Source organism: Paroedura picta, chromosome 5 (genome assembly GCF_049243985.1).
Source record: "Paroedura picta isolate Pp20150507F chromosome 5, Ppicta_v3.0, whole genome shotgun sequence".
NCBI classification, from domain to species: domain Eukaryota; kingdom Metazoa; phylum Chordata; class Lepidosauria; order Squamata; family Gekkonidae; genus Paroedura; species Paroedura picta.
The window spans coordinates 9284920-9338427 of record NC_135373.1 but is presented as its reverse complement, the minus strand read 5'-3'; the positions used below and the strand labels follow the sequence as shown (position 1 = coordinate 9338427).

Genomic DNA, 53508 nt, shown 5'->3' with positions numbered 1-53508 from the left:
TGCTTAGCCCGGTTAAAATCTTCCCAAGTTCGAGGTGATTTGCCTGTGCCTTGCGTCCAGCTGCTCTGCTTTCCACATCCTCTGAACCACTTGCTGGAGGGTCAGAAAGAGGAATTTCAGTACAAAAAGAGAATAGCAGAAAATCCCCCTTCCAAGAGGACAACTTCCCCTAGGCTGGCTGAGGGCAACAAACTATATTAGATGATCTACAGTGTGCCCTTGATTGTCTGTTGTAGGCCCACTCAGTCATTTTCACATTACACCTACAGCTCATGGTGTGATACAAATTAACATTCCTCCGGGGATGGGCCCCTGATTACATTTAGGGCTGTTTTTTTTATTTTGTACCCCAGTTTTTACTATCTGAAGGAGTCTCAAAGAAGCCTATAATTGCCTACCCTTCCTCTCCCCACAAAAGACCACCTGTGAGGTAGGTGGGGCTGTGAGAGCTCTGAGAGAACTGAGACTGGCCCAAGGTCACCCAGCTGGCTGCATGTGGAGGAAGAGTGGGGAATTGAACCCATATCTCCAGAGGCTGCTGCTCTTAACTGTGATTCGAAGTGAACATGTGTTGGCCCTTTCTTACAAAGCAGTGTACCTGCCCCACTATGTTTCGGCTTGTCCTCTGTACTCCGAACCCAGGGGCAAATCCCTTGCCAAGTTATTACCAAACTCATACTGTATTTCTGATTTTGACAAAGTCACCTATCTGTTATCAGATGATGACCCCTACTCAGTGATCCCCAACTCCTGGTCCAGAGACTGGTATCGGTCCGTAGATCAGTCGCTACCGGGCCGCAGCTCTGTCTAAGAAGTTAGGTGCTTCAGCCCACTAACGTTGACCCAACTTTGCAGAAGTCCAGGTCACAAAGCCTCCCTTCTGCATTCCTCCTCTGACTAGAACTCCCTCATCTCACGTCCAGGAGTGCCTTATTCCCAGGGCAGCCCACACAACTCCATGGCAACGAGGTTCCTGCTTGCTGCCTTCAGCGACCACAGCGAAAAGAAACAGAGGCCAGCTTGCTCCCCCGTCCTTCTCATCCGTTTGCCCAATCAGAGGATCCGTAGGGGTTGCCAGTTAAGCCCGCCCCTCCGGTGCCATAATTATGGGTCCTCTAGTAGATTATTAGTAGACTCAGTAAAATTGTCAAGCGTTGACCGGTCCCGGGTGATAAAAAGGTTGGGGATTATTGTATATAGGGTGGCACTTTTCACTCTGGCTGCCAGGAAGATCTGAGCCAAAGCATTTTTACAGGAGCATCCACCTTGATACATCATTCCCCACCTCCTCTTATTGTAACTCAGTAGCCCATGTTTATGAGCCTCTTGTGGCGCAGAGTGGTAAGGCAGCCGTCTGAAAACTTTGCCCATGAGGCTGGGAGTTCAATCCCAGCAGCCGGCTCAAGGTTGACTCAGCCTTCCATCCTTCCGAGGTCGGTAAAATGAGTACCCAGCTTGCTGGGGGGTAAATGGTAATGACTGGGGAAGGCACTGGCAAACCACCCCGTATTGAGTCTGCCAAGAAAACGCTAGAGGGCGTCACCCCAAGGGTCAGATATGACTCGGTGCTTGCACAGGGGATACCTTTACCTTTACCTTAGCCCATGTTTACAATATTATGTACGCAATAATGGAGAAATATTGTTTTATTCGTATTTGTACCACATTGTTTTAATTGTGCTTTGTGATGGCCTTTGGCTATAGGTGATAAATGTTATCATATTGTATCGTACAAAGTGCTGTACTCCTAGGGTGGCCATCTCTGGACTGGGAAAAATCTAGAGATTTTGGGTGGGTGGGTAGAGCATGGGAAAGGCAGGGTTTCACGTAGGGAGGTACCGAAGCAGAGTACAATGTCACCACATCCATCCTCCACTTGCTGCAGGGTCACTGATGTCCATAACCTGCAGATCAGCCATTAATGGTGGGTGTACTCCAGGTGTTACCTGGAACTTGGCAACCCTATGTACTCCACACCCAGTGGGGATGTGTGTGCTTTCGTTGCGACATGTGAAAAGGGGAAAGACCTGTAGAGTGTGCAGTTACGTCATCCTTCCAAACTGGACTTGCAGACTTATTGAAACAGACTTACATCCCCCCCCTTCCCTTTTTTCTTCCCGCTTTCTGCTTCTTTTGTTGCTGGTGTGAGGCATGATTACTCCATCCAGTGCAAAACTGCTGACTGCTCATTCAAAAGATCATTCATGATTCCCGCATGTGGCCAGACTGGAACCTGTCCTTACACAATGCCCAGTTTCCCCAGCAACACCAAGTTTCAGGGACAACAATTCGTAGTTTCGTTGCCATCGGATAAGAGGATCCCCGGAGCTTTTTGGCATCGTTGTAACATTACGCTTTATGTTCCGGCCAAGAAACGGAGGAAATTCTCTCTTTGGAGCAAATTCCTAGCAGCCATTCGAGTTGCCAAATTCAAGGCAGGGCCCGGAGTTCTCAATAAGCTCTTGGACACTGATATTGCAATAGATTCGGATGATGAATCATTTTGAATACAGTTTATACGGGATGCTGTTTGGTTGTGAAAATATGACCCTTTTCCGCATGTGCAAAATATAGCTGGACAGCGTCTGCATGTTTGTGGCATATTCAGCCCCCTTCCAAACAACGTCGCCAACATCCCAAGGCAGTCCAGTAGGCGGCTCGCGATTTCACTATTTTTAAATTGCGATGCGGTAAATCGAGGAAAGTGGATTTACTACCCTAAAATGCATGAGCCACCAGTGAGCAACCAGGGAAAAGATTCCCACCTCTGCATTAATTCAACCTCCATTAAGATTCTCTCTAGTGGTTCGCCACCCAAGCTGCCACTGCCGTCATCTTGCTGCCCAAGTGCCTCCTTCCCTCCCTCCTCTCATGTGTCACATTCCAGCCCTTCTGCTCCTCTTCTCTCCCCCCACCCCCCTGGTCTGCCCACCTGCCACTCAGCCATTTCCTACCCCACTCGCCTTGGACTACCACCATCCCTCTACCTCCCTGAGCACTTCTTAAGTGGGGCTGACCTGCCATTGCACCACCCGAGCCACCTCCGTGCCACTGGTGCGACCCAAGGTGGCAGCTTGGGCAGTGGGGCAGTGCTGGCTTGAGCATTGTGGTGACTCGGGACAGTGCAATGGCTGTGCGCCTGCTTAAGTAGTGCTCGCAGAGGGAGAGGGAGGGCAGGAGTGAGTGTGGAAGGAAATGGCTGAGCAGCAGGTGGGTGGATCAGGCTAGTGGGGGGAGAGAAGAGGAGCAGAAGGGGTGGGGGTGTGACACATGAGAGGAGGAAGGGAAGGAGGCCTTTGGGCAGTGAGCCTGTGGTGGCTTGGAGGTTACTTAGTGACCACTAGAGAGAAATTTAATGTTGGTTGAACTACTGCAGGGGGTGGGTATCTGCCTCTCTTGCCTTGCCCTCCGCTGGCCGGCTGTGTTTAGATTTTCTTTCTTTCCTTTACCTTCTGTGGCAATGCGTACGCATACCAACGATTATGTATTGCCACACGTAGGTTTAAATTTTTTTAAAAAACTGCTAGACCCACAAACCTCTGATTGGTTGCCTCCACTGATTGAAAACGGACCATGTTTATACCGTTTTATTGTAAGCCGCTGTGAGTCTTGGAGAGCGGCAGTATATAAATCAAAGAATAAACAAACAAGCAAACAAACACCCCGATGCCATTTTGACAGAAGTCCCATAGAATAAAAAGAGAAGGAAAACTAGAAAAACAACACTGTTCTTCCTTTTTTGATAATTTGTTTTATTGCCTTTGGAAAGCTCTTTTTCTAGCTATTTTGCCTCCATTGATTCACAGGCCGAGGAACAGTGAGTGAACGAACGCATTGCTCTCTCTTGTGCTTCTTCTGCCACTAGTGAGGACGGGAAAAGGCGAGATGCGGTGGCAGAATGTGGAGGAGAGAACTAGCGCAAATGAATATCCCACAATTGCGGGTAGGAGACGTCACGTGATTTGGCCCTCTGTGTTCTTACTTTTGAGAAGGAATGCTTCAGTTGTCTAACTTATATCCTGGATGACACTCTGATTGACCCAGTGCTGGATCTATGTTTGAACATTATTTTTGACTCTGCTGTTCGCTCTTCTGGGAAGTAGAGCATTACATTTTCTACACCAGTGGTCCCCAAACTTTTTTTGGCTGGGGACCGACAGGGCAACTGCCCCACCCGCACAGAGCTTGCGGCCTGGGAAGTTTTTTACTGCTGGGGGAGCGGGGAGAGGGAATCGCGGCCCGGCACCCTGGCCTTCGCGGCCTGGCACCGGGCCGCAGACCGCAGGTTGGGGACCACTGCCTCCACTTTTTTTCATATTTTCCACCACATGTAGCCCAGCCTTTCTCAACTTTCTTTTACCATGGAGAACCCCCTGAAATGTTCTTCAGGCTTCAAGAAACCCCAAAAGTAGTGCAATCATGCAGAATAGGGTTGGGAAGCAGAGCTGTGGACATGCCCACCCAGGGCCCCTCCCTTTCCCACCCTCTCCAGTCCCATCCTTGGCCATTTGGGGAGGGGGACAGGCATGACCATATGTGGTCATATCACCTGATAAATGCTTAACAAATTTGAAAAATATATAAAGAATTAACTAACTCATACCCATTTAGGAAACCCTTCTATGATCACTCAAAGTGGTAGATGCAGCCATGAAATCAAACGGCGAATAACTCTGGGCCGGAACGCAATGTTAGGCATAAACCGAATATGGAAAAGCAAAGATATCAGCCTTAATACAAAGTGCTGGCTAGTCAACGCCATTGTCTTCCCCATAACAAACTATGGATGCGAAAGCTGGACCCTGAAGAAGGAGGAGGAGAATAGATGCTTTCAAATTATGGTGTTGGAGACGAATGCTGCGAATCCCATGGACAGCCAAAGTGACCAACAAGATAGTTTTAGAGAGGAGCAAACCAACCATGTCATTAGAAGGGAAGATATTACGGCTAAAGCTCACTTACTTTGGACACATCATGCGATCAAACTCGTTGGAGAAATCATTAATGCTCGGCATGGTCAGTGGCAAAAGGAAACGCGGTCGCCAAAGGATCCGCTGGCTCGACACGATCAAAGCCAACTCAGGGTTGACCATGAACCAATTGAAGGAGGCAGTCATTGACCTAAACATATGGTGAAAACTTTCCTATAGAGGGTCGGACACAACTGAACAGATAACATCATCATCATCATCATCATTGACAGTCAAGAAACCCTGGTTTCATGGAACCCTGGTTGAGAAAGCCTGCTGTAGACTTCTGGCATCTTATATACCATTGTCTGCAGACCTTATTAATTACTCTGTACTCTGATTGTACTCTGATGAATGTATCTCACAGGGAAATCCCTGGAGATTAGGGGGGGTGCCTGAGGAGGGAGGAGTTTTGAGAGGAGAGGGAGCTCATCTGGGATGCAGGACCACTCTAGGACTTTGGCTATCCTCGATGCTTTGGATTGTAGGACTATGACCGGGTTTCCCAACCATGGTTCCACGGTATTGTGTGTTACTGTGAAGGTCCCTCTACAGAACCGGGGTGTGGGGTTATTCAAAATGGTGCCTGGGGAGAACTCTTCGACCCTGTGCTTGCTGTTTCCAGCTCTGAGCAAAGAGGAAAGAATAATATTTTAATTTGAGCAGCTTGACCCACTCCCTTCCAGAGCGGCCAAAGACGGGCCTAGAGGGCTGAGGCTCCTCTTACTTCCAGGGGGCGTGGCAAGGAGGTTTGGCCTGATGACATCACTTCCTGGTACTTTCAAGCTTGAAACATATTTCAGCCAGAACTTCATGGTTAAAAGGTTAGAAAAGACAATTGAATACCAGATCAAGCTTAAAGTCCTGATAATCACATTTAAGGCCATATGTGGTTTGGGTCCAGCGTTCCCCCCAAAGAGCACAACACTAAGCTATCACCAACTGGCTAATGATCCCTGGCCCCAAAGAAGCATGCTTGGCCTCAACCAGGACCAGGTCGTTGTCTGTCCTGGCCCCCACAGAGGGAATGAAACCCCAGAAGAGTCCTGGGCCCTGTTGGAGCTATCACAGTTCCACAGGGCCCTGCAAAATGGAGGTCCTATGTCATGCATTTGGTTGAGACCAATAGCAACACCTATGGAGATCCCAAAACTCTCTCCTTTCCAGATATACTCACTTTACAGGGAGACGACCACAACGTTACTGTGATTAAATGTTCTGTGAATAATCATTGCCCATGTTACAGTATGACTGTTGATGATACCACATGAATGACATTGCTATTGTCCTATGTTGTATTGTATCACACAATTTATGTTCTTTGTAAACCGCCCTGACCCACAAGTGGAAGCAGTATACAAATCTAAATAAATAAATAAAACCAAAGGGCTGTATTATGGTATACTATACCTTCTAAAACTGCCATTTCTCTCTGGAAAACTGATCTCGGATCAGCTGCAATTCCTGAGAGCCAGTTTGGTGTAGTGGTTAGGAGTGTGGACTTCTAATCTGGCATGCCAGGTTCGATCCTGCGCTCCCCCACATGCAACCAGCTGGGTGACCTTGGGCTCGCCACGGTGCTGATAAAACTGTTCTGACCGAGCAGTGATATCAGCGCTTTCTCAGCCTCACCCACCCCACAGGGTGTCTGTTGTGGGGAGAGGAATGGGAAGGCGACTGTAAGCCGCTTTGAGCCTCCTTCGGGTAGGGAAAAGCGGCATATAAGAACCAACTCTTCTTCTTCTGGAGTACTCTGGGCCCTGCCTTGAAGTTGGCAACCCTGATGGTGGCTTGGATTCTCACCTGCTTTTTCCCATTAGTTCATCCTCTGTTATTGTTCCAGCTCTGGGTTCTGTGAAACCCGGAGATTTAAGGTTGGACAATTCAGAGCGAGGTGGGAGAATTCAGCTTTGCAGACTGTCCCTGTCTAAACTCGTATTTCAGCACCCTCTCCATGTCATAGGACCCCACGTGGCCACCGGGGTGGAGGGCCGGTCCTGCTGCCTGGGGCCTATTCTCCTTCTTCCAGTTCTTCCCCAACAGAAGGCTGTTCTTCCACGAACATTTATGAATCTACCTTCTACTGTGTTGATCAAATTCAGTTTTGTCTATTCTGAGGGGCTTTTCGCACGCCTCCAAAATCGCACAATGGTTGCCAATTGAAAACGCTATTGATTTGCCGTTATGCACAACGTCGTTGACAATCTGCCACACACCTGAAACCGATCCGCAAAAAGCGCTTCGTTGTAGCGCTTTCAGGGAAATCCCCAAAAGTGGATTCACCCTCCGGAAAGCGATACACTCCTGCAACCAATCTGCAACACTAGCGAAAAAGACCTGTGCGTTAACATTGTTGCGGTTTCTACAAAGTCCCTCCCCCTGGCTCTCTCCTCTGATCTTCCGGTGAAGCGATCGCCATTTTTTTTCTCCGAGCGAGCGGGGATAAACGCACCAGCGAGCCTCTTTCTGTTTAGAGGCTTCCCCGGCTTCAGTCCCTCCCCAGAGTCACTAAGCACAGAGAAGCCCGTTTGCTGATGTATTTTCCCTTTATTTTTTACACTTTTTTCGGCTGAAAATCGGGCCCGTGAGGGGGGGGGATTTTTTTTTTCACTCGGAGGGAGCGTGGCAACGATGAAACGACAGCTCAAACACACCAGGCAGCTGGATGGGTCTCTCCGTTGCAACGAATCAACACAGATTCGTTGCAATGGGTGTTTTTTTTTTTAAAAAACCTTTCTTAAAGGGAAAGGGGCTGTTTGGGAGCATGCTAACGGCTGCCCATTGGCTGCTTGACGGCCAGGGGCGGGACGAGCTTGGCAATAGCGCTTCCTGGCTAGCGATTTTTGCCGAGACCGGAAGCCTGTGGGAAACGCTACAAAACGCAACTGGATTCCACTACAAAGGCAGGTATGCATAATGACGAATTCCACTATTTTAAATGGCGATTTTTCATTCAGCAACCAATTTGCGCCCGGTGCGGAAAGCCCCTGAATATCAGCCACTCACTGAGGTCTTCCAAACCGGAGATGCCAGGGACTGAACTTCTGCACGTGAAGCCACTGGCCTCCTCTTGAGTCCCCTCTCCCATTCTCAGCTTCCTGCCTCCCAAATCAGCCTTTCCTGCACCACTTTTGGAAGGAAGAGAGAATCAGCTGGCAGTTTTCAGATAAAGTTGAAGAAAGGGGGATAAGAGGGGAAATCTCCCAGCTGTGACTCTATGCATGGTGACTCAAGAGGAAGAGTGAATCTTATTGCAACAGTTGTTAAAACAAGAAGTGGGTTTTCCTGTACTTTCAACCTCAAGTTCACTTATTGTGGATGCACACGTTGGCACATTTACTCTAAAGCAGTGGTCCCCAACCTTTTTTCGGCTGGGGACAGGCAGGGCAACTGCCTCGCCCGCGCATCGTGCATGCGTGGCCATGCCCACGCATCGCGCATGCATGGCCGGGCCGTGCATGTGCTCATGCACGCTGCACGGCCGAAATCGCACATGTGTGGCACTTTCGCGCATGCGCGCATGCGCGAAAGTGCCGTGCATGCGTGATTTCGGCTGCGCAGCGCACATTTGCGCATGTGCGCACTGGCCGCGCATGCACAATGCGCGCCCACGGCCCTAATTCCCTCTCCCCCCCTCCCACAGTAAGAAGCTTCCCAGGCCGCAAGCTTGCCGCCTGGGAAGTTTTTTACTGCGGGGGGGGGGGCAGGGAGAGGGAACCGCGGCCCGGCGCCCTGGCCTTCGCGGCCCGGCACCGGGCCGCAGACCGCATGTTGGGGACCACTGCCCTAAAGCAAGTCCACTGAACTGACTTCATGAAAGGTGCATATTAACAATGATGGGCATCAGACCACTGGCCTTCGTCCTTGACAAATACTGACAGCCTCAGCCTGTGCTGGGAAAGAAGTCCTCCAAGCATGCTTCATGCAAAGGCTAACTTAATGAGTTACAATTGTTTGTGAATCCAAAGTTCCCACCCACAGGGGAGGCTGCCTGTTGCATCTCTGATAGACTTACTGTTCTTTCTGGGAGTGTAATTCTGTTGTGCTTCTGGATCAGGTGTCGCAGGGACATCCAATCATTCCTTGGTGTAGAGGTGTAATGGTTAGGAGCGCGGACTTAAAATCTGGAGAGCTGGGGTTGATTCACCGCTCCTCTTCCACATGCAGCCAGCTGGGTGACCTTGGGCTCACCACGGCACTAATAGAGCTGTTCTGACCGAGAAGGAATATCAGGGCTCTCTCAGCCTCACCCACCTCACAGGGGGTCTGTTGTGGGGAGAGGAAAGGGAAGTTGACTGTAAGCCGCTTTGAGACTCCTTCAGATAGAGAAAAGTGGCATATAAGTACCAACTCTTCGGGCCATTCCGCACTCGTCTAAAATAGCACAATGGTTACAAATTGAAATCACTACTGTTTTGCTGTTGTTCATGTCGTCGACAATCTACAACACTCCTGAAACCGATCCGCAAAAAGCGCTTCGTTGTAGTGCTTTCAGGGAAATCCCAAAAAGTGGATTCACCCTCCGGAAAGTGCTACACTCCTGCAACCAATCAGCAACACTAGCGGGAAAGTTATGTGCGTTACCATTGTTGCGGTTTCTGCAAAGTCCCTCCCCCTGGCTCTCTCCTCTGATCTTCTGGCGAAGTGATCGCCATTTTTTTTTCTCCGAGCGAGCGGAGATCAGCGCACCAGTGAGCCTTCGTTTACCCAGCAAGGCTTCCCTGGCTGCAGAGCTGTTTTAAGTCACCAAGCACGAAACAACACACAGCCCTGTTTGCTGGGTTATTTTCCCTTTATTTTTCACTGTATTTTTGTCCGAAAATTGTGCCCGTGCCGGGGGGGGGGGGGGTGTTAATTTTTTTTTCCACTCGGGGGGAGCGTGGCAACGATGAAATGGCAGCTCAAACACCACCTGCTACCTAGATGGGTCTCTCAGTTGCAATGAATCAACACAGATTCATTGCAACGTGTTTGTTTTTTAATCTTCCTTAAAGGGAAAGGGGCTTTTTGGGATCATGATAACGGCCGCCCATTGATGGCCAGGGGCGGGACGAGCTTGGCACTATTGCTTCCTGGCTAGTGATTTTTGCTGAGAGCGGAAACCTGTGGGAAATGATAGAAACGCAACTGGATTCCACTACAAAGGCAGGTATGCATAACGACGAATTCCACTATTTAAAATGGCATTTTTTCGTCCCGCAACCAATTTGCCACATAGATCCTGGTGCGGAATGGCCCTTCTTCTTCTTCAGTAATATCAGGGCTCTCTCAGCCTGATCTCCCTCACAGGGTGTCTGTTGTGGGGAGAGGAAAGGGAAGGCAAATGGAAGCTGCCTTGAGGCTTCTTCTGGCAGAGTAAAGCGGTATATAAGAAACAACTCTTCAGGCAGCAATGCAACAGAATAATCTATGTACTGGGATAAGTGTTTATTACGTCTCTGCACAAGATTTTGTTCCATCCAGCAATGTTTTTTTTAAATTGGAAGGTGCACCCATTTCTTGATTTCGTTATTACTACCATGCTTCTTCTCCTGAATGGGGACTCTGAGTGACTTACCATGTAGGCAGGCAGGAAGAGAGGGAGAGAGGCAAAGAGAGGGAGGGAGAAAAAAGAAAGGAAGAAAACAAAAGAAAGATGAGGAAGGAAGGAAGGAAGGAAGGAAGGAAGGAAGGAAGGAAGGAAGGAAGGAAGGAAGGTAGGGGGAAATTGATGAAAATGGAAGAGAACAGTGGAAGGAGGGAAGGAAGGAAGGAAGGAAGGAAGGAAGGAAGGAAGGAAGGAAGGAAGGAAGGAAGGATGGACTGACGGACGGACAGACAAACGGACAAACGAACGAATGGACAAACGAATTAACTCTGGTTACAGAGCTGGCCAAGGATTGCCAGCTTCAGTCTGCTCAGTTTCTGGAGAATTAGGGAGGGTGAAAATTGCGCAACAGAAGAAGATCAGCAAGAATGTGATGCCAAACACTCCATCCTCAAAAGGGAACTGATATCTGGAGATCAGTTATCATTCTGGTCCACCTGGAAGTTCTGAACCCTACAGTAGCCACCGTCTCAAAAGAACCCCAGAGCAGGTCACTCAGATCAGACACACAGTCCATTTAGTCCAATATCAGGTTTGCCAGCTCTGAGTGGGGAAATACCTGGAGGGTTTATGGGGTAGAGCCTGGGGAGGGGAGGGGCTAGTGCCAGAGAGGCCACCCTCCAAAGCAGCTATTTCCTCCAGGGAAACTGCTGATCTCGGTTGTCCAGAGGTCAATTGTGCCGCCTCTCCAACATCCAGCCAGTTTGGTGTAGTGGTTAGGAGTGCAGACTTCTATTCTGGCGAGCCGGGTTCGATTCTTCACTCCTCCACATGCAGCCAGCTGGGTGACCTTGGGCTAGACACAGCACTGATAAAGCTGTTCTGAAAGAGCAGTAATATCAGGACTCTCTCAGCCTCACCTCCCTCACAGGGTGTCTGTTGTGGGGAGAGGAAAGGGAAGGTGAATGTAAACCGCTTGGAGACTCCCTTGGGTAGAGAAAAGTGGCATATAAGAACCAACTCTCCTTCTCCTTCTCCTTCTCCTTCTCCTTCTCCTTCTCCTTCTCCTTCTCCTTCTCCTTCTCCTTCTCCCTCTCCCTCTCCCTCTCCCTCTCCCTCTCCTTCTCCTTCTCCTTCTCCTTCTCCTTCTCCTTCTCCTTCTCCTTCTCCTTCTCCTTCTCCTTCTCCTTCTTCTTCTATTTCACGCAGCAGCCAACCAGTTGCCCTGGAGGGCCAAGCAAACAGGGCACAGAACCTGAGACTTCCCCAGACTCTGCGTCCCAGCTCAGGCATTCAGTCTACTTACATATATGGAGATACCTTTTCATTACCATGACTGGTAAACATCGATGGACCATTCCTCCGTGCATCTGTCTAAAATCCCTTCAAATGCCACCTCTGCCATGGACATCTCAACACCCACCAGAAGCGGAGTCCGCAGCTGGATCAAGTTTGAGTCCAGAGGCCCCTTTAAGATGAACATTGTGTTATGCAAGGTATATCTTCAGATATACAGAGGAATACGTGAAGAAGTGTGTTTGCCCGTGAAAACATGTATATCTAGAATAAAAAATGTTGTTAGTCCACATTTGTCCTCCTGCTTCAGACCAACTGGGCGATCCACCTGAATCTCTCTGTCTGCATTGAAAGCCCTTTAGCTGATGCAGCTGAATGCAGCAAGGGATTCCATGCCTTGTCAGCAGAAGAGAAATGATCTCAGCCAAATGATTACAACAGACATCCTGTGAGGTAGGCAAAGCTGAGAGACCCCTGATATTACTGAAGAAGAAAAAGAGTTGGTTCTTATATGCCGCTTTCTTTTCTCAAAGGAGTCTCAAAGCGGCTTATATTCACCTTCCCTTTCCTCTCCCCACAACAGTCACCCTGTTGGGTAGGTGAGGCTGAGAGAGCCCTGATATTAATGAAGAAGAGAATTGGTTCTTATATGCCACTTTTCTCTACCTGAAGGAGTGTCAAAGTGGCTTACAATCCCCTTCCCTTTCCTCTCCCCACAACAGACACCCTGTGAAGTGGTTGAGGCTGAGAATGCCCTGATATTACTGAAGAAGAATAAGAGTTGGTTCCTGTATACTGCTTTTCTCTACCAAAAGGAGTCTCAAAGCGGCTTCCGATCGCCTTCCCTTTCCTCTCCCCACAACAGACCCCCTGTGAGGGAGGTGAGGCTGAGACAGCCCTGATATTCCTGCTCGGTCAGAACAGCTTTCTCAATGCTGTGGTGAGTCCATGGTCATCCAGCTGGCTGCATGTGGAGGAAAAAAAGGGAATTGAACCTCGCTCGCCAGATTAGAAATCCACACTCGTAACCACTACACCAAGCTGGCTCTCTCTCAGAAGTCTGGTTGATGTCATGGCTGATGTCTGATGTACGTTGTGGTCTAGGTTCAACTCAGGATAAGCATTCTGTATTAATACAGCCAACTAGCAGTGGCCTGTATGGCATTTTCTCTCTGCTCTTGGTGGGGAGAAGAACCGTCCAGTAGAGCTTCTTGGACAAATAAACAATGCTGTATTTCTGAGACCTTGCCTCCTTCCTGATTGGGAAAGGGGAAGAGAATGGGGCACAACCCTAGGACAGGCCCTTCAGGCTGTAACATAACCACTTTCCACAAGGCCAAAGGTGGCATGCTGAACTGCCAAGGAGGCATCCCAGAAGGTGGATGAAGAGGCTTGAGAACCAGCATGGGGTAGTCGTTAGTGTGCTAGATCCAGGAGCTGGAGGCCCCAGTCTCCAAGTGGGTGCTGGCATTCTTCCAGAATCGCACCTGCCGAGATGACGGAGATCAGTTCCCTTAAAGAAAATGGCAGTTTTGGAATCTGTGACATCACATCCCTTGGAGGGCCCTACCTTCTTCCAATCCTGTCCTCCCCAGGCTTCACCTCCCTTTCTCCAAGAATTGCCATTCTGGAGCTGGCAGCCCTGTGTGGGAGCCCCAGCAGATGGCCTCTGTTAACTTTCAGATGAGACCTTTTCCATGCATGACTTAAACATGCTCTCTCTCCCCCCCCCCCTTTCCTTTTGCATCTTGGTCAGAGGCACTGTGCCCTTCTTTCTGGCCAGTGACAGGCATCAGAGGCTACAAGATGGAGCAGTTGAAGCCATTCCTGTTCTCTCGCAGATTATGCCAATAACTTCACTTCAAGTTTGTTAAACATAAACTTGGCTTAGGTTGTAGTGGTGAAGAGCGGCGGCCTCTAATCTGGAGAACTGGGTCAGATCCCGCACTTCTCTTACACATGCAGCCAACTGGGTGACCTTGGGCCAGTCCCAGTTCTCTCAGAGCTCTCTCAGCTTCAACAGGGTGTCTGTTGTGAGAAGAGGAAGGGAAGGCGATTTGTAAGCCTCTTTGAGACTCCTTCGGGTAGAGAAAAGTGGGGTATAAAACCCAACTCCTCCTCCTCCTCCTCCTCCTCCTCCTCCTTCTTGTCTTAGGAGTAGGGCCAACCACAATGTTCATGTGAGGAGGTCCTCTTCTACCTTATGTAAGACTCCTTAACGTTCTTTAAGAAATGCACTGCATTAGCAACAGGCGCCTCAGAGTGTCTAAGGACAGAATCCAGTTTCCCCATCTACCCACAAAGCCGGTGCTGTCCACACCCCCTTGAGAACTCAGCTATAAGAGGAAGGACAGCGAAGCTGCAAGAGGACTGGCAGATGGTCCGCTTCATCACTGAACAGCTTTAAGGGGGACAAAAGGACTTCTCTTCTCATTCACCTGGAGTCTTCAACTTGCTCTTCTGAAGGGAACTCCTTCACAGGAGTCAGTGATCTCCCGTCTTCAGCGCTGCTCGGCACCTGTCCAGGTTAGTGCAAGCAAATGAACCCTGCAGAGACTCTTCCAAGTTCATGGAAGTCCATGTGTTTAGGTGTGTAGCTCTGCTTATGAATGCAGGAGTTCCCGAGGAATCTGTGAGTTTGTAGCAGTAGGATCCAGTTGGAATCTGGTAGCCCCTTGAAGACTACTTATTGTAATTTAAATTTTTTTGTTATACCCTGACTTTCTCCTCAATAGGGACCTCAAAGTGGTTTATATCATTCTTCTCTCCTCTGACGTGTCTTCCCAACAACTCTACGAAGTAGGTTAGGTAGAAGGCGTGTGCCTAGCCTGAGGGAGCTTCCATAGCACAAGTGGGGATTCGAACCTGGGTCTCTCAGATGCCAATCCAACCCTCTTAACCATGACACCACGTTAACAGCATTCACCTTGGTTGAGGTTTTGGGATGGGAACTCTCCTCACCATATCCAGAGTGTTAGCCCATAATAATAAGAAGAGTTGGTTTTTATGTGCTGCTTTTCTCTACCCGAAGGAGTCTCAAAGCGGATTACATTTGCCTTCCCTTTCCTCTCCCCACAACAGACACCTTGTGAGGTGGGTGAGGCTGGGAGAGCCCTGATATTCCTGAAGAAGAGAATTGGTTCTTATGTGCCACTTCTCTCTACCCGAAGGAGTCTCAAAGCGGCTTCCGATCACCTTCCCTTTCCTCTCCCCACAACAGACACCCTGTGGGGTGGGTGAGGCAGAGAGAGCCCTGATGTTCCTGCTTGGTCAGAACAGCTTTATCAGTGCCGTGGCAAGCCCAAGGTCACCCAGCTGGTTCTATGTGGGGGAGCTTGGAATAAACTCGGCTCACCAGATTTTAAGTCCGCGCTCCTAACCATTACACCAAAGTCGACATGGATTTGCGTGTCGAGTTGCAAGCAACAGGCAGTTGGGAATGGGGAAGCATTACAAAACAGGGACCGGTTTGGATGGCAGCGTAATCTGCCTCCAGATAGGGATGCCAGCCTCCAGGTGGGACCAGGGGATCCCCTGGAATTACAGCTCCACTCCTGTCACAGACATCAGTGTCCCGGGAGTGCATGGCTGCTTTGGAGGTTAGATTCTGTGGCCGTGTGGCCCTGTACCCCACTGGGTCCCTGTCCTCCTCAGGCCCCACCCCCTAGCAACTCTGTTCCCAGTCACACACACCCTGTTGGAAGGGTTACCGCAGCCCCTATGACTACCGTGAGCGATGTGGGTGGGGTTGCCAGATCCAGGCTGGGGAAAACCCTGGAGATTTGGGGATGGCCTGAGGAGAGCAAGGAGCTCAGTGGGGTACAAGGCCACCCTCCAAAGTGGCAATCCCCCCCCCCCAAAATGGCTGTTGCTGCATAAGGGAATCCTGCTTCTTTCCTTGGCAAAGGAACGGTCTTAGGCTAGTGTAAGGTGACCAGATTTCAACATTGGTAAAGCGGGACACCATTGACCGGGGGGGGGGGGTCTGGATTAAAAATTTGGTCTATATGGAGCAACAAAAAGTTTCATAGAACACATAGAACGCAAAAATAGTATTGTAATATACATAAGTACAATTTGCCAGGTACCCCCAGATGTCCCTCCGAAAGTGGGACAATCTGGTCACCTTAGGCTAGTGGGGTGCCCGAGAGGAGAATGGTGGGGATGGCTTAGCAGCCAAATGCACAAGATGTGAAATAGGATCTGCGTTTCGGCTGACAAAAGAGGAAACTGCAATTGTGACAGGCTGAACCTTCCTTGTTCTTGGTGTGGGGGCCGCTGGGATGGTTAAGTAGGGTTCCTAACTCCAGGTCCTGAAATTTCTGGGGATTTGGAGGAGAGGTGGAGGAGACGAGGAAACCCAACAGGGACATGGTGTCACTAGGATTTCCTGGCCTGGGCAGGAGTCCCCTGTTTTACAGATGCACTGTACCCCTCCCCAACTCCCTCAAACCTGGAAAAACATTGCAGGATGTGCCAATGTTACTTCCAGGTGACATCCGTATATCTCAGGGCTCCTCCCCACTCCCCCATCCCCCCGCTGGGAGCATCAAAGGACCTGGCAACTCTAGGTAGCATAGATACCATATTGTTCTGAAATATTCTGAGCCTGCTGGTGGAGAGGGGAGGGGGTATAAAAACCAATCAATCAAACGAACAAATAGCTGTTCCTCCAGCTTGGTTTAGTGGTTAAGAGTGGCGGCCTTTGATCTAGAGATTCCCCGTTCCTCCACATGCAGCCCGCTGGATGACCTTGGGCCAGTCGCAGTCCTGTTAGAGCTGCTCTGACTGAGCAGTCCTGTCAGAAGGTCTTTCAGTCCCATCTACCTCACAGTGTGTCTCTTGCCAAGAGAGGAAAGGAAAGGTTTATTTGTAAGCTGCTTTGAGACTCCTTCTGGTAGGGAAAAGTGGGGTATAAAAGCCAACGCCTCCTCCTCTTTTGTCTACAATCTGGGAATCGGTAATAATTCTGTGAGAACTCGAGCCTCCACCTAGATCAGGCAGAGGTTCCTAGAGTGGCACCCATCAGGGTTTCTGACTTGCAGGGGGTTTCTGGAGTTCTCCTGGAATTGCAATGGATCTCCAGGGGACAGAGAGCCCCCCTGAAGTCCCTCCCCCCTCAGGATCCCCCCTCAAAATCTCCAGGTATTTTCCAGCTTGGAGCTGGCAGTTCTCATTAAGCAGACAGGAAAGTTTTTGCCCTCGTTAAGCAGACAGGAAAGTTCACTGTTGTCTGCCTACTCCTGCAGGCAAGGAATGTCCTGGACATCTGGGGAGGGTGCCGTTGGAGGGATTAGGAGGGATGTGATACCACAGTGCCCACCTCGTCTCAAAGCTGCCATTTCCCACAGGGCAATAGTTCCTAACCTCTGCAGTACAGTGGCCCGCAAATCCAAATTTCCTCCGTACAATAAGTTTAGCGGGACGCTTGCCCCAAGGTAGGTAAAAATTATGACAGAACTGTAAGAGGCAATAGAAAAATTCAAACGTTTAATACTCAGCTTTCAAAATGGGAAACAGCAGAGTCAAAGTCTGTTGCAGAAGGGAACTACGTAGTAGTGACTCACATAGGAGTATCTTATCTGTTCCCAAAAAGAACGACAGAACGACACAATGTTCAGAGATTGAGAAAACATTCTCAAAGTTCAAAAAAGTATATTATCATGAAATCTCGAACAGCACCGGGTACCAGCTGTTTTCAAAAAACGATTCCTCCTCAGAACCCAATGGCGAATCGACAAAGCAAACAAGTTACAAATAATGAAATGTCGGCTTAATTATAGTCTACAGAATCGTCAAGCATGCCAATGGATATTTATCAGTGTAACGAGAATCAAACTTCTTGTGCTCGGATCTTACTGACTTAAGTAGGGAAGAACTCTCTGAAATTGTCCCTCAAACGGGTGCACCGACATAGAAACAGCTCTGCTACTTTTTGTACTGTTAAAGAAAAAGAATGAAAAACGTACCTGGTGCTTGGTGGCTACTTTTTAAAAGAAAGAGTCATCAAAGGTAACAAACAGCAAGAATACCGTATGTACTTACATATAAGCCTATCCGCACATAAGCTGAGGGATCCAATTAGACCACAAAAGATCAGAGTCCCTCAGTCAAACTGTTGATGTCCTACAAGCTGTCAGAGCAATGATTGGCTGGCTGGAGCAGGCTTACCGTAAATACCTGTGTATAAGCCGAGGAGGGCTTTTTCAGCGTGGGAAAAGGTGCTGAAAAACTAGGCTTATACGTGAGTATATAGGGCAATCCATTGTTAAGTCCGTGTGGACTTAAGGTATTATGTCTGAAGAGGAAAGAAATTTATTTCTGAAAAAGAATCTTCTTTAAATGAGTCCTCTCATACTTCTTAGTGGCAAGGGTTTCAAGAACCATGAATTTAAAGTCATCTTGAGAATGGTTATTCCATAATAAATGTTCTACAAGGGGAGCTTCTCTCACAAGATTCCTTATATGGGACCCGTGATCCCCAATCCTGATTTTTGTTTTGTTTTTTAAATATAATTGTATTTATTTCATGGAAAGGATGGGGGTGAAGGGTTTGATGTACAGCAGGGGTAGTCAAACTGTGGCCCTCCAGATGTCTGTGGACTACAATTCCCATGAGCCCCTGCCAGCAAATGCTGGCAGGGGCTCTTGGGAATTGGAGTCCACGGACATCTGGAGGGCCGCCGTTTGACTACCCCTGATGTACAGTGTACAGTGCAGGAAAAGAGGGAGAGGGAAATAGGTCAGTTTTCATAGAATCATAGAATCATAGAATCATAGAGTTGGAAGGGGCCATACTGGCCATCTAGTCCAACCCCCTGCTCAACGCAGGATTAGCCCTAAGCATCCTAAAGCATCCAAGAAAAGTGTGTATCCAACCTTTGCTTGAAGACTTCCAGTGAGGGGGAGCTCACCACCTCCTTAGGCAGCCTATTCCACTGCTGAACTACTCTGACTGTGAAAAACTTTTTCCTGATATCTAGCCTATATCGTTGTACTTGAAGTTTAAACCCATTACTGCATGTCCTCTCCTCTGCAGCCAGCAGAAACAGCATCCTGCCCTCCTCCAAGTGACAACCTTTCAAATACTTAAAAAGGGCTATCATGTCCCCTCTCAACCTCCTTTTCTCCAGGCTGAACATTCCCAAGTCCCTCAACCTATCTTCATAGGGCTTGGTCCCTTGGCCCCAGATCATCTTCGTCGCTCTCCTCTGTACCCTTTCAATTTTATCTACGTCCTTCTTGAGGTGAGGCCTCCAGAACTGCACACAGTACTCCAGGTGTGGTCTGACCAGTGCTGTATACAATGGGACTATGACATCTTGTGATTTTGATGTGATGCCCCTGTTGATACAGCCCAAAATGGCATTTGCCTTTTTTACCGCTGCATCACACTGCCTGCTCATGTTTAGTTTACAATCCACAAGTACCCCAAGGTCTCGTTCACACACAGTGCTACCTAGAAGCGTATCCCCCATCCAGTAGGCATGCTTTTCATTTTCATTTTCAAACAGTCTCCTCTTAACATTATCTACTAGTTGGCGAATTACAATGATCCTGTGTTTTTATGGATAATGATGTCTCTTGATAATCCAGAAAGCATTTCCAATGGTTTTGAAATTTTTCTGGAGGTGCTTTGCGTATCATGTTGGTCAATCTTGCCATTGATACAATCCTGATTTTGATGGGATGTATGGATATTCCTACACAAAAATTCTGACGTGAACAAATCTGTAATTCTACACAAAATTTAGCATTGCAATGAGTAAAGTTTTGTAAATCAAGATGAAAATTCTGTCGCGGAAGATCTATAGGTCTGGTCTCCCAGAAACTTTACAACAGTTACAGCCAGAGCATTTAAAATGCCCAAAGAGCTCAGGCTGGCTAGTTCTAAGGGGCTTTTTGCACGCCTTCAAAATAGCACAATGGTTGCCAATTGAAAACGCTACTGATTTGCTGTTTTGCACAACGTCGTTGACAATCTGCCACACACCTGAAACCAATCTGCAAAAAGCGCTTCCTTGTAGCGCTTTCAGGGAAATCCCCAAAAGTGGATTCACCCTCCGGAAAGCGATACAGTCCTGCAACCAATCTGCAACACTAGCGAAAAAGACCTGTGCGTTAACATTGTTGCGGTTTCTACAAAGTCCCTTCCCCTGGCTCTCTTCTCTGATCTTCCGGCGAAGCGATCGCCATTTTTTTTTTCTCCGAGCGAGCGGGGATAAACGCACCAGCGAGCCTCTTTCAGTTTAGAGGCTTCCCCGGCTTCAGTCCCTCCCCTTCAGTCACTAAGCACACTTCAGTCACTAAGCACACTACTAAGCAGTCACTTTATTTTTTACACATTCATTCAGCCGAAAATCGGGCCCGTGAGAGGGGGGGGGGATTTTTTTTTTTCACTCGGAGGGAGCGTGGCAACGATCAAACGACAGCTCAAACACACCAGGCAGCTGGATGGGTCTCTCCGTTGCAACGAATTAACACAGATTCGTTGCAATGGGTATGTTTTTTTTTTAAAAAAAACCTTTCGTAAAGGGAAAGGGGCTGTTTGGGAGCATGCTAACGGCTGCCCATTGGCTGCTTGACGGCCAGGGGCGGGACGAGCTCGGCAATAGCGCTTCCTTTCTAGCGATTTCTGCCGAGACCGGAAGCCTGTGGGAAACGCTACAAAACGCAACTGGATTCCACTACAAAGGCAGGTATGCATAACGACGAATTCCACTATTTTGAATGGCGATTTTTCATTCAGTGACCAATTTGCTACAAAGATCCCGGTGCGTAAAGCCCCTAATAATTGAACAACCATTGCTACCTAGCTGATTGTCAATAGACCTGGTGAATCTTAGCCTGATCTTGGGCTTCTCACCACAACCTTTTGCAACACATCGATGTTTATAGGGCATCTTTTTTATTTCATTCGGCACAGGAGAAAATTCTAAGGACCAGCAAAGAGAGGATGCTTTAGGTTAAGTCCAGGTGGCCCATTCTGATTCCGAATTCCCCAGTTTTGCAGCTCATCTCCAGACTAAAGAGATCAGTCCCCCTGGAGAAAATGGCCGCTGTAGAGGGGGAACTCCGTGGCATTATACTCCATAGCATTGTACTCCACTGAGGTCCCTCCCTGCCCCCAAACCCCACCCACTCCTGGCTCCACCCCCAAATTCTCCAGGTATTTCTCAGCCCAGAGCTAGCAACCCTACTGAGCTCCCATCTAGCTGAGCCAGCGTGATATAGTGGTTAAGAGAGGTAGCCTTTAGGGTTTGAATCCCCACTCCTCCACCTGCAGCCATCTGGGTGACTTTGGGCTAGTCACAGTCGTGTTAGAGCTGTTTTCACAGAACAGTTCTCTCTGAGCTTTCTTCCCTAGCCCACATGGTGCTTGTTGTGGAGAAAGGAAGGGAAGGTGATTGTAAGGCACTTTGAGACTCCGAGTAGTGAAAAGTGGGGAACCAATTCCAAATCCTCTATGACTAACCATATGTTTTTGAATAATCAAAGTGCACAGCTGGCCCCAGTATGAGGAGCCCAAAGTGAGTGGAATTACAACATCCCCCCCTCTGCCTTGGCCTGAGGAGCTTTTATGGACCACCCTCTCCTTCGCCATGACTCCAATTCTCTCCCCACCCCTAAAATTATAAGCAACGCAATCTAGTACTCATCAGGATGCATTTGTCTTGCTCAGCATATATAAGCTGGAAAGAAATAAATTGTTGTTGTTAGGTGTGAAGTCGTGTCCGAACCATCGTGACCCCATGGACAATGATCCTCCAGGCCTTCATCCTCTACCATTCCTTGAAGTCCATTTAAGTTTGCACCGACTGCTTCAGTGGCTCCATCCAGCCACCTCATTCTCTGTTGTCCTCTTCTTCTTTTGCCCTCAGTCGCTCCCAGCATTAGGCTCTTCTCCAGGGAATCCTTCCTTCTCATGAGGTGGCCAAAGTATTTGAGTTTCATCTTCAGGATCTGGCCTTCTAGGGAGCAGTCAGGGCTGATCTCCTCTAGGACTGACCGGTTTGTTCGCCTTGCAGTCCAAGGGATGCGCAAGAGTCTTCTCCAGCACCAGAGTTCAAAAGCCTCAATTCTTTGACGCTCGTCCTTCCTTATGGTCCAACTTTCACAGCCATACATTGCAACTGGGAAGACCATAGCCTTGACTAGACTCACTTTTGTTGGCAGGGTGATGTCTCTGCTTTTTAGGATGCTGCCTAGATTTGCCATAGCTTTCCTCTGTCAGAGGTGTTGCAACCCACTTGGGGTCCCAGGTTGGGAAATCTGCCTTATGGGGACGGATCTCATTAGTTGGGACACTGTTGGTTGTTCCAGGAGAACTCCAGGCCCCACCTGGAGGGTGGAAACTTCTTGGTTGGAATTGGGGAGCTGAGTAGACAGATCCCAGAACAAAGGCCATTGTGGTCATCTCCCAGATGGGCCTGTGGGCATATGGGATCTGGTAAGCCAACCTTTCCCAACTTGTTTACCACTGAAAACCCCCTTGAACATTCTTCAGGTTTTGAGAAACCCCAGAAGTGGCACGATTGTGCCGAATCTGATTGGGAAGCTTAGCATTGGCCTACCTGAGGCCCCTCCCCTCCTACCCCCTCCAGGCCCATCATTGGCCATCTTGGGAGGGGGGGCAGGTTGACATGACTATACATGGTCATATCACTTGATAAATGTTTAACAAATTAAAACAAATATATCCAAAATTAACTAACTTCTTTTGGGTAACCCTTCCCAAGGCTTTCCAGGGCCTTCAAGAAACTCCAGGGTTCTATAAAAGCCTGGCCAAGAAAGCCTGTGATAAGCCTGGCTGTTTGTTGTGTCTCAATTGGCATATGACTTTGCACGTCTTCATGGTTTCTCCTGAGTGACTGGGGCTCTTTGGGGTACCCTTTGAACCAGGGATGGCCCAACTGTGGCTCTCTAGATGTCCATGGACTACAATTCCCATGAGCCCCTGCCAGCATTTGCTGGCACGGGCTCATGGGAATTGTAGTCCATGGACATCTGGAGAGCCACAGCTGGGCCACCCAGGGCAGAACCTGGTTGTCCCCAAGGGCTGTCAAGTTCCTGCTGGGATGGGGTGAGAGGAGCATTCCTCAGTATCCTGACGTGCAATTCTGGCTTGGCCGGAAGTAACAACAGTGGGTTGGCAGTGACATTCTAGCGTTTCACCAAATACTCTGTGGTTAAACCTTCTGGCAGCAAGATGCTGGAGCAGAAATTTCCGGGCAATATCTGTCCTCTACAGGTCTTTACTTGTGAAGCTCCACAGGGAGTTGGATGGTACCTGTTGGGAACTGATCGCACAGATAGACGGACAATGATCTGATCCCACAAGGCAGTACTTAACCTCCTTCTTTTTCCATCCAGGAGAAGACAGGAGTGAAGGAGCATCTCCCTCCAAAAGTCATGGAAAACACAACTCTACTTAGTCCTCTTGAGGTTGTCCACTCAAATTCCAGCAACGACAGCACTGTCTATTATGACTATGAGTATGACGAAGATTATATCTTCACTTTGCACGAAAGGCTGAAGGTCCTCTCTATGGTTATCTACAGCATTGCCTTTGTGGTGGGTGTCCTCGGAAACGGGCTGGTCATTTTCATAACTGGCTTCCGCATGAAGAAGACGGTCAACACCATCTGGTTCCTCAACTTGGCCATTGCAGACTTCACCTTCACCTTCTTCCTGCCCCTGAGCATTGCCTACCTAGCCATGGACTTCCACTGGCCCTTTGGGGAGGCCATGTGCAAGTTGAACAGCACCATTGCCTTCATCAACCTCTACGCCAGTGTCTACCTCCTCACGGTCATCAGCATAGACCGCTGCATTTCTGTGCTAGCCCCGGTGTGGGCTCAGAATCACCGGAGCCCCCGTTGCGCTTCCTTCGTGGCTCTTGGGGTTTGGATTCTCGCCCTGGTGTTGAGTGCGCCCAGCATCCATTTCCGGAAGACCTTGCAGAAAGAGGATGTCATCAACTGCTACAATCACTTCAGCTCTGATAGAAACCATTCGAGAGTCATCCACCAAGCCATGACTACCAGCCGTTTCATCTTTGCCTTTGTGATCCCCTTCTACGTCATCATTCTGTGCTACGGGGCCATAGTTCTGAGGCTGAAGAGGGACCGCTTGGCCCGGTCAAGTAAGCCCTTCAAAGTCATCACAGCAGTGATTGTGGCCTTTTTCATCTGCTGGTTCCCCTATCATGTCTTCTCTTTCTTGGAGATTCGAGCCTACAAGGACCCCAACCTGCACCTGGTGATCATGATCGGTCACCCTCTGACGTCCAGCCTGGCCTTTATCAACAGCTGCTTGAACCCCATCCTGTATGTCTTCATGGGGCACGATTTCAAGGAAAGGCTGAAACGCTCCATCCTCGCGGTCTTGGAGAGCGCCTTCACGGAGGACAGCCAGGCCACGACGCAGACTAAGACCAAATCCTCAGACTCCCAGGATTCTCAAGGCTTATAAACATTGCTGATCTTGGCTTCTGAAATGTCCTGCCTTCCCCAAAAGACTTCATTACTGGCATTGCGCTCTGCCCACACCAGTTTGTTAGCAAGAACGCCAAGATATTGCCTGGTCTCAACCAGAGCCAGGGCCTTTTCGTCCCTGGCCCCAATTTGGTGGAATGAGTTCTGCAGGACCTACTAAATAGTACTCTTTTTCCAGGCATAGGGCCGAGATCATGGCAGACTGGAATTAGATGGGCCTTCCCCATGTGCCCCCCCCTCCCTGCAGCATTCTAGAATGCTCCCCGGGTTAACTAGTGGTGGATGTCTGGGTGAACGGGGGAAGGTGGGACTAATTTTAATCTGTGTTTTAAACTGTGTTTTTATTATTGTTATTTTATTGTTGCGAACCACCCTGAACCCACTGATTCCCACCCATTCAGGAAAACGATTCAGGGCCATCAAAAAAAAAAAAAAACCTCAGGGTTTCATAAACCCCTGGCTGAGAAACCCTGCTATACACTCATGTTGACAAAAGATTCCCCCCTTTTTTTCTTTTGTAAGTGACAATTCTAAACAAAGCAAGGAGTTAGCATGTGCATGGTCACTGTGAAGTTGTCAGCCAAAATAGTTTAGATTTAAGTTCTCCTTAAGAGTAATTGGAAGATAATATCTGTGCCCTCCAGAAGTTACAACAGTATGAAAGTCGCTTTTGGGGGTGGGTGGGTGAATGCGTTTCTTCTCCCCCCCCCCCCCCCCCCGTGGCACAGCACTGGCTGCTTCAGGCACGAACAGCCGCTTCAGACACCAAAGTGCCCAACCCTAGTGAGGAGTGCAGACTTCTAATCTGGCGAGCCAGGTTTGATTCCCCTCTCCTCCCCCACATGCAACCAGCTGGGTGACCATCACAGCACTGATAAAGCTGTTCTGACCCAACAGTAATATCAGGGCTCTCTCAGCCTCACCCACCTCACAGGGTGTCTGTTGTGGGGAGAGGAAAGGGAAGGTGACTGTAAGCCACTTTGAGACTCCTTTGGGGAGAGAAAAGTGGCAGATAAGAACCAACTCTTCTTCCTTTTCAGTAATATCAGGGATCTCTCAGCCTCACCTCCCTCACAGGGTGCCTGTTGTGGGGAGAGGAAAGGGAAGGCGACTGTAAGCCACTATGAGACTCCTTTGGATAGAGAAAGGTGGCATATAGGAACCAACTCTTCTTCTTCTTCTTCTTCTTCTTCTTCTTCTTCTTCTTCTTCTTCTTCTTCTTCTTCTTCTTCTTCTTCTTCTTGTCTTGGAACTCTTTTTGGCTTTGTTCAATGTCAATTTTTTTTCCTGCAGCAAAAGAAAAAAGAAAAAAAAGGAATTGTATATAATGCTTGTTTAGAGCTATTAAGCCTCATAGGTTGTTAAGAATACTTCCTATGCCAAGTTGGCTTAATTGCTTTCACTTTGTATGCTTTTCCCATTGTACTTCCTGTTGCTTTGTTTTGTATTTTGGCAATTCTAGTCCTTTTACATTGCTTGTTGGACATCGTATCATGTCAGCTGCATCCACTTGCAGTGTACAATATATCTTGACTCTCAGTGATAAAAGTGGATTATGAATAAGGTCATTAACTAAATTATTCCCTTTTCCCTACATAGTTAAATAAAATTCACTTAAAAAAAAGTCCATGAGTTTTGTGTTTTTCTTTTCCTTCCCCTGTCTGATAAGAAATGATGATCTGACACCATGCCTCAACACCATGGGTGTTGAGTTCGTGAGCTGCAACTGTGGGGCATTTTTTCAAGCTCAGCACAACCAACTCAGTGTATAGAATTCTCAGCAGAACCCAGTGCCACTGTGACATTGCACGCTTAACAGAACTGATACAAGCAAGGTGTGTGTGTGTGAGTGTGTTTTGCAAGCCCAGCACAACCAGTTACAATGTACCGATTGCCCAGCAGAACACAGTGCTACTGACATTGCACAGTTTTAAAGACTGTGGCCAAAGCATGGGCACGAAGCTCCTAGTGGAATGAATACATTGTTTAACCTTATTCCAGATTGCTCCCTTTACCATTGCCCATGCTTTAAGTGAAGAACTAGGTACTTCTGTTTGCGACTGAGTTCTTTGGCTGATAACTGTTGGTAAAGAAACCTTAACCTGTAGCTGGTGCAAGACAACTGGAACCAGCAGGAGTCAATATTGATGAGCACATGCCTGGTTTATTTGCAGTTGTACCAGGCTGTTCCTCTAGGCCAGTGGATGAGGCCTACAAATATTACTAATAAACTGGCCTCCCTTCATAAACAACCATCATCTGTATGCCTGCTCAGTTTGTTGTGGCTGTCAGCCATTCAGTTGTGTCCGGCTCTTGGAGATCACATGGCATGGCTGTCCCCACAATCCCTGGAGGTATTTTGCATGGAACCAAATAAAACAGTTTAAAAAGCAACCAGTTTAGACCTCTTTATTATACTACAATTGTTGTTCTGCATTGAATATATGTTGAAAAACTACGCTGCGATCCTCTCTACGTGGAACAATTCATATTAGACTGAAATTCTTCCCTTGTATATAAGTTGATAAAGCTCTGTATGGGACAGCGGGTGCTCATCTGTAGGCCTATGGCTTGGTCTCGCATGCCACTAAAAGTGCAAAAGTTGATCAGGAAGTTTCAGGTCAACATCTTCTGGGGATGCTTCCATCAACAGCTCAAAACCTTGCCGAATGTCTTTCTTAGATGATCCCAGATTAGCAAGAAAGGAAAACATTTGCGCCACAAGCACTGTCCGCAGTAGCTCTTATCCTTAAATTGGCTTGGAGACCATCAGGACAGGAATGAAGGATTTTATCCTAAACACGTCTCTTGAAAAGGGTTCATCCAAAGCATCAGGACCAGGTGCACTTCCGTCATTTCCTTACTCTTTGTCTCCTTGTGGCAGCTGACCTTTGGCAAGGTGGCTTTCCCTTGTTGCTCAGGCTCACTCAAATCTTCTCTGGTTTTGCTTTAAAAATCCTGAAATGAACTGTGCAAACATATGCAAGTATTCGATAACCGTTTTGATTTCTGAATGGCTTTGATGACCGGGTGAAAATGACCTAGCGGAAAAGGATGATATGAGCCATTCAGTCGAGTCCAACTCCTATTATTGTTCGATTTATTGCCCGCCACTCTCGGCATGCCAGCTCATGGCGGGTCAAAATACAACACAATAAATACGAGTCCCAATAACCCCCCCCATTAAACCCCCACAAAACACAAAACCATATGTTGGGAATAATAACAGACTATCTTAACAACCTCACTAACAGCTGAGGTGGCTAGGGGAGGGGTGTGACACCCAGCCACACCAATGGATGGACCGGCGGGGAGCATATCTTCCAGGGGGGGGGGAGCCCCATCCAATTTCCTTCTGGCACTGCCTCATCCATAGACCCGGTGGAAGAGCTCCGTTTTGTATGCCCTGCAGAAAGCTGAAAGTCGCCCAGGCCCTGCAGAGAGTAGAAAGCTCTCTTGGCAATCCTATGGCACAGCTGCCACCATGATTTACTATCTCGCACCGCTTCTTTTAGTTGTGTAATGTACTGGCCGGCGTCCATTTTGATTGTATCTAACCACTGTGTTCTTGGTCAGCCTGGTTTCCTTTTTCCTTTGACCAATTCTAGCAGAATTGCTATCTCCAGTGAGGTGGATTGCATGACAGGGCCAAAGTAAGTGAGCGGGAGTTTTGTGATTTTGTCTACCTGTGATGTCCCGGGCTTTATGTGCTATACTATTTCCTTATTTGTGACTTTTTCTGTCCATGTAACTCACAGAAGCCTTCTCCAGCATCAGAGTTCAAATGAATCAATTCTTCTCTTGTCTGATTTTTGAGATGGAACACATCTTCTGGCTCGCTTCCTGGGATGGAAATAGGACTAGATGGGACATCCGCCCCAGAAAAAGAGCCCAAAGAGGCTGACCAAAGGAGTTGGTCAGTCAGTGCTGTGACTGGCCAGGGTCTCAGGATACACTTGTGTCGGAGGCAGCTGAACCAGTGTCACCCTGCTCAAGGCCTGGGGATGAGCGTGAAGCATGGGAGGCAGCCCAGCCAGCGCAGTGCTGCCCCACCAGAGGCCTTGGGATGCGTGTGGAGTGCAGGAGGTGGCCCAGCCAGTGCCACCACAAGGGTAAGGGGAGGTGAAGGTGGGAGGGAGGAGGAAGTCTGGGTGGGATGTGGAGGGAGTCTGGGTACAGGAGCTGGGAGGGAGGAGTCTGGGGGTACGGAAGAGGGAGTCTGGTTGGGGGGATGTGGGAGGGAGGAGGGAATCTGGCTGGGATTGGGTGGGAGGGAAGAACGGCCATCTCTGACCTGAGGAATTATGAGTGGGGGAGGTGCACCTTGTTGATTTGTAGTAACATGAAGTTGAGACTAGAAAAAGGGATGTGGTTAAAGGTTTCCCAAGTTCTGAGGCACATTGGCTAATGCTGACCCACGTTGAACACTTCCAAAGAGCACTTGATTTCTAAATTTGCTATGGTCCCTCATCTCCCCCTTGAAGTTCTGTTTCCTAGTTGTTAGTTGACAAGGGCTGAATCTGTATGGAGCTTTTATTCAAGTCCCAGGTCAATTCAGACCCTGCTGTCTCCACTGAATGCGGTTTCCATTTTGATTTGGGGTGATTTAAATTTTCCCTCTGCATGATTGATCTGGAGTGACCCTACTTTTCCCCTGCAATATCCTGGAGTGGATATAACCCCCAATAGTTGAAAAATCAGCATGAATATGCATGCAGCTGTCTGCTTTCCCCGAAATAACTTGCTGCCAAGTCTCCAACGCTGTAGAAAAGCCCTGAATAGCCAGGGTGTCAGTTCCTGGTTCTCAGATTGCAAGTCTTCCCTTAAAGTCGAAGCCCTAAATTCTCTTGGCAGAGATTTGCCTCTTGTATTTATTCCCTTTCCTCTGCTGTCTCCAATCCTCTCCCCCCCCCCTCCAAGAAAAGAAAGAAAGAGGCTCCTGCTGTGCTTGGCTCCCCCCTCCCCTTCTGAGCTTCCCTAACCATGTGCAGAACACTTTTCTGTTTCAATGGGGGGGGGGGGAATAGAGGAAGACCCGAGTTCAAATCAGTCTGGATTCAGCAGGATCCACAACAGAATAAACAAAGTAAGTGCAGATCTGGCTCAGATCACTCCACTCCCCAAGTTCCCAACCCCCTTTGGGCATCCGTGGAACCTAATCCTCTGCTATGCCCCCAGCACCAAACAGTGAGCTTTCCCAGTCCTCAGGTGGAATATGTTTGCCTATTCCTTGTCCAATTCACAGGGTTTGTTTTGCGGACTTGAATTAAATTTGGTTGTCAAGCAACTATTTCATCTGAGGTTGTCCTTCTTTATTAAAAAAGGGTCATGGTCAGGATGCTGTCCCTGCACTGAGAACATATCTTGACAGTCAAATAAACTTTCGAGCTAGGAAAACTGAAGACCCATTTAAAGGACAGCTGTGCAGTGTTTTTTTCCAATACTGCAATAAACAGTTTGTATGCCTGGAGTGGTAGCATTGCACTTATCTGAGCTCAATCTCCTGTTTTTGTCTTCAATATGTTGTTAGTTGAGCTATTCAGAATAGTTGTGGGTATGGCAAACAAGTGGTCAGATGGTCGGCAATTCCACCACTTTAATATCTTGATATGTTGGTAGAGGGAGATTTCAAGATCTCTCATAGAATCATAGAAAGACACAGTTGGAAGGGACCTCCAGGGTCATCAAGTCCAACCCCCTGCACAATGCAGGAACTCACAACTACTTGCCCACCCACGGTGACCCCCACTTCATGCCCCCACCAAAATTCAGCCTGACCTAGAGGGAATCATAAGGTTTGTTGAGTTCCCCCACATATCCAAAGATGGAATGGAAATAGCGTTGGTCTTGGAGGAAAGAACTCATGAATATTAACCAAAAGACAGCAGCTACAGGCGTAGTGCCAAGACCCTACCTCTCTCCTCACCAAAGGGTGAAGACTTCTGATGCCATGAGACAAATAAAAGGGCTGATGTGGGCGGGGAAGGGGCATTGATTGAGAAAAATGGGGGGGTCTTCATTCTATGCTGCCCCAAATGGAATGACATTCTCACTGATGACTGTTAAAATGGCATGTACCATCATATTGGGACAGAAAGCAAATTAGACCTGGGAGTATACATCTCACGGCAGTCTGTAGACATAAAAGGTAAAGGTAAAGGTATCCCCTGTGCAAGGACCGGGTCATGTCTGACCCTTGGGGTGACGCCCTCTAGCGTTTTCATGGCAGACTCAATACGGGGTGGTTTGCCAGTGCCTTCCCCAGTCATTACCGTTTACCCCCCAGCAAACTGGGTACTCATTTTACCGACCTCGGAAGGATGGAAGGCTGAGTCAACCTTGAGCCGGCTGCTGGGATCGAACTCCCAGCCTCATGGGCAGAGCTTTCAGACTGCTGCCCTACCACTCTGCGCCACAAGAGGCTCATTCTGAAGACATATAGCATGTTAAATTGGTGAGGAAACTATCCAGTGTGACTGCTGTGTGAGCAATAGTAGTGTGTGGGCCTCAGTTAGAAAGCATGTTGAAGCATCTCATTTCCGTGAGGACCAGGTGGGGGTGGGGGTTAAGTTGGAGGCAATTTACAGGCCACAGAAAGAGTCAAGTAAAAGTACATGAGCAGGTTTACTAGAAAAAAAATTAATTTCAATAAAGCTGCGAACTCGAACAACAATTAAATACAAATTAAGAACAACAGGAATAGCTGGTGGACCATCAGAACAGCATTTTAGGGTCTTAGATTTTCAAAATAGGCAGTTGGCATCACCAGTGTGATGGTCCAGCTGTTCCTGAGGGGCCTTCTCCTGGGTTATCTTCTCCTGCGGAAGTAGAGAGAGAATAACCAGTTATGAGGCTAATGTAACATGGAGCGGCCCCCCAGGAGGCTGGATGCTTAATATTACCCGGTTGTTGGCTGGCAGATGATGGTGTCCTGTCAATTCTCGTGCCAAACTTTGCAGTTGCCTCTCTCAGAAATTAAACTGAAACTGACCAATGGCGTGAAGATCCATTGTTCATGATTGTATTTAAAATGGCTTTTTTTCTGGGGTTTCTCAGTTCAGTTCTGCCTCTTGTCCCACCATGCTGATCTCGCTCTTTTCTACTGCTCCAGACAGACGCTCTATCTTGATCTACCTCAGCCAAGATGCTCACCCTGCTGCAATCCCTGTGAATGGGTTGTTCGACCCCCATAGGGGGAAAAAAAACAATTTATCTGCAATAATGAACAATGGATTTTCAACCCATTGGTCAGTTTCAGTTTAATTACTATGAAAGAACGCTTGCATCATTTTATGGTTGGGGGTCCCCACAAAATCAGGAACTGTATTAAAGGGCCATGGCATTCGGAAGGTCGAGAACCACTGGTTTAGAGGAAGCGTAAGGCTGGGGAAGAGGCAGTGCAATGATTGGGAAAGGCCGTGGGATGAATAAATATTTTTTCACAATATTTTACATAAGAAAATAATGGGAAAATTGGGATTTTATATTCGTTAAGTTCGTTAAGTTCTCAATATAGGATTAGGGTTAGGTTTAGGGTTAAAGTTAGGGATAGGGTAAGAGGAAGCGTTCCTAAATTAGGGTTAGGGTTAAAGGTAAAGGTATCCCCTGTGCAAGCACCGGGTCATGTCTGCCCCTTGGGGTGATGCCCTCTAGCGTTTTCATGGCAGACTCAATACGGGGTGGTTTGCCAGTGCCTTCCCCAGTCATTACCGTTTTCCCCCAACAAGCTGGGTACTCATTTTACCGACCTCGGAAGGTAAAATGAGTACCCAGCTTGCCAGGGTTAGGGTTAGGGTTAGGGTTAGGTTTTGTAAAAAAATAGAGATTTTCAATTGATCTAAAATCCCAACTGGCTGGTATGGATCAATGTTGGTACTTTTTGGTTTCGTGGAAGCGTTAGGCCAGGGGTAGTCAAACTGCGGCCCTCCAGTTGTCCATGGACTACAATTCCCAGGAGCCCCTGCCAGCAAACGCTGGCAGGGGGCTCCTGGGAATTGTAGTCCATGGACAGCTGGAGGGCCGCAGTTTGACTACCCCTGTGTTAGGCTATGGAAGAGGCAGTGCTATGTTTGAAAAGGCCATGGTATGTACAGATATTATTTCACAATATTTTACAGGTAAAAATTATGTAGACAAACAGGGATTGCCTCCTGCTTAAGTTCCTAACTTAGGGTGAGAGTTAGGTTGTTGTTAGAGCTAGGCTGATTTTATTGTGCTACTTCAGACCAACACGGCTACCCATTTGAATCTATCTCTAATTGGAATGGAACTCATGATATAGATCTCCACCAGGGGGCAGCAGAACAAAACTGCTGTCAGCCATGGATTCTCTAGTCATCCATTATTCTCTTAACGCGGACGTATTTATTGAACCCAAATTGTTTCCCATGCAATTCATTCTCAAGGGAATGCAAACACATTCAAATTGCCATCTGATCCTATTTATCTCTAGAATCTGTTAACCGTTTTCATTATGTTGCATGTTAATTTACTCTCATAGAATCATAGAGTTGGGAGGGACCCCCAGGGTCATCTAGTCCAACCCCCTGCACAATGCAGGAACTCACAACTACCTGCCAATCCACAGGGACCCCAATTTCGTGCCCAACTGATCCCTCCACCAAAAATCTCCAGAATCCAGCCTGGCCTAGAGGAAATTCACCAACCACCCACAGCGGCAATGAACAATTCCCTGGGTATTCACACTTTGCCTATAAGTATGATTACTTCCATTGCACAAAATTGCTTCTGAGGAAGTGAGTGTGCACACAAAAGTTCAGACCTTGAATAAAACTTGCTTGGTTTTATAGGTGCCCCTAGACCTTTGTTTTGCTGCTTCAGACCAACACGGCTACCCACTTGAATCTAGCTCAGATTCATGTTAATCCTTTTCCTCTTTTCCGATAAAGCCATACATTTGCAAAGATGGTACCTTTCCCCTCCATGTGATTCATACACCCCAGATTCACTATCAGAAGGCACTGTCAAAGGAGCAGCACAGGTGGTTTCATTTTTCTTTTATCCTTGTCTTACTTCTAAATGTATTTCTGGATTTTTATCCCACATTATGATTATGCCCATCAATCTCCAATGTTGACATATTTATTTTCTTCACTATTCCTGCCCCCCCCCCCAACTAAACTCAAATGAATGGTAATAACCGGGAAAGCGTCTGCCATTAATCACTAACCTTAACCTTTTTATTCCCCCTGTGTTTTTCTGATCTTCATTATAATGCAGCCTATTTCCTGGATATCTTTATAATTTTGTTTACTAATTTACTGCTAATTTGCTCTCTCATTTTTCTGTACTCTGATGTTTCTTGTTACATTGTTTGAGGAAGGGAGCCTGCATATGAAAGCTCACACCTTGACTAAAACTTTGTTGGTCTTAAAGGTGCCCCTGGACTCAAAATGCTGCTTCAGACCAACACGGCTACCCACTTGAATCTAAATCGTAACCATATAAACTAAGCTTGTTATTCCCATCTGGTCCTTGAATCTGTTAGCTTCATTCGGCCGTATGCTAATTTACTATGCACCCTCTACCTACATATTTATGGACAGGTAATTCGCATTTCATGGTATCTGAGGAAATGTGCCTGCACACAAATGCAGACCCTTAAAAGACTCCTTTCATATGACATATTTGGGACCTAAGAACCATGAGTGGATTGTGGATCTTTCTTCTTCCCCCCTTCATTCTTTTTGGGGGGTGAACGGGAGGGAGGCAAATTATATGGTATAGATACCATAGGAAAGCATAAGATATTGTGAGGGTAGCCTGCAGGCTAAGAACCAATTTGGCCAGATGTCTGTGTTAAATCCAACGGTCAAGGTACACGGAGGCACTGGAATCTACTGGCTCCCGTGGGGAGACCAACCAAGCACGAGCCAATAAGCGGCACCGGATTATGATCCTGCCCTGAACCTCAAGTTCTGGTCCTTGGGAAGTTCACATACACAGTGGATTTATCTGGCTTGGAATGCATTCCAGCCATCTCTGCCTTGAGCCACATTAGGGTTGGTTGCCTCCAGGTGAGGCCTAGAACTCAATCTCTAGGCAGTAGCAATCAGTTCCCCTGGAGAAAATGGTAGCTTTGGGGGGGGGGAGACTCTGCAGACTCCCCTCCTCAAACCTCACCCTTCATTCTAGAGCCAGCTTGGTTTAGCAGTGAAGAGTTGGGTTTGATTCTCCACTTCTCCACATGCAGCCAGCTGGATGGCCTTGGGCCAGTCATAGAACTGTTTTCACAGAGCAGTTCTGTCAGAGCCTTCTCAGCCCCACCTCAGTCTCACAGGGTATCTGTTGTGGGGAGAGGAAGGCAAGGTGATTGTAAGCCACTTTGAGATTCCTTTGGGTAGTGAAAAGCGGGGTATAAAAACCGACTCTTCTTTTTTCTCCACTCTGGGCTCCACCCTCCAAACCTCCAATATCTAGCAACTCTAAGCCAAAATCTCTACATGTTGGACTTATGAACGTTGGTGCCTGAGAGTTAGGCGACCACCTGACTGCTGAAGATGGGTTGTGGAGAGGTATGTGATGGCGTCCCAGCAACTGCTGAAATAAGGCAGCAAGTAGGCCACCTGGCACCCTGAGATGACACCTGGGGAAGACCAGGCAGGTGAGTCTAGCCACAACACCAGAAGAAAGTAGAGCACGTGATAGGGGAGCCAGCATAAGGAAAACGTCAGGAGGAAAATGAAGAGGCGTTTGAGGGGCTCCCTAAACCAGGTGTGGCAGGATGGCTTTTCCTTGCCCACGCGGACGCTGTAGCCCATTATCATCAAGGTGAGCAAACCCAAGAACCAGATCAGGAAACTGGTGGAAAGAGACCTCATGGCTGTCCATTCGTCCAGGTCCATTTTGGGGTCTTGGGACAACATCACTGCTTCCCACAGGTCATGGTAGCGCACACTGAGTGCAAAGGACAAAGCCCAGATGACCAGGGTGGCTGCAAAAGCCCAAGGGGATGCCTGGGATTGTTCAAGCCACGCCGGGGATGCCACGGAGACAGCACAAGAGGCAGCCGTGGCAGCCAAGAAACAAGCCCTGGAGACCACGTGGAGGGCGGTGAGGCTGCTGTTAAGGGTCAGGAGGATCTCGGAGCTGGTGTTCATGGCCCAGACCCGCAAGGGCAGGAGAGCGACGAAGATGAAATCCACAATGGCCAGGTTGAGGGACCACAGCCTGTCGATGGATCTCTCTTTTCCGCAGGAGATGAGGAAGACGGTGGAGCCGTTCAGCATCAGCCCTGTGAGGAAAACCAGGCCGTATGCTGCCACCAGCATCGTTAGTGAGATTCCTGTGAAGACCGCCTCTTCTTTCTTCCGAGGGCTTCAGGCAACACACAATGCTGAACAAACTCTGAAAGCAAAGCAGAGACAATAAAGAGAACCGTGAGGGGCATGGTTGTTGGAAAAGCTGTGTTAAGAGGATGTCTGTCTAAGCCAGAGATTCCCAACCAAGGGTCTATGAACCCCCAGTGGTCCACAGGGGCTCCGTATGGGGTCCACGGCCTTTCCTCTCCTGCCTTAATATTGTTTCCTCTCCCCCCTCTGAGTTCTCTCATGGTTTCTGCACCTAGGAGGGGGTGGGACCTTCAAACAACTCCCAGCTTAATCCACTTCCTGTCTCTACCCACAGTCTGCCTCGAGGTTGGCTGTTAACACGAGCGGTGATGTCACTTCTGGTGACCTGGCAGTTCCAGGGGGCGTGGCCAGCTGACATCACTTCCGGGGCTATTTGAAGCCTGACAAACTATTTCAGAGACTCCTCCACAGTCAAAAGGTTGAAAAAAGGTGGTCTAAGTGGATCCCTTAGAAGGACTTTGCCAGGCATTGCAGAGAGATGCGAGTTAGGGGCCGCTCAAGGAAGGAACTGCTGGGAAGCTGTCATTAGCAGCAAGCCATGCTCCTTTTCACTCATAGGCCACTCCAGGCCTGAATCTGAACTTATTTGTTTATTCCGTTGTGGATCCTGCTGAATCCAGATCGATTTGAACTTGGGTCTTCCTCCCTCCCTCCTGGAAACAGAAAAGTGTTCTGTATGTGGTTATGAAAGCTCAGAAGGGGAGGGGAGCCGAGCACAGCAGGAGCCTCTTTCTTTCATTTCTTGAAGGGGGAGAGAAGAGGATTGGAGACAGCAGAGCAGGGAGAAAAAATACAAGAGGCATATCTCTACCAAGAGAAGTTAGGGTTTTTGGAGCTTCGGCCAAGAGAAGTTAGGGCTTCCCCTTTAAGGCAAGCTTTCAGCCTGGGAAGCCTTTGATCTGAAGCCTTGTCTAATCAGGGCTTCTCTACTACTTTGTTCAGCAGCAAGGTTGGAACAGGCAGAGATATGCATGCTTTTTCATGATGATTTTTCAAATATTGAGGGTTATATCCACTCTAGGATATCACAGGAAAAGGGTAGGGTCACTCCGGATCAATCATGCAGAGGGAAAATTTAAATTGGCCAAATTCAAAATGGAAATCACATTCAGTGTAGATGGCAGGGACTGAATCGACCAGTGATTGAAGAAGAAGAAGAAGAAGAAGAAGAAGAAGAAGAAGAAGAAGAAGAAGAAGAAGAGTTGGTTCTTATATGCCGCTTTTCCCTACCCGAAGGAGGCTCAAAGCAGCTTACAGTTGCCTTCCCATTCCCCTCCCCACAACAGACACCCTGTGGGGTGGGTGAGGCTGAGAGAGCGCTGATATCACTGCTGGGTCAGAACAGTTTTATCAGTGCCGTGGCGAGCCCAAGGTCACCCAGCTGGCTGCATGTGGGGGAGTGCAGAATCGAACCCGGCATGCCAGATTAGAAGTCCGCACTCCTAACCACTACACCAAACTGGCTCTCTATAAAAGAGAGCTTTGCAATAAAAGCTCCGTGCAGATTCAACCCATGTCCTTAAATGATTTCCAGGTTGTAGTATTTCTGGATCCATGAATAAAGACTCCCAGAACTGCAGTGCCTTGTAACAGTTGGTGGGTGGCCCTATTGTGTCGATTTAGCTGTCTGCATGGAAACCAGCCCTAGGGTGTTGGGGATAGGGATTCTTTCTTTTGGCAAAGATTCCATTGAGGTGCGTCTTCAGCCAGCATTGTAGTGACAAACCTGCTTACAGTAACCAGACAGCAAACTGATCATAAACACATTCCAGTGTGAGCTTAGATTTTACCCGCATTACAGAAGTGTACGTAGGCAGATTGTGAGTGGGTGGGCAGAAGGGATTGTGTCGGTGGTTGGCTCTTGTGGACCTTCCTTGCATGCCCAGGGAAATGCCCATCACCACTTTGGGATCAGAAGGTAAATTTCTTCCAGGCCAGACTGGCCAAGGATTCTGTTGTTTATGTTTTTTTTTTAGGGTGTGTGTGTGGGTTCATCTGGGCATGGAATTGGGGTACCTGTGGGTAGGCAAGCAGTTGTGAATTTCCTGCATTCTGCAGGAGATTGGACTAGAGAAACCTGATTGGACTAGAGAAACCTGATTCTAGACTGTTAGGGGTCATCCTCAGTGGTCAATATATACTATACAATGCTCTCGTGTCTACAAACAAATTCTAAAGTTTTGCTGGGTGCTCAAGAGAAATCTGTTTGGTGTAGCTCCAACCAATGTTTCTAAAGTCTTTCTTTTTGGAGCTCACCTTCTAAGGTATATCTTGTCTAGGACCACCACTCTCAGCTATGGTCTTATTCTGTATCACAGAATATAGAAAATTTCAGGGGACAATAGTCTGGCAACCCTGGGGCCAGTTTGACAAAGGAGTGTGGAGAACTTGGGCATGAAAAACAAGAATATTGTTCCATGGAATGGAGGCATCCAAAGAATCCAAGTACTTACTTTAAACAATCGCCAAGTTCCTAGCTCTCATGATTACCAAGTTTCTGAACCCAGTGAGCAGGGTATCCAGGGGCCGAAGTCTGAATGCCCCGCCTCTCTCTTTGTTCTTTCCTATTGTCTGCAGCACCCAAATTAAACATGCCCAGCGAGGACAGGGCAAAAAAAAAAAAAAAAAAAACACCCTGACTCTGCTTAATCTTCATCATTTATGCAGGTCTTGGGGTGCAATTTTAACTGATGTTTTGGAAGCTTGAGGAGTGCAGACGGCTGTTTACTAATGAGATGTCGCCTGACAGAATTCAGCCAGGAGTAAAATGCGAGTGTGTGTGTGAGAGAGAATTATATTACATGGGACCTGGAGGGCTTTGCTTTTATTGCTAGGGATTTATAAGCCATCACGGCTTCATCAGCTCAGGGCACATAATGACATTTGCCCAGCTTACGAGGAGCCCCAGAGAGAGATCTCCACGGTTTCCATTTAATCAATAGGGCACGGAGGATGAGAAGCTGTTCCTTTGCTCTGGCGAGGCCCGGATGGCTAAAGGAACTCAGGAAAGTGCTGAAGGATTCCCCATTCCTCTTCACGGAAGAAACTAGCGAAACACTAAAGAAACACACTAAAGAAACTAGCGAGGGTGGATCTGCCTCTTCTGCTGAAATAAATAGGGATGCCCATGAATGCCTGTATACTGAGACATGCCAGCGGCTTGCAGTATGTGTGTGTGTGTTTGTGTGTGTGTGTTTGTGTGGTGATATTGTTTTGTCCACATCCAATTAGCAGGCTTGCCAGCTGGGCAGAAAACAAGGTTTTATTGTAGTGCTGTTATGGGGAGGAGATTCCCCCCCCCCCCAATTCACTTTTTAAAGATATGAACATTGATTGCTCTTATTCTCTTTTAAGAAACCACTTCAATTTCTCTTTGATTTCTCAAGATATGATGCAGTGTGATGCAGTGGCAAAGAAGACAAATGCACTCTTGGGCTGTATCAACATAGGCATCACATCAAAATCGCAAGATGTCATAGTCCTGCTGTGTACCACATTGGTCAGGCCCCATCTGGAGTCCTGTGTGCAGTTCTGGAGGCCTCACTTCACAAAGGATGTGGACAAAATTGAGAGGGTTCAGTGGAGACTGATGAAGATGATCCGGGGCCTGGGGACCAAGCTCTAGGAGGAAAGGCTGTGGGACCTGGGAAAGTTCAGCTTGGAGAAGAGATGGTTGAGAGGGGACAGGATTACTCTCTTTAAATATTTGAAAGGTTGTTACTTGGAGGAGGGTAGGGGGGCAGTTCTTGTTTGGAGCAGACGATAGGACCTGCAATAATGGCTTTAAACTACACGTAGAACTATACCAGCAAGATATGGGGGGGGGGGGGGCAATTTCACAGAGGACTTTAGAAGTGGATTCGGCTGCCTCAGGAGGTGGGGAGCTCCCCCTCTCTGGCAGTCTTCAAGCAACAGCAGGGCAGATCCTTATCCTGGATGCTTTAGGTTGATCCTGCCTTGAGCAGGGGGTGGGATTAATTGGGCTGCATGGCCCCTTCCCACTCTAGGATTCTAAGATTCTTTACAAGGGAATAAGGTTTACGAAACTTCCGTTTACGAAACTGTTGCTTTTGTTCACCAGCCGGTGGTGTTCTAGCAGGAGGAAAGGAAGGGCTAAACAGATATTTTCTGCCTCGGAGCACCAAACACCAAAAAAAAACACTAACTGAAAAACGGTTAGGAGCCTAAAGGTTGAATGGCCGTACAAGGTGAATCATAACATTAAATAAGCATTTATTGTGCGCAAGATATAAAATTGTAAAGTTAAAAACATACACAAAGCTCACAGAAAAATGTAATACATACTGTACTTTGGACTATTCACATGGGCCTTGACTCCCGTGGGCAAGTACTAACCTGAGAAAAGGGAGCCATCATCTGATCAATGAACTTTTTCTATTGGCTCCAAATTTTAAAACTATGTTGATGATAAAGGTAAAGGTAAAGATATCCCCTGTGCAAGCACCGAGTCATGTCTGACCCTTGGGGTGACGCCCTCTAGCGTTTTCATGGCAGACTCAATACGGGGTGGTTTGCCAGTGCCTTCCCCAGTCATGACCGTTTACCCCCCAGCAAGCTGGGTACTCATTTCACCGACCTCGGAAGGATGGAAGGCTGAGTCAACCTTGAGCCGGCTGCTGGGATCGAACTCCCAGCCTCATGGGCAGAGCTTCAGACTGCATGTCTGCTGCCTTACCACTCTGCGCCACAAGATACTGATGATACTGGCTGCTTTATATGTAGTTTTTACTGTATCATTCTATGTGTCCAAAATTAGACCTCTGAAGAAGACCCAATTTGGATGGAAAGGCGTTAGGGTTCAAGTTTTTCATCTTGTACAGACATTCAACCTTCAGGCTCCTAACTGAATTAGGGTTTTTTATGCAATTTGTCCTTTTAAGTTTCCCTCTGTGGATTTCTGGCCTCTGAGCCTCTATGGAATGGAATTCTGAAGTTTCTCAAAACCCGCCTCCCAGCTTCTCCTCTCTTTGCATTTCTCTTTGATGAAAACGGAATTGATTTCAAAACTGACTCCCAGTTCCTAAAAAGAGGGAAAGAAATGGAGAGGAATTATGAGAGTTTTTTTGTTAACAACACTGGATTAATGTCCTTTTTGCTTCAGGAGGGTCTGCATATTTTTTTTTTTTTTGGAACAGGACTCTCTTTTACATTTACCGTACTTCTCGGGGCCTACTTACTGGGGAAACACGTGCAATTCCCCCTCTTTCTGGCTTTTTTTTTTTTGCAAATAACTTAAGCTTGGACTTGTGTAAAGCTGAGAAGAGGGAAGGGCCCTGGGAGCAGCCAGAAGGACAAGACCTGGCTTGATTGCTGGCTCCCCAGATGATTTAAACTTGACCAACTGGAGAATCTCTGCCTGAGCAGGGAACCTGCACCATGACAAGCATCACTTGAGAGCCAGGGAGGTGTAACGATTGAGAACTGTGGACTCTAATCTGAAGAATGATCCTGTGTAGAGCAGGGGGTTGGACTAGATGGCCTGTATGGCCCCTTCCAACTCTATGATTCTATGATTCTAAGAACAGGACCAAATCAGAGTCCAGTGGCACCTTTAAGACCAACAAAGAGGTCTTAAGTCTGAGGAAGAGTGCTTGCACTCGAAAGCTCACGCCTTGAATAAACCTTTGTTGGTCTTAAAGGTGCCACTGGACTCTGATTTTGTTTTGTTCTGCTGCTTCAGACCGACACAGCTACCCACTTGAATCTACCTGAAGAACAGCGTTTGATTCCCCCCTCCACCAGCTGGGTGTCCTTGACCCAGTCCCAGTTCTCTCAGAGCTCCTTCAGCCTCACCTACCTCACAGGGAGTCTGTTGTGGGGAGAGGAGGGGTAGGTAAATGTAAGCCTCTTGGGATACGTGTAAGGAACTTTTCTTGGATGCTTTAGGATGCTTAGGGCTGATCCTGCGTTGAGCAGGGGGTTGGACTAGATGGCCTGTATGGCCCCTTCCAACTCTATGATTCTATGATTCTATGATAGTAAAATTCAGGGTACGAAAACCACAGCTCTTCCTGTTTTTCTCCTGTCTTCCTACAGCTGCCAACTTGGGATAAGGACTTCCCAAGAGATTCAGGGCAGAGCCTGGGGAGGGCAAATTTGGGTAGAGGGAGGATCTCTGCAGTGTCCAAGGACACAGAGCTTCCCCTCCAAAGCAGCCATTTTCTCCAGGGAAAATGATTTCTGTTGGCTGGAGGTGGGTAGTAAACCAAGGAGATTGCCAGCCAACCTATATCTCCTGGTTCCAAGGCAAATACCTAAACTCTGTCTTGGGCCCATTCTGCACACTTAGGATAATGCACTTTCAATGTGCTTTGGCAGCTGGGTTTTCCTGTGCGGAACAAGAAAATCTACTTCTAAAGTGCATTATCTATTGTGTGCAGAATAGGCCTTGGTCATCCAAAAGTCTTACCTTGGCTTGATTTCAGGTTGCCGAGGAGAGCCTTCTGGCTTGTCTGCAGCTGAGACAGAGTCCTGCTTTCTTAGGGGCAGGAAGTGACTGTCTGTCAAACATGCCCTGCTGGGTAGCTCAAAGGCCAAGAGGCAGCATGTGAGAAACCTCAGGCCACGACTGAGAGGCGCAAGCGGAAACCCCCACTCCGTTGCACTGCAGGCCTTTGTGCTACTTCTTTCCAACGGCTTCCCTTCTGCTCTGTGCACGATGGTCAGCTCAACTGTGGTGGGCCTTGGGGGGGCCAGATGGAAACCTGCTGACTCATTGATACCTCTGCGTACAGTGGAAATGAAATGATGTGAAGGACAGATAGATGTGGATTTGGTTTGTGTGCATGTGTGTTTCAAATTCTGAGGGGGAGATTATGGAGAGGAACCTTCCCCCTACCCCCAGATTCCATCAAGCAAGAAGCCATGGGGCCATTGCAGAAATATAGATGTCTTTTAATAGCTTTTCAATGCAACAGTGTTAATGGAAGTGCAGAATGAATAACATAATACTAGACAGTGGACAGAGAGGTGGAGTAAAAACCCTAAAGGGACATAGATTAGGCTGTGTGGTCAGAAAGTGTCACTGGCAAAGACACAAAGTTTAGAATTCAAGAGGCCTGGGTGTTGTTGAGACCAGCGGAGCCATGTAGAGAGCAAGAGGCCTGGAGCAGGTAGGGAGCAGAGGAACTATGTAGAGGAAAGGAGGCCTAGAGCAGGTAGAGGGCAGAGGAAATATATTGAGGGCATGAGGCCTGGACCAGATAGAAGAAACAAATAGAGGACAAGATGTCTGGAGCAGGTGGAGAGTAGAGGAACCATCTAGAACAGGGGTAGTCAACCTGTGGTCCTCCAGATGTTCATGGACTACAATTCCCACGAGCCCCTGCCAGCAAACGCTGGCAGGGGCTCATGGGAATTGTAGTTCATGGACATCCGGAGGACCACAGGTTGACTACCCCTGTTCTAGAGGGAAAGAGACCTGATCGAGTTAGAGGGCAATGGAGCCATGTAGAGGGAAAGAAGCCACTACACTCACACACAAACACACACATGCATGGTCACACCTCCCCATAGGAGAGAGCTTTCATGATGTTCATGATGGGTATGAAGTACCCGTGGAAAACTTTCTCGGGGTTTTCAAGACGAGAAAGGAAGGCTCCAAGAAGGTCGTTTCCTTCTCTGTCCACCTTGGACAAGTCGGAGTCTTTCTGCCTTCGGAAAAGCTTCTTAGGACGTGCTTTAAGCCAGCCATTGGGTCCTTGCCCCTTCCTTACACGTAGCAACCCTGAAGAGCTTCCAGCTTGAGCCCAGTTTCTTCAGCCAGTCTGTACCTTCCAGGAGTCCCCAGTTCTCCAGCCTCCCTACCTCTTCTGGCTGGATCCAACCGGTAGATTTTACGTCGGCGCCGGCAGGCATGGCGCACCTTCACCAAGTAGAAACCCAGCAGAATCCCCCAGTGGGCCAGGCAGGCAGCTAGCCCGTAGGTCAGCGCCTCCAGATCCTGCCAGCCTCGCACAGCCTCTTTATAGAGGGTGAACCCCAATCCCCCCAGCACGGCCCCCCACCAAGTGAGCAGAGGCAGGAGGGGCAAATAGTTGGTGTGGACGTGGAGCCGGCCGGAGGTGCCCCAACCGTCAGCCCAAGGCAGGGTGACCAGGGAAAAGACCTTGGTGGGCAGCAGAGCAGCCATGTAGAGGGCGGAGTAGAGGGAAGCCAGGAGCATGATGGGATTGCGGCGCAGGGCAGTGGCGTACGAGGCCTTGGCCAGGCCACCCAACTGGATGCAGATGAGCGCCCACAGCGAGCCCCAGAGGCGGCCGCTGTAAAGGAGCTGCAGCGTCATGCCGGCCACCAGGAAGGGGAACAGTCCCGAAACGATGGCCTCGTAGGTCATCCACGGGGAGTGCCGAGGCCACCACCGGACCATGTAGAACCACTCGCGGAAGTACGAACGGGACCAGCGCGTCTGCTGGGAGACCCAGCGCAGGAGGACGGAAGGCGTCTCAGAGCGACAGACAGAACGGGGGGTGAACCTGGGAAGAAGAGGGGGAAGAGGCACAAGGACTGTGTTAAATCTGTGGGTTCAGAGACCAGGACGCTGGGGTTCGTCTCAGCTCTTTATTGACCCAAGCAAAGCAATCTGAACTGAGTTTCCCAGCCTCACCCAGTATATACAGATTCCAAACAGAAGGATCTCTCCGCCCAGCAACCTCATTGGTCCGAAGCGAAGACCTCTCATGGGATGTTAACCCTGGCATCTCATTGGTTACAGAAGAGCTGTCATCCTTGTTTCCCATTGGCTGTTTTTTATGATCCTAGCAGGGATCTCAAGCTTCTGATTGGGTGCTTTACCCAGCTTGGATCCCAAGCTCTGGCCCTCTGAGGAACTGCATACACAACAGCTAGCCTGGGGGAGGAGGTACATGCCTGGAAAGGTCTAAAAGCTCAGTTCGATGATGGTGGCAAGTGGTTCCTTCTTTTCATCTGTCTCTTTGTTCAAGGAGAGAGGTTGGACAGAGGCCCAGGAGCACAAGTCTACGTGAGGCTCCAGGAGACAGAGAGGTCGTGTGATGCTTGGGTAGGGTATCAGTGGAGAATGGCTCTGGGGAGCCTGAAGGCTCAGAAAAACTCCAGTTCCCCATCCACATATTTCCCCATGGCTCGTAGTTTTACTTGAATTGCTGTCTCTTACCTGAGAGTTCATGGTGTCTCCTAGCAGCCTTGCCTAATACCAAGAGGGGTCTGCGGTTCAGTGGGAGAGGCCTTGCGTTGCCTGGTGGAGGGCCCAAGTTCAACCCCACCATTTCCAGTCTAAAATACATGGTAGTAAGGGCCAGGAAAGACATGAGAGGTCTCTACCTGGAGGGCTGCTGCCTGTCAGAGTAGACCAGCATTCTTCAACATTTTAACCATAGTGGCACCTCTGAAATATTTTTTGAGGCATCAGCTGGCCATGCCTCTCTGCCACACCCCCTGGAAGTGAGAAGAGCCTTGGCTGGCAAAAGTGTACATGACCAGGGGCCTCCCCTTCTCATCTCCCCCCCCCCAGGCCCATCATTGGCCACTTGGGGATGGAGCATGTCAATGTGCCCAAATGGTGGAGGTGGTGAACTCCCCCTCACTGGCAGTCTTCAAGCAAAGGTTGGATACACACTTTTCTTGGATGCTTTATGATGCTTTAGGATGCTTAGGGCTGATCCTGCGTTGAGCAGGGGGTTGGACTAGATGGCCTGTATGGTCCCTTCCAACTCTATGATTCTATGATTCTATGATTCTAAATAAGGGTAGAATTTGAAAAAATTAAAAAAAAACTCCCTCCCCCTTTGCTTAGAGCTGGAAACTGCAGGCACAACATGTGAGGGCTCTCCCCAGCCGCCATTTTGAAAATCTCCACATCAAGGTACCATTAAGGGACCTGGAGAAGACAATACTGACATTGATTGACTGACAGTCTGATTTAATATAAAATATTACTACTGCTCAATCTGGGATTTTTCTATCCCTCCAGGATGCTACCTGCAGCCTTTACCATTAAACAGGGTTCCCCCAAACACCTAGGAATTTTTAAAGCCAGAGCTGGCAATACTCCCATTGGATGTGGACATAAATCATTCCGGCATGCAGTTTCTGGCTTGTTGGCTCCTCCTTGAACTAGGGAACCCTAGGCAACTGCCCGATTTGTCTCTATGGCACTGGGGATGACTTTTTAATTATGTAAGAGCACAAGAACATAAAAGAAACCATGTTGGATCAGGCCAATGGCCCATCCAGATGGTGGCCAAAGACCAGGTGCCATCAGAAGTTTCACCAGTGGGGCCAGAACTCTAGAAGCCCTCTCATTGTTGCCCCTCAAGCTCCAACAATACCAAGCATCACTGCCCTAGACATAAGAATGTAAAGGAACCCATGTTGGATCAGGCCAGTGGCCCATCCAACTCAACACTATCACACAGTGGTCACCTTCAGGAGGTCCCCCTGTGGGGCCGTAACTCCAGAAGCCTTCCCACTGTTGCCCCCCCCCCAGGCACCAAGCCAACAGAGCATCGCTGCCCCAAACAGAGTGTTCTATCTATATCTTGGGGCTAAGAGCCCCAGAAGGACCTCTGTTCCATATGTTAAGCCAATCCCCTCTTGAATCTGTCTATGCTTGTAGTCACCACCCACTTCCTGCGGCAGTGATTTCCACGTGTTAATTACCTTTTGGGTGAAGAAGTCCTTCCTTTGATCTCTTCTAAGCTTACCGCTCATTAATTTTATTGAACTAGAGGTGCAGACCACCTGGAGATGTGTGGTCTAGTACAGGGGTAGTCAACCTGTGGTCCTCCAGATGCTCATGGACTACAATTCCCATGAGCATCTGTCAGCGGTTTCTGGCAGGGGCTCATGGGAATTGTAGTACATGAACATCTGGAGGACCACAGGTTGACTACCCCTGGTCTAGTACACTTAGTACAACGCTTAACTTTCAAACACAGAACCCAGAGGGCTCTCCTCTCACGCACCCTTACTTGGTGGCATAGCCAAGACTCAGGACATGGTTGGTGAGATGCCGATCGTCCCCAAAGGTACACTTGTTGCCCAGGAAGGTCTGATGGTACCAGGGCTCCAGGAACTGCTGCAATAGGTGGTTATGGTACATGCCTGGAAAGATGATGTACCCAAAAAGATAAGTTCATGCCGGTGTGAACTCAACCCAGGCAGATCTTGTTATATACTGAAAGCAGCTCTCCCATATTACACCATTATTTTAAGGCAGGCATGTTTACTAGCAAGTAAGTCTCGTTTAGGGAGGGGAGGTGGCATGGTCTAGCCCAATGTCATCAGATCTCAGAAGCTAAGCAGGTCAATACTTGGATGGAAGGCCACCAAGGAAAGCTCTGCAGAGGTGATGATCAACCATCTCTGCTTCTCCCTGGCCTCTAAAACCCCTCACTGGGGTTGCCATAGTCAGTGGCAATTTTAGGACACTTTCTACCAAGCATATTTGAGTCCACTGGGGTGGTGCTGGTAGGTTGGATTGTAAACTCTGAAACTTCTAATGCCATAAAATTGTCGTATTTGGGCTCAAAAACCATCCCAGAGAAGAAGAAGAAGAAGAAGAAGAAGAAGAAGAAGAAGAAGAAGAAGAAGAAGAAGAAGAAGAAGAAGAAGAAGAGTTGGTTCTTATATGCTGCTTTTCTCTACCCGAAGGAGGCTCAAAGCGGCTTATAGTCACCTTCCCTTTCCTCTCCCCACAACAGACCCCCTGTGAGGGAGGTGAAGCTGAGAGAGCCCTGATATTACTGAAGAAGAAGAGTTGGTTCTTATATGCCGCTTTTCTCTACCCGAAGGAGGCTCAAAGCGGCTTACATTCGCCTTCTCTTTCCTCTCCCCACCATAGACACCATTTATATTACATATAAATTCCCTACTAGAACAGTTCCTTGAGATCACTGGCAGTCTTCAAGCAAAGGCTGGATACACACTTTTCTTGGATGCTTTAGGATGCTTAGGGCTGATCCTGCATTGAGCAGGGGGTTGGACTAGATGGCCTGAATGGCCCCTTCCAACTCTATGGTTCTATGATTCTATGATTCTATCTGGTGTCATCCGTCATTCCTTAAAATATCCACAGATAGGGATTTCCTTTTTTGCCAGAATATGTCTGTTGCACAAGGAAAAGTCTCTTGAATGGTTGGTTGACCCCCTCTGCATTCTGCGTCCAGTTTTGTCTGGGGGAATTTATGTTTGGATACTGTTTCTAGTTACGCTTGATCCAGATCTCAAGGAATTGAAAAAGTATCTAAAAGTAAATCCCCCCCTCCCGACCAAGCTGAATACCAAATGTGCAGGGCAGCCATTCTCAATGTTGGGAACCCCCCAAAACATTCCTCAGGCTCTGAGAAACCCCAGGAGTGGCTCGATTGTGCTGAATATGATTGGGAAGCAGAGCTGTGGACACGTCCAGCTGGGGCCCCTCCCCTTCCCACCCCCATCATTGGCCATTTGAGGGTGGGTGTGTGGATATGACCATATATGGTCATATCACCTGATCAATGTTTAACCAGTTAAAAATATATTAAAAATGAATTAACTACCAGCCTTCCAGGAAACTGTTCCGGGGCCATCAAGAAGCCCCAGGGTTTCACGAAACCCTGGTTGAGGAAGCCCGGTGTAAGGAATCACCCTATCTTTCGAGAGCCTTTTCCTTTTGGCCCATTTATTTCTTCCTCTTTGTTTTGTCTTGGTGCATTCTCCTGTGTCCTTTTGGAAAATGCCTCCCCAATTAATTGAACGACAAGACTAACTAAGATTGCTGACTGAAGCTCCCAGTCCTGAGTCTCCTGCTTCCGAAGCAACCGCCCAAAGTTCTTCTCAATCTATAGGCCCTCCTCTGCATACAACCAATCGCCAGACTCACCCAGCGGGCCGCTGATGCAGGTGACACAGTCGAAATAAGACTGGCAGGCCCGCTCCATGTTGAAGGCCATCCAGTAGCGCAGGCTGCTCATGAAGCTGATGAACGAATCCGACACGTTGAGGATCCGCACGTCCCCCGCGACGGCCCCGCAGTGCTCGTTTGCCTCCAGTACCTTCACTAATTCCACGGTTGCCATGGAGTCAAGTTTGGTGTCTGAGTCACAGACCTGGGCAGAAATGGAAGGGGTGACTTCTAAACTGTAGACCAGAGGTGGCTAAACTGGGGTTCTCCAGATGATTTGGGCTACAATTATATCTGGAGAGTCCCAGTTTGGCCACCTCTTTGCTTGTGGACACGCTTCAGACTTTTTGCATCACTCCTTATTGTCCATTTTACTTCCTGTTGAACATTTCTCTAAACCTCTCTAGGGTTGCTAGATCCAGGTTGGGAAATACCTGGAGATTTGGGAGGTGGGGACTGAGGAAGGCAGGACTTGGTACGGGGAGGTTCCCCTCAGTCAGAAAACCCTCTTTTCATGTCAGCACTTAAGCTGTCTACTTGTCTGTGGCTCACCCTAACTAACCTTTCCCCAAATCTGCTCTCCATATCCTGACAGCTCTCACTGGTTACCCTTGGAGAGAGGCAGAACCTGGCCTGTCCGTCATGGGCGGTATCATCCACTCAGACTACGGTGTAGTCTGCTTGGGGCTTTTTACCCACTCCCAGTTTGAATGAATCCCTGCAATATACACTGAATTCGATTTCCACTTTGATTATGGGCGCTTTAAAGTTCCCCTCTGCAACATGCATGATTGATTCATGGTGACCCTACCTTTTCCCTGCCATATCCTGGAGTGGATATAAGCCTCAATATTTGAAAGACCGCCATGAATAAACGTGTAGACAGCTCCTTTTTGCAAATTAATTTACTCCTCCATGCCTGGGAGCAAAGGAGTCTTCCCTGATTGGCCAGGGTGTCAGTTCAAAGACTTCCTGGTTCCTGGTTGCAAGGCTTCCCTTAAAGTGACTGTGCTCCAGAAGCCCTAACTTCTCTCAGCAGAGATTTGCCTCTTGGGTTTTTTCCCTCTTCCCTGCTGTCTCTAATCCTCTTTTCCCGCCCCTCGTTCAAGAAAAGAAAGAGCCTCTTGCTGCACTTGACTTCCCTCCCTGTTCTGAGTTTCCCCATTCAAGTTCAGAATACTTTCTGTTTCAATGGGGGGGGGGTGAATAGAGGAAGACGCGAGTTCAAATAGATCTGAATTCAGCAGAATCTACACTGGAAAAAAAAAAGTAAGTGCAGAATCAGCCTATCAATGACTCTCCATGATCTTGTGTAGAGGTCCAACTGGAGATGCTGGGGATTAAATATGGGACCTTCTGCATGCAAGGCAGAGTCTCTGCCACTGAGTCATAGCCCCTCAGATCCGGTTCTACGCTGAGCCACAAAGACATGCAATCTAGAGGAAACGGATAACTCATACCTGGATATAGTCCACTGAGTCCTCCAGAGCACGGAAGGCTGTGTACATCACCTCCCGCTTCCCACCCCACTTCTGCATGATGCAAACACATCTCTTGTTCCTGATCAACGTCTCCACTTCCCGCTGTTGGGCCTCCTTCAGTGCCTCTGTCGTTGGGGGACTGTGGTAGTTGCCCTCCCACACACAGGTCCCCACGCTTTCATGACAAAAGACCTCCTGGAACATCTCCATCATGTACTGATCTTCGGGACCGTTGCCATCGACAACCATCACCACATAGAGAAGTTGCTTTGGATAGGCTATGTCTCGGGCTGATTCAAGGCACTGACGCAGGTAGGCAGGGTCCTCCTGATAGGCCGAAATGGTGAGGGCCACGGTTTTGGAGAAGCTGCAGGGTGGGACAGGTCCCTGATGCTTGCGCAGTTCCAGGTAGGCAAAACATCCCTGAGCGAGGAAGTGGAGGCTCAAGAAAGCTCCGTAGAGGCCCAGAGAAGCCAGGTTCAGTGGATGCCTCACCAGCTGGAAGCCCAAAGTGTAGGAGGCCAAGATGGCGGCCAGGAGGAGGGAAGAGAGGAAGTAGGTGAGGAAGGACCGGGGGAAGGAGACCAGAGGCTTGATTGGCATAGGAAGTGGCATGATGAGGGACTATCCAGCTGAAAGAAAAGAGAAGAAAGCATAAGAATACAGCTATGAAATATTCTTGTCCCCCGCCTTGTTATTTCCTAGAACAAAAATCATTGCGGTGTGCGCAAGAGGGGAAGAATCTTTAGCAAGTTTTCCTGACTCAGGAAGGCTTGAATAGCTTTCCAAACATGTATCCCCTACATAGATTTTCATGACGTTTTCACAACGATGGTTATGGTCAGACCTTAAAGGCTTCCTGGGGGGAAAATACACACACACATTGCATCTTCGGGATCGCGAATTTCCTTCTTTTCCTTCCGAAACAATCCTTTCCCACTCCCCCACCGTGTGGTTGCTCCAGAGGGTTCACAGAGTCGCTTCTTCTCAATCAATGCCAAACCAAAGAGATGATTTAAAATGCATGGCAAGGAATGAACTGCACCACCGACTGACGCAGCGGAGGGCGGGCTGGAGGCAGACGGACCCACCATGCAGCGCACACAGTGTAAAGAGGCAGGCAGGACTCCTGACGCCTATAAAGGCACCTCACACATGGGTCCCGGAGTCTTCGGCCAGCTCACTGTGGAGCAGCTTTTTGTTCTAAAGTGTTTTCATGTGTTCCGCATGAAATCTTTGAGTTCTCTTTCCCAAACACTTTCTCTTCTCCCGTAGTTCCAAGCCGCGGGCTTTCCATCTGCACAGATGCTCTCCCCCCCCCAACTTTCTCCTAATAATGTATCTCAGTTGTTATTTTTTTTTAATGACTTCAGTCATACCCCAATGGGTCCCAAAATGGCTGACCTCATTCTCCTCCATTTTCTCCTCACAAGAACCCCCTTGAAGTAGGGTAGAAGAAGAAGAAGAAGAAGAAGAAGAAGAAGAAGAAGAAGAAGAAGAAGAAGAAGAAGAAGAAGAAGAAGAAGAAGAAGAAGAAGAAGAGTTGGTTCTTATATGCCGGTTTTCTCTACCCAAAGGAGGCTCAAAACAGCTTACAATCTCTTTCCCATTCCTCTCCCAACAACAGACACCCTGTGAGGGAGGTGAGGCTAAGAGAGCCCTGATATTACTGAAGACAAAGGTTCTTATATGCTGCTTTTCTCTACCCGAAGGAGGCTCAAAGTAGCTTACAGTCACCTTTCCTTGCCCCACAACAGACCCCTGTGAGGTGGGTGAGGCTGAGAGAGCCCTGATATCACTGCTCGGTTAGAACAGTTTTATCAGTGTCCTGGCAAGCCCAAGGTCACCCAGCTGGATGCATGTGGGGGAGTGCAGAATCGAACCTAGCATGCCAGATTAGAAGTCTGCACTCCTAACCACTACACCAAACTGGTAGGCCAAGAATGTTTGATCGATCAAAGATAATCCAGCGAGCTTCTATGGCAGAGGTAGGATTCGAACCCAGGCCTTTCAGAGAGTTTATCCCAGCACTCTAACCACTATACCACACTAATTCTATTTACCAGACTCCTTTCCTGTTCCTCAGAGCCTGGCCACCACCCCAAGACACAGCTCTGTCATCAGCACCAGAGCCAATCAGGGACTGGTTAAGCCACAACAGCTTCCTAAGGCCCCCTCCCAGCCCTTGACCTGCTTCCACACACGGTTGCCAAAGGAGGAGAGAATGATCATTCAGTCTGCAGAAGGAAGCACATGGAGCATTTCGCAGCATATTAGTGCCTTTGCTCCTGTCTGCAGATCAACTAGTTTTTCAAGGCACAGGAGCAGGGATTAGTTGGCAACCTTATGCTCAGCATCTTTGTGTACACGTCTGCTTATTGTTGGAATGTGCAAGATCTGCATTGTGCATAATGGAGTACAATATAAAGAGTGTCCTGCAGAGGGCATCGGAGGAGATGTGTATATAGCATAGTTAGAGAAAGAACTTCCTGAAATATATTTTTCAAATTATCACCTCCAGTGTCCTGATTGGTCCAATGGGAGACTTCCTGCTCCCTTGAGTACACTTTCTCTCTGCTTGCAGAAAAGAGAACAGTTAGTTAGGTCTCTCTCTCTCTCTCTCTCTCTCTCTCTCTCTCTCTCTCTCTCTCTCTCTCTCTCTCTCAATAAAACTATTTTATTCTTTTATTCTGTTCCACATTTCCTGCATCTATACACTCTGCCAATACTTGTCACCCTAACCCCCCCCCCCACCCAGTGATAACCTTCTGTTAAAAGCATACCCTCTGTATTTAATGTCCTCAAAGGATCCACCCCAGGCTAGAGGCAAAGATGGAATCTTTCTGAGTTTTCCCTCTGACAGTTCCTTTTCGAAAGGCAACGGTCAGAAGATTCCGGGTTGCCATTGGCTGATGTCCCTGTGACATCAGGGCGACCTGTAGAATGAGGGTCCAGAGTCAGAAGGGGAGGTCAAGAGATCCTGCCCAACAGACACAGTTCCTGGGAATGACCACAGCTTTAAAGCAGGGGTAGTCAAACTGCGGCCCTCCAGATGTCCATGGACTACAATTCCCACGAGCCCCTGCCAGCATTCGCTGGCAGGGGCTCCTGGGAATTGTAGTCCATGGACATCTGGAGGGCCGCAGTTTGACTACCCCTGCTTTAAAAAGAAAAACAAGCCTTCGAAAGCCAACCATAAAGTTCACTTTACCAGCTGGAAGAAAGGAGGAGGAGGAGCAATTATGCTACTGGCCTCTAGGTGGCAGCACCCACCCGATCCTGATAATAGCTGCTGCTTCATCTGTATGGCGGGGAACAGCTGGAAGGTTGGAAAGGTTGCTGAGCTGGCGTTTTCTGGCTGAAATGCTATGATTACTTTGACATTTAGCACCGTGTGAAGCATTCAAGGCTGGGGGAGAGGGACAGGCTATTGTGTGTGTATGTGAGAGGGTGTGTGTGTGTGTGAGAGGGTGTGTATGTGA

The 53508-nt window shown here is 48.3% G+C and overlaps 3 protein-coding genes across 3 annotated transcripts; 1 reads left to right on the top strand and 2 right to left on the bottom strand.

Annotated features, from left to right (window-relative positions):
• Positions 1 to 14200: 14200 nt before the first annotated feature.
• LOC143838945 (chemerin-like receptor 1) lies at positions 14201 to 24933 on the top strand. Its single transcript, XM_077340841.1, has 2 exons — positions 14201 to 14319; positions 23167 to 24933. Exon 2 carries the CDS (start codon positions 23206 to 23208, stop codon positions 24265 to 24267), a length of 1062 nt encoding a protein of 353 aa, XP_077196956.1. The 5' UTR covers positions 14201 to 14319; positions 23167 to 23205; the 3' UTR covers positions 24268 to 24933.
• Positions 24934 to 34762: 9829 nt separating this feature from the next.
• LOC143838833 (chemerin-like receptor 1) lies at positions 34763 to 35581 on the bottom strand. The gene has a single exon (XM_077340740.1). It carries the CDS (start codon positions 35579 to 35581, stop codon positions 34763 to 34765), a length of 819 nt encoding a protein of 272 aa, XP_077196855.1.
• Positions 35582 to 43061: 7480 nt separating this feature from the next.
• On the bottom strand, positions 43062 to 52577 carry LOC143838944 (hyaluronan synthase 1-like). Its single transcript, XM_077340840.1, has 5 exons — positions 52542 to 52577; positions 50006 to 50658; positions 48525 to 48750; positions 46633 to 46765; positions 43062 to 44157 (listed from the first exon to the last, which is right to left on the bottom strand). Exons 2-5 carry the CDS (start codon positions 50639 to 50641, stop codon positions 43395 to 43397), a joined length of 1758 nt encoding a protein of 585 aa, XP_077196955.1. The 5' UTR covers positions 50642 to 50658; positions 52542 to 52577; the 3' UTR covers positions 43062 to 43394.
• Between the last annotated feature and the right edge of the window lie 931 nt (positions 52578 to 53508).

What these genes read in the sequence shown, in the direction of transcription:
- LOC143838833 (XM_077340740.1), bottom strand. Translation starts at nt 35,581, where the DNA reads ATGCTGGTGGCAGCATACGGCCTGGTTTTCCTCACAGGGCTGATGCTG.
- LOC143838945 (XM_077340841.1), top strand. Translation starts at nt 23,206, where the DNA reads ATGGAAAACACAACTCTACTTAGTCCTCTTGAGGTTGTCCACTCAAAT.
- LOC143838944 (XM_077340840.1), bottom strand. Translation starts at nt 50,641, where the DNA reads ATGCCACTTCCTATGCCAATCAAGCCTCTGGTCTCCTTCCCCCGGTCC. An exon ending in CTGCATCAGCGGCCCGCTGG is followed by an intron (nt 46,766 to 48,524) that starts GTGAGTCTGGCG and finishes TCATCTTTCCAG; the next exon opens with GCATGTACCATAACCACCTA. An exon ending in AGTCTTGGCTATGCCACCAA is followed by an intron (nt 44,158 to 46,632) that starts GTAAGGGTGCGT and finishes TCTTCTTCCCAG; the next exon opens with GTTCACCCCCCGTTCTGTCT.